The 72089-nt window shown below is 43.3% G+C and overlaps 1 protein-coding gene across 1 annotated transcript; it reads right to left on the bottom strand.

Annotated features, from left to right (window-relative positions):
- Nucleotides 1-25625: 25625 nt before the first annotated feature.
- Nucleotides 25626-68863, bottom strand: TRIT1 (tRNA isopentenyltransferase 1). The gene is made up of 11 exons (XM_029228668.1): nucleotides 68676-68863; nucleotides 43141-43281; nucleotides 38759-38857; nucleotides 37904-38049; nucleotides 35066-35208; nucleotides 32939-33050; nucleotides 32468-32580; nucleotides 32137-32214; nucleotides 29428-29537; nucleotides 28993-29110; nucleotides 25626-26440 (listed from the first exon to the last, which is right to left on the bottom strand). The coding sequence occupies exons 1-11, from the start codon at nucleotides 68847-68849 to the stop codon at nucleotides 26271-26273; spliced, it is 1404 nt and encodes a 467-aa protein (XP_029084501.1). The 5' UTR covers nucleotides 68850-68863; the 3' UTR covers nucleotides 25626-26270.
- Nucleotides 68864-72089: the final 3226 nt, after the last annotated feature.

Genomic DNA, 72089 nt, shown 5'->3' with positions numbered 1-72089 from the left:
GTTTTCACATCATCTTTTTGTAAGGACACCAGTCATCTTGGATTAGGGACCCGCCCTACTCCTGTACGACCTCATCTAAACTTCTAATTACATCTACACTGACCCTATTTCCAAATCAGGTCACATTCTGAGGTATTGGGGGTTAGGACTTCAACACATCTTTGGGGGGGGGGACACAATGCAACCCATAACACTTTCCTTATCGTTCTGTCTAGTTTCCAGTTCTCTGCTGAAATTCAAGCTTGCCTTTTATATCTTTGAATGTAGAAAGTTATTTAAAGGTCTGTCTATAGCTCCAATATCTGAAGCCTCTGAGAGTCAGTTTTTCTTATCTCTTGTTCTACTGGTCTTGTTCATGTTAACTCCTCATGTGCTTGTTGTGTGTTTGTGTGTGCACACATGCATGTGCTGGACAGTCACTGTATTTGGAAAATTCCTTGTAGGAATTTCAGGCTGAGGGTAGTGTTAGCTTCCTCCAGAGAGTAAGTTCAGAGAGGACTTACTTTTTTGTTTTTGCCCAGCACCTGGAGAAATTTGCAATCCGGGATCGCCTTAGTACAATTTCAGGGATTGTGATGGTACAGAGTGGAGGTAAATTTTTTTTTTTTTTTTTGGCTGCTCCCTGTGACATGCGGAATCTTAGTTCCCTGACCAGGAATCGAACCCGGGCCCCCTGCATTGGGAGCATGGAGTCTTACCCACTGGACCGCCAGGGAAGTCCCTGAGGTGCATTCTTTATGAAGATCTATCTACTTCCCATTTGTCCTTACATACGCCCAGAGGCTAGCCTTTTAGTGTCCTAACTCAAAGGGAGGGGCGTTCACCAAGGAGCCCTCCTTGATGGTCCTTGACTCCAAATCCTGTCCCTCTTACCCTGCAAATTTGTGGAAGTACTACTCAGCTTCTAAGCCTCCCCCTCAGGGGAAAAGCAGCCCCAAACGTAAGCTCACCTCCCTGAGCCTCTACACTCCCAAGAGTCTTGGCCCAGTCTTGGTAACTCTTCACTAACTTATTATCACTCCACTGCCTTTGTGCTAGTTATTGATTGCCAAATAATTGCTAAACTTAGCAGCTTAAAATAATAAACATTTATTATCTTACACAGGTTCTGAGAGTCAGGATCCAGGATTGGCTTAGCTGAGTGGCTCTGGCTCAGGGTTTCTCATGAGGTTGCGGTAAAGCTGGTAGCCAGGGCTGCAGTCATCTGAAAGCTTGACTGGGGCTGGAGGACCCACTTCCAAATGGTGCACTCACACCTGGTGAGATGGTGCTGGTTGTTGACAGGAAGCCTCAGTTTCTTCACCTCGTAGACCTCTCCCTAGGGATGCTTGAGTGTCCTCATAACATGGCAGTTGACTTCTCCCAGAGTGAGAGCAGGAGGAGACCGCAATCTCTTCAATGGCCCAGCTGTTCACGGTCACTTACACTCTATTTTATTCATTAGAAACAAGCCACAAAGTCCAATCCACACTCAAAGGAGGGGGAATTGGGCTCTACCTCTTGAAAAGAGGCATGTCATCAATAATTGGACACATTTTAAACCCATTCACTTGTTAAGTAGAATGATTTTTAAATGATTCTACTTTGTCCAACTTTTGTCCAACTTTTCTATTCCTCAAAAAGAGGATTGATTAGAATTACCCCATCCATAATAACCTGAAGCACAAGACTATCAATTTGTTTTTTATTCTAGAAATGCAAATTATTTGTCTTATTTTGTTCTGATTCTTGCATGTTAATAAATATTCTAGGCTCTTCAGATTTGGACACAGCAATAAACGATATCCCAGGCTGTGATGGATTATTATTGTTATTTCTTCTTTCTTCTTTCTCCCTGGAAAGGAAGATTCACATTTAAAATATTTAAAAGAGGGACTTTCCTGGTGACGCAGTGATTAAGAATCCACCTGCCAATGCAGGAGACACAAGTTCGAGCCCTGGTCCGGGAAGATCACACATGCTGTGGAGTAATAAGCCCATGTGCCACAACTACTGAGCCTGAGTGCCGCAACTACTGAGGCCCGCATGCCGCAAGTACTGAAGCCCGTGCAGCTAGAGCCTGTGCTCCACAACAAGAGAAGCCACCACAGTGAGAAGCCCGCGCACCACGACTAAGAGTAGCCCCTGCTTGACACAACTAGAGAAAGCCTGTACGCAGCAATGAAGACCCAATGCAACCAAAAAATAAATTAATTAATTAATTTAAAAAATATTTAAAAGAAATGTTAAGAAACATCCAACATTTCTTGTCTCTTCATTTTGGTGTTTGTTTTTAAAATTTTACTATAAATCTTAAATTTACAAATATCAAAGCAGTGCATTCATCCTACTGAACAAGAATGAAAATGAACCAGTAGAAGCTCAGTGAAAACTAAAATATTTACAAGCAGTAGCAGCTAGATAATTAGAAGAGAATGATAAACCGGTGATGGTTCTAAAATACAGAGTGTTCTGTAAAGACTTCTCAATACATCAGCACAGTCACCCTGCAGCATGGGCTATAGTCCCAACTGGTCCTGGCATTTCTTTTTTTTTTTTATTTTTATTAATTAATTAATTTATTTTTGGCTGCGTTAGGTCTTCATTGCTGCATGTGGGCTTTCTCTAGTTGTGGTGAGCAGGGGCTATTCTATGTTGCTGTACATGGGCTTCTCATTGAGGTGGCTTCTCTTGTTGCGGAGCACGGGCTCTAGGCACGCAGGCTTCAGTAGTTGTGGCATGCCGGCTCAGTAGTTGTGGCTCACAGGCTCTAGAGCACAGGCTCAGCAGTTGTGGCACACAGGCTTAGTTGCTCCACGGCATGTGGGATCTTCCCGGACCAGGGATTGACAGGCAGATTCTTAACCACTGTGCCACCAGGGAAATCCCAGTCCTGACATTTCTAATCGTCCGGAAGGCCCATTGGGCAAGTCCTGACATCCTACAACCATAGCTTGAACTAAAGAGTTATAGCAGAATTGTATTAAGTTATTGATTGTTACAGCTACAATTGTACTATTTACCAAACACTACAAAAGTATTTCAATATTTTAACAGCTGGTATAGCCTTGCCCATGATACTCTTGCTTAATTATCAGCCCTGGGTAGGCAAGTTTATTCACTGCAGTATTGTTTGTGATAGCAAAAGTCTGGAAACAACCCAAGTGTAATTAAGGAAGGAGCTAGCTAATAAACTCTGCTACATCCCATCATGTACTAGAAAGCTCATAGAAGAAAGCTCTCTATGGACTAATTAAACTACAAAACACCTTTTCAAGTGAAAAAGGTAAGATACAGAGCATGGTGTGCCCTCCTTTGAGTAAAACAGGGGTGTGAATGAATAAGAATGCATATTTCTATTTGGTTGTATTTATTCACCTGAAAAGGATACATAAGAAACTAATAAAGTAGATTACTTATAGGGCATGGATGAGGTAAGTGAAGGAACGCAGATAGAGGTAGCAGGAAAGCCTTGTAAAGTATATCGTTCTATATGTTGCTTCTTGGATGTTGTGAATATGTTACTTAACCAAAATATTAAATAGAATAAAAATGTGTTGAATTAATGAATGTTCCATATGACCCTAAGGAACTTCTTTTCCCTAATCGAAATCTCAGTTTCCCCACGTGGCCTGGAGGACCACTGAGGGCCTTCCCATCCCTGGTTCCCCTACTTTGTGTACAGGCTCTAGGACTCTGGTCTACTGCTCTGGCCCCAGGCCTGATAGAGGGTCAGAAGGGGTCTGCCTCATGTCAGGTGCCTCCCTCCTCGTAAGTCAGGCTCAGGGTTGTCAGCGCTTCAGTCCCAGTGCTGCTGCCTGGGGCCACTGAGCCAGAGAGACAGTTCTCCATTTGGTCCTCCAGTGGGATGGGGCCAGCAGGATCACACTGAGGGACCAACCAAGCTCTGTGCTTTACCTAGAAGCCGAGTCTGTGCTCACCTGCTCAGATGGTGCCCCTGCTGGGGTTGAGGGCCGTGGTGGGGTCTTGGAGCTCTCACCACATCGCATGCCTCTGTCCCCTCCCTGCCCACAAATGTGACTCCCTACTGCACTGATGTTGGAACCCTCCTTCCCAACTGTAGGCACCTGGCTTCTGTCTGGTGGCCACTGTGGGCTACGTACTTCTGTATACTACCTCTTTGCATCCTCACAGCAGTTCAGTTTGGCAGATAAGGAAACTGAGACCTAGAGAGGGTTCGGGGCTACAGCAGAGGTGGGGAAGGGGGAAGCAAAGACAGTTGAAGTACCCTTTCAATGAACTCACTTAAGTGAAGGGATGCTGGGAGCTGGGTGTGGTCAGAAGACAGGGAGCAGAAAGGTACAGGGTGACCGAGGCTGCAGAGGCAGGCGGGGTCCCAGAGGGCTTGGCTGAGGGACTCGGACAGCCGTCCAAGATGGGGCATTGGCAGATGGAGCAGGGTTGAGGATTTTGGAGAAATCCAGATCATGAGGCCTGGTCTAAGAGGTACGGGGGATACAAGAGGAACCAGAACCAGCAGGGCTTGGTGACTGGTAGGACGTGGAGGTGGAGGAGAAGAAGGGGTAATGATAATGATGGGAAGGTATTGGGCACATCCCGTGTGTGACCCAGTAGCAAGTGTTTTATATTCACTGTTATACTTAATCCTCACAACATCCTGATGATGTTGGTACTATTATTATCCCCATTTAACAGATGGGGACTGGGGCTCCAAGGGATAGGATCCTTGGTGGAGGACACATAGCTAGTGCCCAAGTCCTTGGGAGTTACTGTTTTCTGGCGGCCACTTCGCCCGGGTGCTAGGCTGCTAATGTCCACCAGGGAGCAGAGAGAAGCCAGGCATTCAGACTCAGGCTCCAAGTTTGCCTGAACTTCCTCTGGGCCTTTCTTTGTGGTGAGAGATCTTGGTGATCAGGGATCTGACCTCTGTTTCTCACTTTACAATAGGATAAACCAAGGCCAGGGAGGTATAGTGACCGACCCAGGTGGCATAGCCGATCAGAAGCAGAAGTGGGACCAGAGCCCAGGACTCCAGCCTCCCAGCAGCTATGACCTTGGCCCTAGACTCAGGTGACACTCAGCACCTGGTGGGGAGACGGGGTGGGCATGGATTCTGGACTGTGATCGGGGCTCCTCCCCTAGCTGTGAACTCTACAGACACCCGTGGCCCCATGCACAACCCACACTGCCCTACACACAGAAGGGATCCAGCTGCATCTCCTGAACAAGGCTCATCCTCACTAAGTCATTACCCAGCTCTTTGTAAAATGGGGAGAGCGCCTAGCTCACAGCACTGCTGTGAGGATTCATGCAAAGCACTAACACAGAGGAAGTTCTCGAGAAGTGGTGGCTATATTATTGTTGCTGTTGCTGTTTTTATTATTAATAGGAAGTTGTCCAGCAGCCAAGGGAGATGGGCATCATTTAGGCCCGTTCTGTAGAAAAGGAGGTGAGGCTCAGGGAGTCCCACGGCAGCAAGGGGCGGGGTCCTGGCACCCCGGGCCCGGGCAGCCACACCTGCCCCAGGAGGGGCCTCTTCCTCTGGATGATTCTTTCACTCATTCATTTGTGCAGGACTCACCCCGAGCTGGCCCTGTCGTGGGTACAGGGTGCCATGCCCTGGGCCCTGTGGTGAATGATGGGGACTGAAATGAGCAGAAACACGCTTGCAGGCCCTGAGCCTATGGGCTCCCTGGTCTGGGCACTGAGCAGTGAGCCCAAGGGCCAGAAAGCCAGGCCTGAGTGTGCCGGCTCCATGCCACCCGTGCCTGATCTTCCACACAGACTGACACATTGCAGGTCAGAGCATCTCCTGGGTAGCATTCTGCCCCCAGAAGAGCCTCGAGGCTACCAACAGAGCTGGGAGCTCCTCATTCAGGCGCTACTCCGGGGCCAGCGAGTGCTGCCTGGGAAGAAGTCTCCTCCCAACGGTGTTGGGGGCTTTTTCTAAGAGACCCCTCCTGAGTCCTTGCCCTGCTGTCTGGAGTTGGTTTGGGCCAGTGAAGAGGGACCACCTCTGAAATGGCCTCCTTTTGTCCAGCCCGGGGAATATCCAGGTCAGGGGAACAGCGTTTGGCCTGGGAATCAGGGGCCCAGGGTCATGGTTCGGGGATTATCCTCCCAGGCATTGTTGCTCCTGCATAAGACAACACAGCTTGGATCTGCGCACGCTCACATAAATGAGAAGCAAGCGGGGGTTGAAGGCCAGCTCCATGCCCTGCTCCGCTTAGCACAGCTGGGGGCCCTGGAGGAAGGCTGTGTCCACCTGGAGTAAAGAACTTCCTTTTCTGAATCATCATTGGGCTGGCAGTGGCCCTGATGTCAGGGTTCACTAGAGCACGGTGGTGGGGTAAGCCTTGATGTCGGCCAGGGCTGGGAGCTGGGCCTGGGGCTCTGGGCTGGGCTCTGTTTGAATGAAAGAGCTGCAGTGTGGTGGTCTCTTGCCCAGATTTGTGCTCCCGAAGTTTTGCTCAGAAGAAGGAAGGAAGGAAGGAGAAGGAACAGGCTGGCCACCCCCTCAGGAGGCTGCACCTCCCCTTTGAGGAGCTTCTAGTGTGTTGCTCAAGATATGTCTAACACAGGGGCTTCCCTGGTGGCGCAGTGGTTGAGAGTCCGCCTGCCGATGCAGGGGACACGGGTTCGTGCCCCGGTCTGGGAAGATCCCACATTCCGCGGAGTGGCTGGGCCCGTGAGCCATGGCCGCTGAGCCTGCGCGTCCGGAGCCTGTGCTCCGCAACGGGAGAGGCCACAACAGTGAGAGGCCCGCGTACCGCAAAAAAAAAAAAAAAAAAAAAAAAGATATGTCTAACACGAACCATACCACTGCCCTCGGGGGTCCAGAGTCTTTTCCACTTTTCACTCTCCTGGGCCCCTAGTCCAGACTTACTCTCCCAGATGCCTGGTGGTATGTCCAAATTCCTCTGCAGGGCCATTGGTTCTTTACCACAGACTCACGTCTGTCCGGTCTGCTCCTCTGAGCAGCCATGGCTGTTGAGACGGACCTCCTGGCTGGGAGGAAAGCCAGGCCCTAGAGCCGTGAAGACACCTTGAGGGGGGTGGGGGATGGCAGTAACAGGAGATCCAGGCAGCCCAGCAGAGCCCCTGGTTGGGAATGGGGTGAGATGAAGGCCTCCCTCTGGGACGCCCATCCCAGACAGTCAGGCAGGCGTTCCAGGCTGTGCATCGAGGCCTCCCCGTGGCCTCCTGAGGCCGTGTAAGGACCCGACCTGGCCTGGCCCGGAGGTCAGATTCCTCAGCCGAGGCGCTGCAGGCACAGGAGAGGCGGCCAGTGGAGGCGGGAGGACTCCTTTGTTCCAGGTATTTTCTCAACGGCGGGGCCGGGCTGCCTGCCAGGTGCCAGGGCGCGGCTCTGCCCCCGCCCCGCGCACAAGCAGCTTTGCCGCCAAGCTCTGCGCCCGGCCCAGCAGCTCCTTCCCGCGCTTCCCCTGCCAGTCCCGGCAAAGCAAGAGGCAGGACCCGGGGTTGGGGGAGGGCGGACAGAGCGGGCCCCCCAGCCTCCTGTCAGGACTCACTCAGGGCTCCTCGTGGTGCTCGGCATTGAGAACTACTTTCTTCCGGGAGAATGGGTTAAAGATGTATAAAAATACAAACTTCGGCTCAAGAAAATATGATAAAACTGCAACGTTGGGCATGGGCGCTGTCTAGATGTGAATCCCAGCTCCATCACCTCGTAGCTGTGTGACCATGGCAGGTTACTTACCCTCTCTGTACCTCAGTTTCCTCATCTGAAAATGAGGGATGATAGTTGTAGCTACCTCGGGGGAATGTTGAGGATTTAACAAGCTATTACATGTGAAGCTCTCAGAACAAAGTCTGGGGCAGGGTAGGAGTTGTAGAAGTGTTTGCTGAGAGTGTGATGGTGACATCAGTGAGGTTAACGTTAGCCAAGACTCTTGATTGCACAAAACAAAAACCGCTCCAGCAAGTTGAGTAAAAGAGGAATTTAATACAAGTCTTCTGCGGTGTCACACGGAACCCAAGGGTAGGGGGCAATCAGACCTCAAGGGAATTAGGATTCTGATTAAAACCATGGAGCAGACAGCAAGCTTCTCTCCCTCCCTGGGCCTCACTGTCCTAAACACACGGCCAAATGTGACCCGCTCTTGGTTCTCAGGGCAGGTGAGCAGCAGAAATGGACTGGCATCTCTGAATCCCAACAGCAAAATCAGGGGAGGGAGAACCCTCCCTGGGTTCTGCGCGAAGAGCCCATCAGCTGTGGCTGAGGGCGCAGCCAGGCACCCAGTCCTAGTGCCCGGACACAGCAGCACGGGCTGGACAGCTGTTCCCCAGAGCATCTACCTGCCCCAGGGGTGCTCTGGAGTAGAGTTCAAAAAACTTGTGCACTAATCCTGGTGTTGCCTCGGGAAATCTCTACGTCTCTGGACCCTCTTCCTCTTCCACGGTCCTTTATCTCGGCACTTGGGTTGTATTATAATTATGTGTTTGTGTATCTGTCTTCCTCACTAGGCTGTGATTTTCATTCATTCTTTCAACATAAATGTCTACCAAGCACCACCCATACGTTAGGGATACAGAGATGAATCCAACTCAGTGCTTGCTCCTTCCCAGGGGCTCCTTCCTCAGTGTGGCGTGGGGTGTCATCGTGTGAAACAGGTCAGCTTCAATGTCCAGTTCTGCCCAAGTTCAGGTGCTGCAGACTTTCCCACACCACTGATACTCAGCGTCAGGATCCCACCTTTTGTTTTATGAGGCTTATAATGTCCCTGAGCTGTTGTGGAAAGTGGGTGTCCACAGGAAATGGCTCACTTGGGGCATGGCATGGGTGGGCATCACTCCTGCTGGGTGATTCAAGGGCAACAGCAGGTAGCTGACAAGAGAAGGACTTTACCGGCAAGTGATCGTGGCTCCTCAGCACAGGTGGTGGCAGTGCTGATGCAGGGGGCCATGAATGGTTACTGATGTTGGCTTGGCTGTCACAGCACAACCTCGCCCAGCTGCCGGGCAGTCTCGACACTGACTCTGCTCCTCTCCACTTCTTTGCTTCCATCTCAGACCACCCTGATATCCAAGATCAACTCCTGTCCCCATTCTCCACCTGAGTGACCCCTAACCAGCCTTCCCTAGGCATCCTTCTATGCTCTTACCAGTCCACCACTGGGGACTGAAGAGCGGGTGGGTTATAAAGGTATAAACTTTACACCGTGCTTCCTTTAGGACCCCCTATTTGGGTTTCCATAAAGCCCACCACTTGGCTTTCAGTATTATTCACATTGTCCACATTGAAGCCTAGTTTGGAAGTTGAAAACCTAAGCATAGGTATTTTCTCCCCTTTCTCTTCGTATTGTACTCTTGCTATAAAAATACTGCTTCTTGAAGGCAATGTGAATGACTCTGAGGGACTAGGCGGAAGGTCACATACAAGGATGTGTGGAAAAGAGAAGCACGAAGATTTATATTTCAAGATGTTTTCCTCCTACACACATCATCAAATAATTGTAAAAACAATATGATAGGGTCTCTAGTTCAGGTCTGCAGAGTTTCCAGAGTGCTGGCATGTGGTGGGAGGAGACAGCAGGGAGGCCTGTGCAGAGGAGGTGATACTGAGCTGAGCCTTGAAAGGATGAGTAAGAATTTCCAGGGACATAGGAGTGTCGGGAGAGCATTGCAGACACCATCAGTGGGTCTGAAAGAACGTAGAATGATGGAAGGAAAGACTACTATGTGCCAAGCACTGTTTTAATTTAAAATATTAATTTAATCATCACAACAACCAGATTTTTTAAAAGATGAAACTGAGGCACACAGTGGTGAAGTTATTGGCCCCAAAACTCATATATGGCAAGTGGTAGAGCTGGGATTCAAGCCTGAGACACTTGGCCACAGAAGCTCTATAACACACACTATTCTGTATATGCAGGCATCGAAAGTGGCTTTGTGAAGGCGGGAGGGAGATTCGGCTGAAGGACTGAGGGGAGAGACCACAGAAGACCTTGTACAGCATCTTAGGGGCTCAGACTTTATCCTGAGAGTAAAGAGGGGTCCATAAAAACTTAACCAAGAGAGAGGGGCATACAAGATGCAATTTCAACGATAATGGATCGGAGCGGGCAGGACCAGAGGCAGAGACCAATTAGGAAGTGGTATTATGAGTCTACACGAGAGATGACATGACCTGAAGAGCAGAGACAGAACAGATGGAACAGGAATGTTAAGTGGGTAGAATGGTGTGAAAGAGCCACAGCCTAATGACAGGAACCTGTGGATGTCACCTTATATGACAAAAAGGACTTTACAAATGTGATCAACTTAAGGACCCCCAGATGGGTAGATTACCTTGGGTCATGTGGGTGGGCCTTATGTAAATCACAAGGGTGCTTAAAAGAGGAAGACAGGAGATCAGAGTAGTAGGAGGAAGGCAATGGGAAAGGAAGGCAGAGACTGAAGTGATGCAGCTATAAGCCAAGGAATGTAGGCAGCCTCTAGAAGCTGAGACAAGAACAGACTTTCCCCTGGAGCCTCCAGAGGGAACCAGCCCTGCTACACCTTGATTCTACCCCCGTAATACTCATTTCTGACCTCCACTACTGTCAGATAGTAAAGTTGTGTTGTTTTGAGCCCTTAAATTTGTAGTTATCTGTTATATAAGCAATAGGAAACAAATACACATGGTTAAGACCCGATGACCATGTAGTTGTGCAAGAAGGAAAGGGAGGGGACACAGAAAGGGTTGAGGATGATGGCCAGAATTTGGGCTTGGGTGATGAGGCTGGTAGTGGGATCACTATAATCAGGATTCAGAACAGTGAGAAAGGGGCAGTTTGGGGACCGGTGGGAGGGTGGGATGTCCACTCTTGCACATATCAAGATTGAAGTGCCCAGGTGAAGTGTCCAGGAGGAAGGTCTGGAGCCTATGACAGAGCTTGGACACCTGTGTGCACAGGCTCTGGTCTGAAACTGTTGGGAGACCCCTGTGGCCAGAGACATGGGTTTCCTTTTCTAGCTCATACCCTGTGATATGGGGTCAAAAGGCTCTCCTAAATGCAGCCGTTGAGCACCTAAGGCCCCGTCCTAGCACCCTCCTCATACCCCTCTTTGGACTGGGTGGCAGACTTAGTCCAGATGGCAAACAAACTTGACTCTTCCAAAGAGGTGCCCAGTATCACCTTTGGTGGCACAGGAAGCCTCACACCTGCCAGGGCCTTGCAGGGGGTGTGACCTTCACCCACAGGGCAAAGGTCCAAGTAGATGAGCTCTGTTGAGCCACTTCTGGGTGAGCTCTATGGGATCCCACTGGTTCACTGGAAGACGTAGTGCATGAGCCAGTTTACCTCAGGTGTACCTGGGGACAGCACCAAGGTGTCTCTGACAGGGACAAAAACATCTCAGTGGAGTTTCCCATGGGTCAAACTGAACATTCAGACTCTGAATACAAAGTGCGTAGGGTGAAAGTCACATATGGTTAAAAAAACAAAACAGAAAACCAAAGCCTGCTCATCCTGCAAAACAAGTGGGAGCTGAGGCCTGAGAGCAGATGAGATCATTGAGATCATTCAGGGAGGGCTTGTGGCCCAAGAGGAGAAGAGGGCCAGGGAACCCAACTTCCAGAGGGTGGGCAAAAGAAGACGGTGGGGGGAAACCCTGACATCCTCAGCTTATATCCCCAGGGCTGACATCCAGTGGGAAGTCAACAGATGCTCGATGACTGGATTCATTTGTATTTTATCTTCTGTAGAATATAAAAAGGAAAGAAAGAGTATGTGGGGAAATATGTGTACCGATAAAAACAACACCACAAAAACCAAATGTACATTTATTTTCCAAATAATTGAATTAAGCATGTAAGTGTGAAACTGGATTCTACTCCGAAAGGGCTTAAACTATAAACAAGATGAATATAAAGTGATCTCAGGAAAATGATGGTCTTACCGGTGAATAAAATAACTGCAAATTCAGTTGCCTTAAGACAACATTATAGGCCCATAAAACTCGATAAAAACAAAGATAGGTAACGAAGCCCCAAGTTGGTGAGGCTGTGGGAAACAAGGGCACCACCAGCCACAGGTGAGAGCAGTGTGGCCATCTGGACAGCAGCTATAATAGCGTGCATACCCTGGAACAGGGGTCCTTAAGTTGCACATAAAAGAAATCCATTTAAGCAAAACTGGGGTTTTAATAAGGAAGCGGAGGTATCCAGAAACCCAAGGAAGCACCTGAGGCCTGGGCGGGGTCAGAAACCAGGAGTTGGGAAGCCAGTAGGAACCTCTCTCTCCTCCTCATCTGGGACTCCTTTGCACATCTGCTTCTTCTCTCCTTCTCTGCAGATCTTTTTGCCATGCACCCATTCACACAACGAATATTTATTTTACGTATATGCCCAAACATTACATTTCTGCATTCAAGTGTACCCAGCAAAGACTGCGTCGCAATTTGAACTTCTCGGGAGGAGGAGTCTGATTGGCTCAGCCCCGGGTCCTGCACTGCTCTAATCAACCAGAGCCCAGCGGGGCAGGGTATTTCTTACCTCCAAGTGGGCTGGAAATCTCTGATCCCTTTTTCCACAGGAAGACCTCCATGTAAATTAGTAGATGTGATTAGATAAACTGGGGAGGGGATGTCCCAAAGCAGAGAGACAGCTAACATTAACCATTAACCCACCTAGAACTTCTGAACTCCAGGCCCTGCTTCCGGACAGAACATCTTTTTCCTGCTTCCACATTCCAAATCCTTACAGTCCATTCTCCACATAGCAGCTAGATTTATCTTTTTTTTTTTTTTTCCGGTATGCGGGCCTCACTGTTGTGGCCTCTCCCGTTGCGGAGCACAGGCTCCGGACACGCAGGCTCAGCGGCCATGGCTCACGCGCCCAGCCGCTCCGCGGCATGTGGGATCTTCCCGCACCGAGGCACGAACCCGTGTCCCCTGCATCGGCAGGCGGACTCTCAACCACTGTGCCACCAGGGAAGCCCTAGATTTATCTTTTAACATGCAGATCAGACTATATTCTTCCACTGCCAAAATCAAACAAAACAACAAAAAACAAACCAAAAAAAAAAACCTCTCCAACTCCTTCCAGTGGCAATTAGGATAACATCCTTACTTACCATCACCCTAATTTTAATTTAGCACCTCCCCTCCACCCCGCTACCTCCCTGACTTTATCTCTTATAAATCTCCCCCTCCTTCACTCTGCTGTAACCCTCTGACCTTGCTTGTCCTCGAATAAGCCAAATTCATTCCCATCTTAGGGCCTTTGCATTTGCTCTTCTCTCCCCCCTATTTTCGCACAGCTGACTCCGTATCATTCCAGACTCAGGTGACACCACCACCTCAGAGACTCTTCCCCGACTGTTCCATCTAAACTAGTAACACCTACCTCAACACACATAACTCCAGTTACCCTCTAACCTGTTTTTTAGTTTTTTCTTCATAGGACTTAATAACTGTTGAACTTCCCTTGTTTGTTTACTAGTATATTTTCTTTCTCTCCGTATTAGAATGTAAAGCTCTATTTGAGCAGGGACCTAGATATTTTTTCCCAGCAGCAGAACTGAGTCTGGTACATAGGAGACACCACATAACACGGAAGGAAGGCCTGAGTAACTTGGTTTCAGTGTGGGACCACCAGGCACAGCACTTCGCAGCCAAGGCTTTGGAGCTGGCCGCCTGGCTCACCAGTCCCCCACCCCCACCCCACCCCCCCGCCCCCGCGCTTCCTGTGTAAACTTGCACAAGTTGCTGGACTTATCATATGTAAAATGGGGAGGATAACAGTACCGATCCCGTGGTATTGTTTGAGGACTGAATGAGTTCACACATGTAAAAAAGGGTTTACAAAGTGCTTGCCACAGAGTAAGGCCTCAACGTGTTTTCACTTACTATTCATTATTAATCACTAGTCCATTCATTTTTGAATTCTTAAAATTCACCTTTCATTGTTCCGCCCTCCATATCTCCAATTTTATCTTCTTTTCATAGCTTTATCGGGCGTCCTCCGGATTCTGGGAGACCACCTGAAGTTGGTTTTCCGTACTAAATCAACTGACGGTGTTCAACCTGGCCGTCACTGCTTCTATGCAGTTTTTAATTCAACAGCCACATTTTTAATCTCCCCCTTAATCCTTATCCTTCCAACAAATGATTCATTTGTTGGATTGCTAGCTCTGCATTACTTATGTACATCTTTTTGAAGCCTATTGAAACATCCATCAGGCATTGCCTACATTTTCTTCTGTTCCTTGCGACAGGTCTTTTTCTGAGGTAGGCAGCTCCTCTGAATCTTCAGAGAAGTGATAAACCACCCTCTTTGCAGCTGCAGAATATTTCTTACTTAGCCTTACGGAGGGAAGTCTGTATCCAGGGTAACCAACCATCCTGGTCTGCCCGGACCGAGGGGTTTCCCAGGACACGTCACTTTTTCGTGCCAACACCAGGAAAGTCCCAGACTAAACAGGACGAGTTGGCCACTCTACCTCCAGCTGTAGACGGCGTCAAGGAGGTGCTCTGTCACATTGGTATCGACGCTCCTCCAAATCTTTCACAAAAGGAGGAAACCATTTTCTAGTACTTAGAACTACTAGCCCTTCCAAGCAGCATTTAAACATGTGACAGTGTCTCGGAAATAAAGGAAAACACCATCAACTCCAAGCCTCCCACTGGCTCTCTCCGTCCTTTGATAACTTAAAGATCAGACCACACTCACTATGGCCACTCTCTCTCCTCCTGTTTATTCCTCAGACTTCTGAGATATGGCTTCCACTTTCTAACCATCCACTGACACTTCCCTTGCCAAGGTTATCACTAAAATCCACTGAAATTTTTCTCATTCCTTATCGTATGTGGCCTCTCTACACGTTCTCCCCTGCTGCCCACTCCCTTCTCAAACTCTTTCAGTGATCCCAGACTCCCGGTTTCTCCCCTCTCACTACTCCTCAGTTTCCGATGCAAGCTCCTCTTATGCAATTGTCCATGTTCCTCAAGTTCTGTTCTGGACCTTTTCTCTTCTCACTACACCCCCTGCTCCAGTGACCTCATCTCGCACAGCTTCAGATACCATGAGTGCTGATGACTTAGAGATCCCTATCTCCCAGAATTCTCTCCGGGCTCAACCTGAATATCCAGTTCCTTACTGTACCTCCCATTAGGATTCTCTGCAGACACTTCAATCTCAAGAAGTCCTCAACTGAACTCATCTGATGCCTCAGGCCAATCCTCAGACATTCTCTTCCTCCAGTGCTCTCCATCTTGGCCAAAGGACCCACCATCAACCAACTGCTCAATTCTTGACCCCTTCTACTTCCTCACAACCATCAAGTCCTGTCAATTCTACCTGGTAAATACTAGAACCATCCCCCCGGCCTCTATTGTCTCCAGCCTATTAGAGTGATTTCTCCAGTAAACACGTCTGAGGTTGCTCTCTTGGGGTTAATGGTTTACAGGGCCCTCTATGACCTGGTTCCTACAGACCTCTCCAGACTTTCTCCTAACACTTCCCTACCTGACTCACTCCTGTCACTTTTTCTGGTGTTTTCTTAGATGTCATTTCCTCAGAAAGTCTTCCCAGACTCCTCTGAACTGGGTCAGGTGCAACCATGAGTATTCCCTGGACATCTCTATTACAGCATTTATCACACCCACTGAAATAGCCTGAGAGACTTGAACTTCTTTGGAGACAGGAACTGTCTTGTTCACTGATATACCTCTAGCACCTAAAATGGTGACGAGCAAGCATTAAGTCTGTCGAACAATTTAAACAGACGTTCCTAATCATGGCGCTCTTATCTGTTTATTGGATTAGGCTCCCAAAGTTCTCGACTTGCCTTCGTGTTAGTCCAGTTCAAGTTACTGTGAGCCTGAAGAAGAAAACAACGACTCTTTTGGAGTGCTCGTTCAAAATAGCTAGCAGCAGCATCACACAGTAGAAAGAACACAACTCGTAAACCAGGAGACCAGGGTTCCAATCACAGCTCCACTGCTCTTTGTGCTGTTGTGGGTGACCACTTAGCCTCTCTGAGCTTCAACTTCTCCATCTGTGAAATAAAATGGCTACTCTAGATCAGTGATTTTCAAAGTGTGTTCCACAGGGGAGGAGACTGAATCAGAGGGTCCAGAGGCCCGTGACCCACCAAGACCCCAAGCCACTCTGTTCCTATCTATATTATATATTGGAATTCAGGTGAGGTTTTCCTTAGAGAAAGAAAAAAAAAGGATCCACAGCTAAAGCAAGTTTGAAAACTGAACCATATGATCACTGAATTCCCTGCTCTCTTTACATGCTGACATTTAAAACAAATGAAAGGCAGGAGTGTCATTATCAAGAAGGTAGTATCTAAAAAGCATGTGAGGACTCTGTGAACATCTGAAGAGGTGGGCTGGCACTTCCGTCTGCCATTAACTCATTGGTTGTCATGCAACTTTACCTCATTATACAGATCTAGTAGGATGCAGAGACATTTTTTTTTTTTTTGCGGTACGCGGGCCTCTCACTGTTGTGGCCTCTCCCGTTGCAGAGCACAGGCTCCGGACGCGCAGGCTCAGCGGCCATGGCTCACGGGCCCAGCCGCTCCGCGGCATGTGGGATCCTCCCGGACCGGGGCACGAAGCCGTGTCCCCTGCATCGGCAGGCGGACTCCCAACCACTGCGCCACCAGGGAAGCCCAGAGACATTTTTTGAATCCACAAATAACATCTATATAATCATCTTTATCCCTCAATCCCCTTAATAACCAGGAAGCTCAGACCGAAAAGATATGGGCCTAAATGGTTCTCGTCCAAGTCTTGCTTTCAGATGGCTCATCACTCCACATCTGGTGACTCAAAGGCTGACCCCAGCCTCACAGGTGAGATGCACTGTCCTGGGGGCCTTGCACAGAGAGGGCCTTCCTTTTGCATGAAAAGTACTCAGCAGTTAGTGTGTGTGTGCCACTGAGGACTGCAGTCAGAAGACTTGGGCTTCTCTCCTCATTTGCCACTTACTTGCTCTGTGTCACTGCTGTGGACACGTACGGTTTGCTCTACTCAGCATCAATCCCATCCCCTCCTTCTTTCTGAAAACTGTTTTCTTCCCCCAGCCCCATTCTAATCCTATGGTTCTAGAGTGAGTTGCCAAGTTCTCGGGTGACTGGTTCTCTTGATTAATCTGGGGTAGGGGGTGGACAACAGAATTCAGCTCTACTCAGAGTCCTTTCTTGGGATTTCTAAATTTTGGGCTCGGGTCCACTTCTGACGTGAGGCGTGGAAGCTTCCGGCGATCCGCTGGTTGGTGTGGAGGAAAGCGTGAAGCCGGCACACAGAGAAGAGAAAGGAGGGGCAGATAGCATTGGTGGTGCGAGTCCCTGGTGGCAGCTGTTCCTGATGCCCAGAGGCACCTGCCCTGCCCTCCAGGAGGGGCTTGGTTGTTCAACTGTCCATAGGTTCCATGAGCCAATAAATCCTTCTTTATACCTAAATTAGTTCAAATTGGATTTTAGTCCCTTAACAACTGACACCAACCCTACATTAAGTCACTTAAATAGTATCAGTCTGTTTCTTCATTTGTAGAAACTACTTCAAAGATTTTTGGCAAAGACTAATGAGATATGTAACTCTGTTAAAACCATACTGAGCTATAACTATGTAAGGAGTGACTACGACAGATGTCTGATGGTGAAGATAAATGCAAGTGCTAGCCCAGTGGTTTGGACATAGCATAAGACCACCCCTGCTGCTACAAAAGCAAGTGTCTTGGGCTTCCCTGGTGGCGCAGTGGTTGAGAGTCCGCCTGCCGATGCAGGGGACACGGGTTCGTGTCCCTGTCCGGGAAGATCCCACATGCCGCGGAGCGGCTGGGCCCGTGAGCCATGGCCGCTGGGCCTGCGCGTCTGGAGCCTGTGCTCCGCAATAGGAGAGGCCACAGCAGTGAGAGGGCCGCGTACCGCAAAAAAACAAAAAAAAAACAAGTGTCTTGCTGACCAGAAGGCAGTTACTCCACAGTGGATACCCACTGCTTGTCTGTCCAGTTACCCTCCCTCCCAGCAACCCACACACCCTACCTCTGGAAATCACTCCACTTCCATTCCATCCACTTGGTTTCCATGGGAACTGCCCTATCCTTTCAAGACTCCATCCTAGTCTGGTTGATGGGCCTCAGGGTAAACGCCAGACCCAAGCTAAGCTAATGAATCCCTTTCCTGGGACTCTTTTTTTTTTTTTTAATTGTGGTAAAATACATGTAACATAAAATACCCGATCTTAGCCATTTTTAAGTGAACAGTTCAGTGGTGTTAAGCACTTCATATTGTTCTGCAACCAATCTCCAGAGCTTTTCCATCTTGCAAAACTGAAACTCTATACCCATTAAACAACTCCCCACTTCCTTGCTCCAGGCCCTGGCAACCTCCATTCCACATTCTGTCTCTATGAATTTGACTACTTTAGATACTTCATATAAGTGGAAACATACAGTATTTGTTGTTGTTTTTATTTTTTAAAACATTTATTTATTTTTGGCTGCACTGGGTCTTTGTTGCTGCGCGCGGGCTTTCTCTAGTTGCGGGGGCAACTCTTCGTTGCAGTGTGCGGGCTTCTCATCGCGGTGGCTTCTCTTGTTGTGGCTCACGGGCTCTAGAATGCAGGTTCAGTAGTTGTGGCACACGGGCTTAGTTGCTCCGCGGCATGTGGGATCTTCCTGGACCAGGGCTCAAACTCGTCCCCTGCATTGGCAGGCGGATTCTTAACCACTGCACCACCAGGGAAGCCCCAGTATTTGCTCTTTTTTTGGACTGGTTTATTTCATCTAACATAATATCCTCAAGGTCTATCCATGTTGCAGCATGTGTCACAATTTCCTTCTTAAGACTGAATAACGTTCCACTGTATGTATCTACCACATTTTGTTTATCCATTCACCTGTCGATGGACACGGGGAGGTTATTTCAAACTTCTGGACTACTGTGAATAATGCTATGAACGTGGGTGTACAAAAATCTCTTCAAGACCCTGCTTTCAGTTCTTTTGGGTATATATCCAGAAATGGAATTACTGGATCCTATGGCAATTCTATTTTTCAGTTTTTTAGGAACCACCAGACTGTTATCCATAGCAGCTGTACCATTTTACATTCCCACTAACACAAGGGTTCCAATCTCTCCATATCCTCATCAACACTTGGGTTTTTTTGTTTTTTGTTTTTAAATAGAATCCGTCCTAATGGGTGTGAGATATCCCGGCACTTTTGAACTTAAAACCAGAGAAAGCATCAGCACAATCTCTCTCAGATGTAAAAGCTGGAAGAGGTAAAGCTTAGGTGCTGTGGGCAGTCCTGTCTCCCACCAAAGAGAAAGCCTGTTTGCAGTGACAGAAACAAGAGAGGGAGACTCCACAGCACCAGGGTAGGTGGTACTGGCTGTACCTGGGGCCTTGATCCTTTCCTGTGCTTGAATCTCATGAGGCACCTCAATAACCCTATCATAAGATCACCTTTTTGCTTAAGGTCATTTGAACCTGGCTTGTTTCATTTGTAACCGTAAGTCTTACCTAAAAGAAACACCTTAGTAGGAGGGTTACTTCTTCAGGAATCTTTTCTTGCTTTTTCTTGTCTTGATTCCTTCTTATACATAGATGGGATATAAATAATTTGTACATCTGAAAACCCCTAAAGGAACGCCTTTAGAGAAGTACAGCTTAATGGTTACAGCACAGGTTTTAAGGCAGCCCAAACTGGCTTCATATCCCCCCTCAAGGAATGTTTAGGGACTTCCCTGGTGGTCCAGTGGGTAAGACTCTGTGCTCCCAATGCAGGGGGCCCGGGTTCGATCCCTGGTCAGGGAACTAGATCCTGCATGCATGCCCCAACTAAGATCCCGTGTGCCGCAACTGAGACCCAGCATAGCCTAAACAGATAAACACATAAATAAATAAACAAATATTGAAAAAAAAAAAGGAAGAAAGAAATGTTTACCGAGTGCCTTTCAAGCAGCAGGCCCCTTGTAGGTGCCAGGGATAAAGCAGTTAACAGTGGACAAAAATTCCTGTCCTCACAGGACTTTCCCTCTAGTCCTCAGCAAATATTTGCATGTCTACTCTGTGCCAACCATCATTAAGCTCTCTGTATATATATGCCTGTTTATAAAATGGGAATAATAAATTTCCTTGTCCATTTAAAGAAATCATTATAAGGTATGCATGTACTTAACACAAAATGCCTGATACACAGCAAAACACCCAATGAAGAGTAGCCATATTTACATTTAGACATGGAGTCATGTCCTGTCTAAACCAGCCTTAGTATCTATTGGGTACCCACTGTGTGCCTCACATTTGCCTTAAGATAGGACTCACGTCATGGCAGGACTTACTCTCCAACGAGAGCATGAGATAGTTACAGGTGATATGTGCTGTAGCAGAGTAATGAGGAGGGAAAAGAATATGGTGGCTAAGAACACAGACTTTGGAGCCACCCACCTGGTTTCAAATCTCAGCGTGCCCTCCAGAAAATCACTTAACTCTTCTACTCCGTTTCTTCAACTGAAAAACAGAGCTAATAACAACAATGATGATGTAAGGACTAAATGAATTATATGTAAACTACTTAGAACATGCCTGGCATGTAGTACCATATGCTACTATTATGTAGTAAACTGCTATGGGAACACGTAGGAAGGAAAAACTAAACCTCCCTAAGGAGCCAAGGAAGCTTTGTCTAAGGAGAGGACATCAGATGTGGGCCTTGAAGGATATGCAGGAGTTCACTAAGTGAAGAGTAGGGGAAAGGGCATTTCAGGTGAATGAGACTGTTTGAGCAAATGAGCTAACTCATGAAGAAATCATATGCATTAAAAAACAACAACAGGGCTTCCCTGGTGGCGCAGTGGCTGAGAGTCCGCCTGCCGATGCAGGGGACACGGGTTCGTGCCCCGGTCTGGGAAGATCCCACATGCCGCGGAGCGGCTAGGCCCGTGAGCCATGGCCGCTGAGCCTGCGCGTCTGGAGCCTGTGCTCCGCAACGGGAGAGGCCACAACAGTGAGAGGCCCGCGTACCGCAAAAAAAAAAAAAAAAAACAGTAACGACTAACAGCTGAAGCCTGGTTGGATGACAGATAAAGCCTGAGGCCCAATTTTTAGCCAGTAGCCCCGTGGACCACCAAACCAGTCAGTTTTGAGTCAGAGCTTGCCCTGATAACTTCTGGGAACTGACACCATACTATAAACCAACACTTTAGTAGCATTAACAATTTTTTTCCCCAAATAAATCCAATTTATACCAACCACTTACTAGGCACTGCAGTGCCAAACACTATGCTGCTTTCAGAAGGACCTCATTTAATCCTTACAATGTCCCCTGGAATGGAGGTAATAACTCCATTTTATATACGAGGAAATTCAGGCTGCTTGAACAACCTTCCCAGGGCCGCACAGACCGCATATTAGACAGGAAAGCCTTCAGCTGCAGGTACAAATAGCAGTTTCTTTTTTTTTCCCCCACATCAAAAGAAGTCTGGAGGTAGACGGTTACAGTCCTTAGTTCAGGTATTCTGCAATACCACCAAAATACCTTCCATCTTTCCTTTCCACCATCTTTAGAGCATTAGCCATTGGCCCCAAGGCTCACTCAGTCTCATGTTCACTGTAACGATTTTTAATTCTCATCTTAAAATCTCAGCAGCCAAGATTTTGTCAAGCTTTACTTTTTGAAATATTTCAGGTCAGCTCATACAACTCACTAATTTCACAGATGGGGAAGTAGAGAGATTTGCCCCTAGCGAGCTAGCAGAGCTAATTAGTTAAACCAGTGTTCTTTCCATGAGACTAATTTAGTGGAGACTCCAAGTTGCCCACCAAAATCTGTTCTCCCATTCTTTCTTGGCTTGACTACATTTCTCAGCCGCCTTTGCAGGTTAGGCGTGGCCACGTAACTGAGTTCTTGCCAAACTTAAGTGAGCAGAAGTATGTGTGCCACTGCAGGGTCCAGGCCTTAAGGCATCTGGCGTGCCTGCTCCACGCTTTGCCTCCTTCCCACTGGCTGGAACCAGAGATGAGCCAACTTTAACCAGGCAGGTGTTGACAATGCCCCCCAGAGGGTGGAGAGGCAACATGATACAGGGAATCTGTGTCCCTGAATGACCGCTTAGAGTGGAGCTGCCCCACTGACCTGGACCGCTCACTTCGGAAATGTTAACTCCCCTCAGAGTTGTTATGTGAGGAGGAAACAAACTTCTTTGTTCTTTAAGCCACTGTATTGTTGAGTCTCTTTGTTACAGCAGCTTAGCCTTTTACCCTAACTAATACAACCAGGCAGCGTCCTTTGTACGTATTCAAAATAGCTTTACCAATGACCCGTTAGCCATCTTTTCAGAAAACAGCCCTAACCACCCAAGTAGGTGATAATCAAATAATGAAATTCCTTCCTGTGGCTACTATCCCAAGATTTCTTCATCTTAGTTAAAAGCTATTTAACAATTAAAGCAGATTATTTATGCAGAAATCCACTTAACTGTGAGGCTTTCACGCAACTAATTCAACAAATATTTGACTTTCTAGACGCTGGGGATATACAGGCAGGTTACTGCATTCATGAAAGCTTACTTTCTAGTGTTTTTTCTCTGTGTGTTTTTATTGTTGTTTTTTTAATGTTGTGCTGAGTGTTTTAAGCAGAAAAATCTTCTTTGTAGGATGTGGGATTGAGGCTAAGAACACAAATAATTGCTGAGAATTACAAAGGCTCAAACCATGTACCTAGACTATAGATGAAATGTTCTTTTGCTGAGCCCTAAAAAACAAGCAAAGTATTTTAAAGACTAAGAATCCACCTCTCTTTCTGGAGTCAAAGTATTTCCTACCTACTTAAAACAGCATTGTCTGAACTACAAGAAGTGTCTAAAGTCTAGTCAAGATTTCTGCTTTATCTGTCAATTATCTCTCAATAAAACTGACGGGAAAAGGTTTTTACTGACAGAGGTAGATGGACCTAATAGCTTGCTGAGTGCTGGAATTAACCGCCAAAGCCATTTAGATAGCACCGCCATGGACTGGAGACTCTGGGTACCTGCGCTGAAAGGCTCTGCTTGTCTAGGGATTATCTGAGGCAAGATGGTACAAAATGGCATTCCTTATCCTCACTCCAGGCTGAACAAAATGCCCAAAGCTGGCCCCTTCCTGCTCTCAAATGAGATTTGGTATGAGATTGGGCAGTTGAGTGAGAGAGGAGACCTCAGGCTTGTTCTGGCTTTGTCACAACTTGCTCTGTGGCTGTGGAACATCCATGTTTTGGGCCTCAGTTTCCCCATCCATACAAGAAGGTGCTAAGGAGCCTTTCATCTCTACATATAGGAAGATCATTAGACAGAGCTACTCCCTTCCCTACGTACAACAGCAAAGTCATTCAGAGGGCAGCAGGCAGACAGGGGACATCCACCTCAAGGCAGTGCCTCAGGCCAGGGCACCAAGGAGATTCCTAGTGAGGGTTCTGCCTTCCTCAGGCCCTCTGCTGCTGGTAAAGGAATTCCATCCTGCTGAGTCTAAGAACAGGGGTAGCAGGCACAACCACAGTGCCTTAAACTTAGTTAAATATTGGGCACTTTGATTCTTCTTTTTCAAGAAATCCCTGATTTCCAACTGCCAGAGAGATAGCAGTGAGTCAGTTCAACGAGAAGTTACTGCTCCAGGTATTTCAGATGGACGGATTAAAGGTTTTTAAGGAAGGATTATTAAAACTAGTTTTTCCTGCTTCTCCACTGAAACTTTTTTTTAAGCTTTAAAACATATTTAGCAACTTGTGTGAAGAGCATTTCAGAGACTAATGTTCCTCCTTAAAACCAGCCACCTTAACACAGGGCTCAACAGCTTGAACTCTTAATTCTGTGGCCTCGCCTCAATCCCGGCTTTGCCACTTACTAGTTGGGTGCCTTTGCTGAGCCCGTTTCCCCATTGGTAAACATGTATAGAAACAGCGTCTCTTTCCCAGGGCTGTATGAGAAGCTAATGTATATAAACTGCTTGGTCCCCCTTGGCTCACAATAAGTATTCACCTCCACTTCCAGTGGGAAGATACCGCTTCCCACCCCATTAGCTCCTGAAGCGGTTAATAAACTGATTGGGAAAATTACACATTTAATCTAAAGAATAAGATGACGTGGATTCAATGACAATTTCTTCTCTGACCAAAGAATACATTTATTCTTGAGATTCAAATCAGTTAACGTGGGTAAGTCTCAATAAAACTCAAGGGGGCCAGGATATCCCACAGACTGGGGGAGGAGAAGCCACTGAAGTCAAGTTGAGAAGCCCAGCTTTCCAGACCACGGGGTACCACGTGCAGTCTTGGCTTCAGACTCCTGCCCCAGCATCCTGCTGTGTCACACCACGCACCTCGACACACACCTCCCCACCCCCACACACACTCCCACACACCAAGCACGGGCAGGACTGTGGATTACCTGCACTCACCGCGAGTGTCCTTTCTTTATAGCCCTTACTACAGCTGTAATTATTTGATCAATGTGGACTTTTTTGATCACTGGATTCCCAGAGTCCAGCACAGCACCTGGCACATAGTAAGTTCTAAAATATCTGCTGGCTGAATGAAAGGGCTGGCCATAGCTTAAGATTTCCTCAGAGGCTGGTTTTGGCCTAACCCTGGCATCTGAATCAAGTTCAGTATGCTTATGGCCTGTGCTCAACTGGGGGACCCTCGGGAGGGTGGTAAAGAACAGAAACGGGAGACCTACCAGAGGAGGCAGGGGAAACCCATGCACACCCAGGTACTGCCAACAGGTAAGGTAACGGATAAAGACAGTATGTGCTCTTTGTTATCTTTTGGGTAAGGGGAAGAAATAAGAATATATATTTGTATTTGTTCATATTTATTGATACTTAAAAAAACACTTGAGAGGTATGTAAAAAAACTAGTAAGTGGTTATCTATGGGAGGAGAAGGGGATGGAGGTAGGAGCGAGATTTCTCAATGAATGTCTTTGTCTTTTTATATGATTTTGATTTTTGAAAATTGAACTATGTAAAAAAATCTAGTGAAAAAATAAAACTTTTGCATAGCTAGCTCACATACATTCACAAAGAACTGCTTTTTCAGGTCCCGCAGAAATGCGCCTTCTTCCACGATCCCTCCCCTCTTCCCTCCAAAGTGAAATTCTATACAGCTCTTACGGTCTTTGATAGTCTCTTACCTAAATTTGTTGTCTGTGTATATATAAGATATTTACAAGCTCCCTGAAAGCAAGAACCACATTTCATTGTATCTCTGTATCCCTCTAGCCTACTCTAGGGCCTCTCATATAGTAGATTCAGAACAAATAAAATACTGCTTGAGTGAGGAGTTACTGCTTAATGGGTGCAGAGTTTCTGTCTGGGGTGATGAAAAAGTTTTGGTTGCACAACATAAACGCTGCTGAACTGCAAACTTAAAAATGTTTAATCTTATGTTATATTCATATATATGTATACTCACGTTGCTGGTAGCTCAGGTCACTCCAATAAGAGAGCTTCAACTGGAGATAACAAATCTCCAATAAAAAAAAAGATCCTCTCCAGATGTTTTCCAGGAATATAGTAAGTGCTCAATAAACATGTGCTAAATAAACAAACAGATAGCATATTAAGAACATCGACTTTGAGAAAAAGCTCTCATGTTGAAAACAAAGCATACTGTATATAAGTTAGACATGAACATAAACATCTTTTTAAGGACTAGAGAGGTTCTTGCAAACTTTTTCTTTATTTAACTTTCAATAAAAATATAGTCTCCTAACTCAATAGAAAGATAGCAGTGATTATCACACAGGAGGAGCTCAACAAATGTCGGTCTTCAGTTTTCAAGTTCCATGTCACAACCACCTCAGTCTGATTCTCTCCGTCTCCATGGAATTCCAAAAACTGGTTTGGTTCACTTAATTATCTCACTGGGGCTGATCCTTTACTGCCATTCACCCAAATCCAGAACTCTTGAATTGTGGCTCACAATGACTCAATCATCTATACAAGTGTCTGGAAATTAGATATTTCCAGCCAGAGTCAAGGACATAAAACTTTTTTTTAAGGGATACAGTAAATCCCAGTCACCAAAAAGATCAAATGTAAAAAAGTGCAATCTGTGCCTCTTTCAAAAATAGAAACTTTAAGGTTAAAAGAAAAAAAAAAGCCCTTCCCAAACTCATTACCAGACCAGACATATCAGCCACACAGGAGCTAACAAGGCCTGCTGTTTCCATGACAGAGAACATGAGAGGTTAAAACCACACCACTAAAAAAAAAAAAAAGAAAAGAAAGAAATAAATAAAACCACACCACTGAATGAAAGAACTGGACCCCCCCCACGTTTGCAAAGGCCACTGGACAAGTCCCTTAAACGCCGGATTTCAGCTCTTCATCATTCTGCCCTAGGGATCCCTTTTCTTTAAGCTCTTTATCATGGTCTGGGGAAATACTCTGACTTTCTATGGTAGTGATGGCATCTGAGTCCAACCTTCTTCTTTTCTTCAGTTGGTGCAAGTGGGACTTGGATTTCATGTGTGCTAAGGCAAAACAAACAAAAAAATTAGGATTTTCTACAACTAATCTTGGAAGCATACAAAATTAACTATACAATCCTTTTCTTTAACAATAACAGGATCAACACATGTACTGGTACAGCTGCTTAGCATTTTTAAGAGAAGAATAAGTCATATGGCCAGCTAGCTAGCAAACTAGCTACCACATATCACGTATAACTGCTGGGGGCTTTATATCACTAAATCCACACAACAATCTTGCGGGACAGTATTATTCAGCTCATTTTATACAGGAGGAGACTGATTTCAGAAGTCTTACATTGTGTCCTAGGTCACACAGCAGGTAAGCTCTTCGGATTACCTATAGCTCAAAAAGCGAGTCAATTTTCCAGAATAGGGCTCCAGACTCAATTTTCCCATATAGGGCTGCCTGTTACAGATACATTTCAACTCACACATCTCAAAAGTTCCAAATCCAGGGCTTCCCTGGTGGCCCGGTGGTTAAGAATCCGCCTGCCAGTGCAGGGGACATGGGTTCGAGCCCTGGTCCGGGAAGATCCCACAGGCCGCGGAGCAACTAAGCCCATGCGCCACAACTGCTGAGCCTGTATGCCACAACTACTGAAGCCCGTGCGCCTAGAGCCCGTACTCCACAACAAGAGAGGCAATGAGAAGCCTGCACACCGCAACGAAGAGCAGCCCCCGCTCGCCGCAACTAGAGAAAAGCCTGCACGCAGCAACGAAGACCCAACGCAGCCATAAATACATAAATAAATAAGTTACAAATCCAAATTCTTATCTGTATTGCAGGACAGGTGGTTCAGGCCTACAATACCCAGAGCCGCCCTTCCCTCTTCTTAACCAGCTCGCTCAGGTTGCCCCTCCTGATGTGACATCCCTATGCCTGGGTCAGATAAGCCATCTGAATGACTAACCCAGATACTCGCATTCTCCAGCACACAATGCACCAGAGAGATCACAGCAAGTATTCTTTTCGAATGATCCCTTTCAAGGATCCACAGAAGCAGTAAAGCTGAAAAGCTACTATTGGCTGATATCAATTTCTGACCTCTCACCCCAAAGACAGTTCTCAGCTTCTGACTAACTCACACAAGCTCCTTTTTACCATCCTGTTCTTTTTCAAGGAAATCTTATCTGGAAACACCTATAAAGATAGACAACGAGATTAAGTTCTTTTATACTTACTTAAAACATCATTTTTAGGGATTTGGAAGCAAAAGTAGGTAAGGAAGAGGTTAGAAGTCAAGGAAAAGTTTACTTGAGGAAAAAAGTCAGCTTTGTCTCCAGCTAGAGCCTACGGCAAAAAGTGGCCTTCTGGACTGACTCTCCATGGCAGCAGGAGATGGGAGAGCAAGGACTTGACAGATGGCACTATAGAAGGGCTTACACAAGCTACGCTCACAAAGGCTCACAAATGTTGCTTCTCTGTGGCAATCCCTGAAGGACATTCGACAAATCAAACCACTAAGTTTCCTTTAGAAAAAACAATCAGACACTCTCTTTCTCTTCCCCTTTCATCATTATGAACCAACGATAATTGAGGCTTCTTCTGCTGCTTGGGCAATCACAGCCATCCCCAGTCTCTGACAATGCAGTTCATTTTGCCAGCGTTAACAGTTAATAGAACTAATCGTTCTATTGGTTGGTATGGGGGAAAAATCCACTTCTATGAGAATGCCATGCAAAGCAGTACTCTGAACGGGATTCCAGCCGCTGGGTAAAATACAAGCCCTGCTTGTGCCTAAAAGGAGTGAGCCTTCAACAAGTTTCTAAATACAATGTAAATTCAAGGCTTAGAGGCTAAGGCCCTTTTGAGCTTTGCTGGATTACTGCAGAAATCCGACAGGGGAGTGCAATGTGACTCTATGGCAAAGACAGATCCAGGCTCTGAAACAGGGAACTAGAACCTCGGTGCAGGGCCGTTCCTGGGTTGGTCAGGAGCGCCTTATGAAGAAGACAGTACATACCCTTTGACCACCATCTTTCGGCGTGCCTAACCGTCTTGCTTTCACACAGTTTCCCTTAACACTTTCCATCACAGTTTTTGCAACCAACACCATTTCAACGTATTACCTTAAAAGTTACTGGAGAGACACCACTTTTGAAGAATGTACTCAGGAGGAGTAACTGCACTTCCTGTTCCCTCCCAGCTGTTTCTGCTCCTTTGGCCTCTTGGGTGAGTTGCCTGGCTTCCCTTACAATCCTACCTCACCCCCACTGAGGTCTAAACATGAGACCAAGAAACTACTCAGGCAGGATCATGAAAGTCAAAGGAGCTCTGGCAAGTTAACTGCAGACCTCTCAGTAAAATATCTACTCTAGCTGAAGCTAGAGGGCATATGATCTTCCTTTGAAATTGAGAATACAGAGATAACTCTCCCGTTTGAGAAGGCCTCTCCATGAAATTTGAACAAAGGCTGTTAGAGGAATCTGGTCATTTTTTTTTTTTTTTTTTACAAACAAGCAGACTCCAGCATTCAACCTACCAAAGACCTTAAATTTTTCATGAAGTCAGTGTGACCCACCCTTACAGATTTCTCTATCCTAGACTCTACCTGCCCATTCACGGTCCCCAATGATGATTCGATCACAGAGGTCACACATGTGATAACTTCTCTTGTTCTCAGTTTCACTGCTTGGCATCTTTACTGGAGTAGCTGCAGGCTTGTGGCCCTGAAAAAAAAAAAGGCAGGGATGGGGGAGAAGCATTTGATTCAAAGAGATTTGGATATTATACTCTGATATTAAGAGGAGTGAGATTTTCCCAAGATTCCTTTTTCTCATCCCAGAGAGCAGGTGGGCTGTGAAGAGATTTTAACAACAACCTTTCTGAAAGTGAAAGTAGAAATGCAGCCTCCAGGGATTTAAAAGCAGCCTTCTGCTCTATTCCACGGAAAAGAATGCTTGGTTCCCAGAATAGCAACAAAGGTGTCAGCAAAGGAAAGCTTTGTGAGAGCCAGACAATAGACAGTACCATGATTAATAGTCACCTGGATGAAACTTCGCACAATTTCAAGAGCAGGTTCAAGAACAGACTCTTCCCACTTCGAGACGTCAGACACTTCTAAGCCATATACTGGGGGAACACTGGGACCAGGTCCTAATGACGAAAAAGAAAAGCTGTGAGAGGTCAGCCTCCAAGACCCAATCTATTCTGCTCCTAGGACTCCAAAATCCTCAAGGGAAACATGTGGGGTCAAAGAAATAAACATTCTGACCATGCCATTCAATCTAACCAGAAACATGAACCAAACAGCTACACACAATCCAAGAAAGACCCAGAAGGTTGACTGGTCTGCAGCCAGTAAGTCTAGCTGTATAATCCAGAGTCTCAGGTGTAGGATCTTCCAGATCAGTCAGGAAAACAATATAGAGTAACAGCTCTAGTGACCACTGTATGGGCTACAATATAAAGGTAGCACGTGACAGGAGGCAATTAGCAGCTTGAAGTGAGTGCCTGTTCTAAGGTCCACATCATCTTACAGTGATGTCACTCTGTGGCAAAAGAGTTCACAGCTTTCTTTAGTCTCAGGCTTGTATACATCCCTTCAGCAGTCTAGCATTCACGAAACTCATTAATACCATACTGATAATCATGGGCTGGCAACAGCAGAGTATCAACCAGTGAGCTGCTGAATCTGAAAATTAGAAAAAAGCCTTGGAATTGAACTAGTTGAGCCCTGTTTCTAAGAAACAGATCTAGAGGAGTATTCAAGAAATACCCTTTGGTGAATACTTCTGAAGGGAGATAAGACTGGAGGTAGCCGGAAGTATAGCTATAAGCATTTCATCCATCTGAGCCAACTACGTTTAGTCTCTGCTGGTAGCTTCCCCAGTATGTGGATACACTAAATTGCCTTCCACATCCAGGTTAAGTCAGTTGCCTAAAGGCAAAGAGCACTGCCCCATGGACAAAAACATCGAAGTCCTCAGAATGCCAACGGCTGGCAGGTGCTGGCCTTTTGATAGTGCCAACCACAAATAAGATTCTTCATAAACTGGACTGGGCTGCACCTGCCACCACACGGAAAGGTGAGACTGGGAGGGTGCAGGCAGCATCCACAGCACACCTGGCCTTGGCTAAGCTCTGCACCTGTTTCCAGGCCACTCTATATTTTCCTTTCCCCTCTAAGTCCTTTGTTGGGCTTCTGTGCCCTGTCTAAGTACCTTTCAACAAGTTCTCGGCTCCCAGCTGCTATTTCTGGCTTGGGTCCAAGGCCAAGCTGGGGTGGGGAAGTCCCTCTGGCTTCTTGCCAGAACCTCACCCCAGCAGACCAGCCCTTGGCCAATCACACACGGCTCCTGATTTACAGGGCAGCTGTGCCTTTCACCCTAGCACCAGGACTGCGCCGGCATACACATGAATGAGGAACAGGCATACGATGCACTGTGCCATCAAGCCCTCATGACTCAGAGATGGGCGAGTTATTGTGGCTTTACCACAGGAAGAAGTTCCAAATCATTATCCCAAAAACCCATCTTTTGTTACAGACTAATTGTTGGCCCTGCGGAGAAGAGAAGCTGCATTAGAAATTTGTAGTAGGGAACTTTGTTTCAGCTGACACAAAGACTTCTATCTAAAAGGACATGCAGAGAAAGCAAGGTAAGTAGAAGAAAGTGTAAAAAGCCCCTTGGCGTGAGAACTACACTGGAGAGCTCTAGCAGAGGGTGAGAACCGAGAGAGAGATCCAAGGGTCAACAACATGGCCCAAGGTGTTTCTGTTCAGAGGCACTGAGAGGAGGGCGAGACCTCAGCTGTGCGTATCTGTAACTGAAAGCAGAAATCCAATGGCAAAAGGTAAACAGGGATGATTCAAAAGCATATTAAAAAAGGGCCCAAAAGATAAAACTAGGGTTTCACTTATGCTTAATCTCCTTTAAATTAATCTCCTTTTAGCTCATAACCACACAATTTCTTACCCGAGACCCAATACTAATGCTGTCCAGCTAAAGTTATAACTAAAGGAAATAAGAAGCATGGTGTAAAGCTGAGCGTGGACTTCAGAGTCTGGCCCGCATTCAGTACTCTACTGCTTATTAGCTAGGGAAATTTTGGCAAGTTATTTAACTTCTCTAAGCCTCTGTTTACTTACCTGCAAAAAGAAAAGAATACCACCCACCTTGAAGGCTCAGTAGCATACGTATGACACCAAATTTAGTGCTAAGGATGCAGTACAGGGTCCGATGAATGAGAATTTCGTTCTCTTTTCCTTAAAAGTACTGTTCAACTGAAGTTAAAGAGTTGCAGCAGCCTGAAGCACTACGTATCTGAACACAGAAGCGATGCTGGGAGAATTGGTGAAAGTTTTGTCTTTTTATACTACTTATCTGGCCCCCAAACCATTTTAATTAGGAAAGCCTCCCTAAGGAAATCTGACTGTTCTTCAGGTACAAAATCTGAAGCTAAAAACAACCCTGAGCACCAACTCCGCTAAGAAGATATTGCTATTTTGTTCTTCCCTGTCTGCAGCCAGCACTCATGTGCTCAAGGCTTAAGGCAGATTCTTCCTGGGGAAGAACTGTTTTCTGAGGCATCACAAGAAAACACTCCTGGACAATCACTTATGCAAAACCTCCCAGGTCAGGTCCCAAATCTTAGAACAGATCCAGAAACTAAAGTTCACTTTCTGGGTGAGCTGAGAACATCTATGTTCCACTGAAAGCAGACCCAAGGCATAAGGAAAAACAAGGACACTTACTGCTCAAAAAACGGTTTTTAATCCATCGGTTTTGCTTCCGGGCATATCTCTTAGTCACTTGTTTCAGAGCCTCAATACCTGAAAGACAAGGTAGATATAAGAACCTCTATCTAACCACTTCTCACTCTGCTGAAAGGAAGGCCCATCCAGCCCAGCATTAGAGAAAACTAGCCACGTCAGCTCACTGGTGGATACTTGGTAGGTGAAAATCTCAATTCTGAGCTGAAGGCTGTTTGGGTCTCTTTTAGCCTCAGCTCCTTCTCAGGCCATAGCAGCAGGACACTCTGTCACCCAAGGATGTCCAAGGCTAGGTTAGATGGAGAATTCACACCTTTCTTTAGGAGCTGGTTTCTAGTCTCTGGTGTGCATTTTCCCTCAGTGATCAGGTACTCGTGAAATTCCTTGAAGCCAATTGATTGGAAGATACCATGTTGATAGTCCTGGCTGGGAACAGGAGAGCATCAGCAGATGAGCCATTGAATCTGAAAGCCAGCAGGGCACTGGAGATGATCTAGCTGAGCCATTTCATCTCATAGATGAGGAAACTGAGATCCTTAGCAGTTACTACCTCTCTGAAATCCTTCCTCCACCTTCCCCCACCAGCTCCCAGGTTACTTCCCTTGAAAATTAACTTCTGGGAATGTCTGAGATTAGAAAATTGCAACTGTAACAAGTACACCAAACCTCCTTCCAATGATGAAGGGTAGCAAACAATAGATCCAAAGCCAGTATTATATGTTTACGGTCTTTTGACCGTAAGCAAGGGGTGGAGAGTAGGTGAAAGTAATAGCCAAACTCTCACCTGTTTTCCACAATTTTCTTCTCATTATAGCGTCTGTGAAAATCTCTTAGTTCATCCAAGAGCCCAGCGGCGAGCATGTTATCCACCCTCTTATCCAAGCGCTCATCTAGAACTTGAATCAAATTAACCCATCAACCAGCAAGCCTGCCGAAGGTGTGTACTATACATGATGAATGCATAGGCTGCCACAAAGAAGAGAATTTGTTCAAATGGAAGAAAAGGTTCAGAGTCCAAAGGTTATACAATAATTCATAATTATATTTAGTCACACTTAAAACTCTGCAATTCCAATAAAAACAGCCAGAATGAGGCATGTCTTCTTATGTAAAGAGCACACAATTACAGCTACTAGGAACAACAAATATTTTATTCTTGTATGGAATGTATATCCATTGTGTATTTTAGAGGCAGCTGAGAGCCCCGTTTTACTCTTACTTTTTTCCATTATATGTGTTACTCTAACTTTATGCTATTTCATATTTAAGAACTCTCAGATGACACCTTAAATAGGAATGAAAAACTTTAAACCAAAGCCATCCTAAGTACATCCTGAACTACTGAGCCAGACAAAGGAGCAGAGTGAGAGGCGATAATCATTCCAATGTGGTCAAACACAGCTTTACTGTGAATCAGATGCCACTGTTCGATGCCGCACTGTAACGCGTTTTTATTTACAAAATGTTCATTATTAAAACATTACCTTTCTCTATAACCTTATAAGTTTGAGATAATATAATTTGAGATTAATTTAACAAATTTCCACCATTTCAATTACGCTCTTCTACATCTCTGCCATTGCTATTTCTTGGCTTACAATGATAATAACCTTTTCTTCTACCTTCCTAGAAAGTTTGCATTTACTGAGGACTCACCATGTGCCAGGCACATTCTGAGCACTTCGCATGTGTTATTAATTCATCTAATCCTCAACGAAGCTATGAGATATGTATTATTATTATCATCCCCATTTTATAGAAGAGAAAATTGGGACACAGAAAGGTAAACCAACTTGCCTTAAAACTCACATAGCCAGAGACGATGGAGCAGGAATTTGAATCCAGACAGTCTGGCTCAGAGACATGTTCTTAATCACTAAACTATACCGCCTGTTCCCATAACGATCTCATTTTTCTAGACCTAGCTCATAAGTTACCTTTACAAATTGGTCCCCAGAAAATGCTCATCATCCCTTCTCTGTGGCCCCACAGCACCTTCCAGCCCAGCGTTTAGCACAACAGAGTATCTACCTCGTTATTTGTTGCCCAACTAGACCGGAAGCTCCTTAAGGGCAGGTACTGTCTACATTCATCTCTGAAATCCAAGTACTATGTAGAACACTTGGCACTTCATTGAATGCTTGCTGTTATATTTGTTGCATAAAGAAGTTACTATTATCACAGGGCATTAGCAAAAAACCAAAAAAATACTATCAGTTAGCTAGCTAACCATCATTCCCACTTCTCAGGCCTACTGATTCCAAAATAGTCAGTAATCCAGGCCTTTAGCCAATCCAGAGAGTCAGACCTCCTTCCACAGGAGACTTCCTTCTCTTTCTCCTTTGGATTTTCTCTGGATGGCAGTCTCTTTCCCATCCCATCTTATCTCATCCTCAGCTTATACTAATCTTTTTTTTTTTTTTCCGGTACGCGGGCCTCTCACTGTTGTGGCCTCTCCCGTTGCGGAGCACAGGCTCCGGACGTGCAGGCTCAGCAGCCATGGCTCACGGGCTCAGCCGCTCCGCGGCACGTGGGATCTTCCCGGACCGGGGCACGAACCCGTGTCCCCTGCATCGGCAGGCGGACTCTTAACCACTGCGCTACCAGGGAAGCCCTATACCAATCTTATACTCAACTCATGCTATACTAATGCCAGGGCTACCTTTACCTGCTTTCCAGAAAGATAATGGCACTGTGTCTTACTAAGTCAATGAATAATGATCATGATAATAAAATGAATAGCTAACACCTGTTTAGTGCTTATTATGAGCCACTCATAGTTCTAAAGCATTTTTTTTCAAAACAACTTTTTATTGAAGTATAGTTGATTTACTCTAAAGATTTTATATACAGTAATGTATTACTATAAGCGCTGTCTCAGATTAACTCTAGGACACCAAAGGACTTTTACCTGTCTGTTCAGCATGAAGCCAGAGGATGCACGGGTTAGGGAACTTCAGAGGGCCTCCAAGGGGACCACCACCTTCCTCTGCATGTTGACGATGAAGAAATTCACTATGAGAGATTCCTGTTTCTTCAAATACTTGCAAGCTCCTAAGTCATTTGAAAGGGGAGGGTGGGCACACCCACAACAACCATTAGGAAATATTAATTCTCAAGTGAAACAGGGGAGAGGCTATTTATTATAGAATACCTCACTGTCATTTTCACTGCATAAGCCCCTGAACACATGAAGGTCTGGGGTTACTGCAAACCTATAGCTACTCAGAAAAGGGTTCTAAAGAAAACTTTAGGTAAAGAAAGAAATAAAACTATTCTAAACATATATAAAATTTTCTGAAATCAGTTAAACAGGTTCAGAAACAACAGGTTTCTACTACACAAAGAGAACAGGACATATTCACTTTCAGGTAAGCAGTAAAAGCTTGTCTGGGACACTTTGCTATAAGCCAACAAGTCTAGTCTCGCTGGAATGCCTTTCCCACAGTACAAAAGTATGCTGTATATCCAGCTCATCAACTTTCTTTTTAAATATGTCTAAAATTAATGAAAAATGCTTCTGACTAATTCAGTGCTCTACTAGCACAAAGATCACTGAAGAAAGAACTACACACTTATTCTTAAGCCACTATCCACTCTGTCAGCATCTATTATGTCATGCAGCACTAGGTAATTTAACTCTCAAATCTATACTCTACCACTCTGGGTGATTGCAACTTATCAGCTTGAAAGTGATCTTTCCCTTCCTGATCCAATTCTACTTCCTGAAACCCTAACACAAGAGTAGAGACCCCTCGTCTTTCCCTATCACTGGTCACTCAGAGAGGACCTAAGAGGGAAAAATGTAATAGATATCTTACTTATCTGGAGGCTAGAATACAGCCTCAAACTAAAAGAAAGATGAAAGAAGTCCTCCAATCTTCTTTTAGAGACTCTAGAGCTCTTGCTTAGAACCTACTGTTCTTACAAAAACACATTCTCAACTCATTACTAGTTTAGAAGTCGCAAAATAAGGAGAAACGATAAGAACTGATTAATAAAAGGACCAGACAGTAACAACCAAGCTCTAGACTCCTACCATAAAACGATACAAAAATGAATGTTCATCAGAGTGTCCCTGAGTTTTCCAAAAAGTTTTTGGAAGATTTCTATTTAAATGTTTAAAAATAAAGTGTTTGGATACTGGAAAGTATAAACTTCATTTATCTAGAATATGTATTATCAACAGGGTGACATTGCCCTCAAGGGAGCAAAAAAACCTTAGATATTACAATGATGTGTGGCGCTCTCCCAAAATCTTATTCTTCAGTATTAAAATTTCATGGAGGGGAGGGAGGGAAGCACAATTAGGAAAAAAATTTCTAAAAAGGCTTCAGGGGCAGGGGGGATAATAGAAAAGGATTAAGAAACACCGATCTAGAATACTCATTTGAGTGTAATACTTCATAACCCCTGTCAACACCAAATGTTGCTATAAATATCTAATGTGTATAACCATCTATATAGTAGGTCCTCTACTCTGCCAGATAAGGTATCGCTTCCGGCACTACAGAAAAGTACACCTCAGTGGTGATCACCTTGTAATGTACAGAAATATCAAATCACTATGTTGTGCACGAGGATTCAACATAGTGTTCTAGATCAATTATACTTCAAAACAAACAAACTCATAGAAAAAGAAATCAGATGTGTGGTTACCAGAGGCTGGGGGTGGGGGAAGGGGGAACTGGATGAAGGCAATCAAAAGGTACAAACTCCCAGTTACAAGATAAATAAGTACTAGGTATGTAATGTACAACATGATAAATATAACTAACACTGCTGTATACTATACATGAAAGTTAAGAGTGAGGCCTGAGAGTTCTCATAACAAGAAAAAATCTTTTTCTTTTATTTTGTGTCTATGTAATAAGTGCACTAAACTTATTGTGGTAATAATTTAATGATATACATAAGGAAAATCATTATGCTGTACACCTTAAACTTACACAGTGCTGTACGTCAATTATATCTCAATAAAACTGGAAGGAAAAAAATAGATAAAATGACTGATAAAACGAAGATGCAGTCAGAAGTGAACAGAATATGGAGCCAATGAAGATGCATATTTACGGAGGAAAAAATAAACCATCTAATCTTAGGAAGGAAGGGAGGGAGGGAGGGACGGAAGGAAGGGAAGAAGGGAAGAAGGGAAGGAGGGACGGAGGGACGGAGGGAGGAAGGAAGGAAGAAAGAAAAGTATACCTAACACACGAGGCTGCAATTTCAAAGCAACCTAACAAAACATGGTTAATGAACTAATAAGGTCATCTCTCTCTTCCCTTCAAGAAAGTCTCCATGTGTAAAGGGGAACTGATCTATAAGACAGTTTATAAAACCTGTCTCCCACTGGGCAAGCTGCTGGGGCAGAACTCAGCATTGCACAATCAATTATGAAACCTAAATCACAATGTCAGCTGACTGCATGCCAGAAAAAATGTATATGAAAACTGTTATAAAAGCAAAGATCAAATAGAAAATGAAGCAAGATTACATAGGCCCTAGGGAAAAACTGTATTGTATTATGCATTTTAAATGTAACAACAACAAAGTAGGGTGCAACTATTTATTGAGGGGGTTGGACTGAGGCAATAACTCCGGGCCTCCTAACCTCCTAACCTGCTGAGCTAAAACACATCAATCTCCACTAACTGCTATTACCAAACCTATCTCACCCAGGCACACTTAACAACTGACTGCCCTCTAACGCTAAAGGGGCTTGGCGTCAGTTGGCTCCCAGCTTTCTTACCTGGCCACTTTGCGCTTGTCATGTGGGTGCAGCTTGGCAGCCATTTCTGGGTCCACCTGGCTTAGGCGTTTGTGGAGCGCATGGCCATCCTCCTTTTCAAGCTCAACTTTCTGGTCAATCACTTTCTCAGTGCCCATCTCCCAGGGCTATTAAATGAAGGTTTAGTAGTAAATTTAATTCAAAAATTCAACAAACACTGAAACACTGTATGTGCCAGGCACTTTACTAAGTGTTCAGGAACACAGAATGGAGATGAATCAGAAGATCTTGCCATATAGTGAGACACAGATCATAAACAGAAAATTCCAATACACCATGGCAGTGCTGTGAGGCCACAGTAAACAAAGAGGAAAGAGGACTAGGTGTCTAGGGAAGTATTCAGGGAGTACAAGCTACCCAGGCTAACACATCTATATTAACACATCCAGGAGTCTAGTCTTCTCAACAAGTATAACCAAAGAGTGGACCAGAATTTCCAGCACATTATAGTTTGCAAAGTCCCACCCTATGCAACAGCACCTCTGTAAGAATGGTTAATGTCAGATATCTCCCTGACATATAGATTGTTTCAGCCAGGAAATGCTGAATCAGACTAATGTACTGTTAACTTACACGGAGATGCTAATTAATCCACAGAGGAGCATTTTTCCCACACACAGCCCCTGTCCTTAGGCCAGCCTGGAGAAGCACACTTCACATATGGAGGGGGGCATTTGCTTCAGAGTATTAAGTAGGAAAGTTAGTACAGTTGCTGAGTATAAGAAACACGCAAAAGTCAACTTTCCTCCCATTAAAATTAGCCAGCAAGAAAGAAGAACCCATTTCCTCATTGAATTACGAGTGAACTAAACATACCTTAGCATTGACAAGAACTTTCCAGAGCAGAGCCTCAATGTAATAATTGGTTCCTCCCACGACAATAGGAATTTTATCTCGGGCAAATATATCTTCAATGTGAATGTTAAGAAAGACATCAAAATATTAATATCAATAAGAAAATCTGACTCACTTGGAAGTAGGGTATTAGTAAGAAACCACATTTGTCATATTTTTGATACCAGTCTTCACTGTTTCTCATGAGTTCTCAGAATCATTTCCTATCAGTTCTGGAGGGACTTGCATAAACCAGAGACAGATGCATGATGGTAATTCCTTCCAATTCGAGAACTTTCTAGGCCTTGCTGCTAAAACTCAAAGCTTGCTTCGTATTCAAAATTAGCTTAACAAGCACAAGCCTAAGGACTCTCACAGAATTAAGTGTCAACTGCTCAGGAAGCCACCAAGATGATGTCCACTGTGTGACTTTGCCTTCTAAGGCAAATTACAAGCTGGTTTCTCTAAGCCGTAGTTCTTAGACTCAGTCTTCACCATTTTGTAGTAGTAGTGTACATTTCAGCCACTTGAGACTCTACCAGATGAACTGGGAAGCACAGGCTATGAAGACAAACAGATTTCAATTACCAGCTCCAACACTCAACAAGTCATTCAACTTGTCTGAGCTTCAGTTTTCTCACCTGTAAAATCCTCATGAGTTTTTTTTTTAATTAATTTAATTAATTTATTTATTTTTGGCTGTGTTGGGTCTCCATTGCTGCGCGTGGGCTTTCTCTAGTTGTGGTGATCAGGGGCTACTCTTCGTTGTGTTGCACGGGCTTCTCATTGCAGTGGCTTCTCTTGTTGTGGAGCACGGGCTGTAGGCTCATGGGCTTCAGTAGTTGTGGCTCACGGGCTCTAGAGCGCAGGCTCAGTAGCTGTGGCGCACGGCTCCGCGGCACGTGGGATCTTCCCAGACCAGGGCTTGAACCCGTGTCGCCTGCATTGGCAGGTGGATTCTTAACCACTGCATCACCACAGAAGCCCCTCATGAGTTCTTATGAGCATTACACGTGACAGTGCAAATAAAATCCCTAAGACAATGCCTGAAATATTTTTTTCAACTGAGTAAGCACTCAATTTAGTCATTATTGTTTTTACACCACTGCTACTTGGAATTTTTCTCTTTAGAATCTCTGTTGAACAGATAATTATCTGCTTTAGGAAGGGCTTTCCTTCTGAGAATAACTGATAAAGAGACTTTCAACCCAGATAAAGACTCATTTACACACTTCTTCCCCTTGCCAGCCAGTCTGTGGGCACAGAGATAGATGACCTCTTTTCTGACAGAAGCCCTCTATAAGAGGTTGGGGTAGGGTGGGGAGAAAGATGTTACTAATCAAGGAGCATAAGGAAGAAACGTGTCTATTCGTTTTTTAAAAAGAGAAACAAATTCTATATCCCCCCCTATAAATTAAGTATAAGCAGCATACAATTACACAGTAATTGTAATAAAACTTCAAATATATAATCTGACTAACAAAGGGAAAGGAAGCAAGGAAAATAAAAGGGGAAGGGGAAATGGTGAGATACCAGAAGGGAGAGATGGAAAAGAGGGAGGGAGATGGGATAGGAGTTATTTGGTGGGAAAAGGTTTAACATGTTTGCCCAAGCCATGAAACAACTGTGATCCTAAGCAAAGGCCTTTCTCTCTGGGCCTCAGTATCTACTACCCTCACCTGTCAAATCAAGAAGGTTGATCGAATACTTCTTAAGGTACTTTCAGTTCTGACACTCTTGATTCTAGGTTCTTACTTAAATTCACAAATCTCCAATCCTCTAAGTGATCTGATTAAGTCATCCCCTGTTGCTGCTGCCCTTTAACTCTTTTAATTAGCTCTCCACTTTCCATCAGTCCTTTCTGAACAACTGACCTGTCTTACAGCAACAATGTTCATTTGGTGATACGTTTTTTTGTTTTGTTTTGTTTTTTTTGGTGGTACGTGGGCCTCTCACAGTTGTGGCCTCTCCCGTTGCGGAGCACAGGCTCCGGACGCGCAGGCCCAGCGGCCATGGCTCACGGGCCTAGCTGCTCCGCGGCATATGGGATCTTCCCGGACCAGGGCACGAACCCGTGTCCCCTGCATCGGCAGGCGGACTCTCAACCACTGCACCACCAAGGAAGCCTGGTGATATGTTTTAATGTGCAAAGGGCTTTCATATACATTACTTCATCTGACACAAGTGCCTTATAAAGCAGGTAGGGCAAGAATTATTATCTGTGTTTTAATCTCTGCCCACTTGATAGGCAAAAAAATATTATCTCATTATTTTGATTTGCATGGCCTCGATTAACGGCAATGGTAAACTCTTTTTCATGTTTATCACCATTTATATTTCTTCCTTTGTGAATCACTACTCATGCTCTTTAAGTATTTTTTGAGTTCTTCATATATTAAGTATACTAATGATACAGATATTTTTCCCCTGGTTTATAGTCTGTTTTTGTTGTTGTTTTCAAATTTTTTATTTTTTGGCCGCATCTCGTCTGTTTTTTAATTTTGTTTCTAGTGAGCTGGGTTATTTTTAATTATAAAATATTCAGTACATACAAAAGAACATATGCAGCATATGTAAATAATAAAGCCTAAAAATAAAACAAATACTCATGAACCCAATGTAAGAAAGTGAACATTATCAATTCTTTTGAAGCTTCCTATGTAGTAATTCCCATCACAACCCCTTACTGCCCCTCTCTGAGGGAACCACTGTCTTGAATTGTTTTGTGTATTGTTTGTTTTTCATCATTCCCTTGCTTTTCTTTACATTATTACTGATGTATATAAAACCCTAAACAACATATTGGTTAACTTTGCTTGCTTTTTAACTTTTATAATAAATGGTATGACCATCTATGTATCCTTCTATAATCTCCCGCATTTCATGTTGTTTCTGAGATTCTTCCCCATTGACTGATGCGTGTAACTGCAACTTATTCATTTTCACTGCTGAAAAAGTACTTATATGAACAAAGCACATTTTATACATTCTTCTGTAAGTAGGAATCTGGGTATTTATATGTTTTTGCTGTTAAGAGCAATAATGTTAAAATTAGATCTACCACCTATCTCCTGGTATACTTGTGGCAAGGCTTCTCTAGGGTAGATACCTAGGAATTGAAATGGTTGAAATACTTTCTTGCCAGTACGAAGTCTTAATTCTAACATATCCAAATCTAGCTATTTTCCTCAAAAAAACCCAAAAAACAAAAAAAAACTATTATGGCATAGATGGTAGTGATGGCTGCAAAACAATGTGAATATATTTAAGACTACTGAACTATACACTTATAAATGGTTAAGATGGTAAGTTTTATGTATATTTTAACACAATAAAAAGGAAAAACTGAATTTAAAAATCCTTAAAAAAAAAAAAGACTAGATCTACAAAGTCCTTCCCTACTCTAAAATCACATAACTACTCAATTATATGTTATCCCATTTGTTTCAGTTTCATTTAAAAAAAATACATATTTACTTAACTCTGAAATCCATCTGGAATTTATGTCCATATAATAAGGAACTGATTTTTTTTTCCAAAAATAATTAACTGTCCCAGGAATAATTATTAACTACTACATTCTTTCTCCACTGCTTTGAAATGCCACCTTGATCGTAAGCTAAATATATACATCCATTTGAATTTGTATCTGACTTTTCTAATCTGTGCCATAAATTTGTCTAGTATTATGTAAGTTCCATGCTATTATAATTATTATGAATTTTCAATATGTTTTAATATGTAGCAGTCCAGATATTAAAGGCAGTTTGGACATTAAAATATAAGGGCAGCCCTCCACCCCTTATGTTATTCTTTTTTCCAAAATTTCCTGGTGTTACCCAGAACTATTTTTTCCTAATCCCTTTGGAATTCTAACTATAATTCCATTATATTTATAAATTAATTTCTTATCCCCATTTAAAGGTGGGAAAGTGAAGCTCAGTGGGGTAAACGCTTTACCCAATTAAATTTTTGTGGTCAGACGAGGCAGTTCTAAAACTAGGACATGGATTTTCTGGCTCCTAAATCAGTGTTCTCTCCACTAAAACAGCACCTCTCAAATTTTAATATGCATGTGAATCACCTGCGACTCTATTTAAATGCAGATTCTGATTCGGTAGGTCTAGAATGAGGCCCAAATTCAGCACTTCTATACGCTCCCAAGTGATGCTGATGCTGCAGTCTAAGGACAAGACTGGAGTAGCAAGAACACTATATCTTTTCAATCCGAATAGCTCTCATGGGGATGCTACTATTGATCTTGGGTACCTCTGCTTAGGAGAAATTGTCACTAGGAAGAAAACTTTCTTGGCTTGGGCTGCCTTGCAGCCACCAAGCCTAGTTGCTGTCTTTCCTAAGGATATCAGAGCAGTTGCTTTGTTCCTGAAGTCCACCACTGTGTAATTTGTCACAAGAGGATCCACAAAGCTGATCATGTGGTGCTGGCACATTCTCTGCTCTTGGGCAGAAACCTTGTTGGTGATGATGTCTAGGCCTTCATAAACCTAGGGGAAAGAAAATTAGCATGAGAAAGTCATCTATCTCCATAAGATGCACACTTGATGGGCAGAAATGGTGATCTATTCCTCCCTGCAGCCAAACACCCAAACACTTGACTGACCCAAAGCACCAGAGGAAATGTGTTCTAACCAGAGCATAGCCAGATCCACATAACCCAAGACAAAGGAAACAAAAGAAAACAGAACATTGGCTTTCTTAACAAATAGTGGCTATTAACTCAGACTTAAAGATAAAAAGTATATGTAAATCGGTGCCCAAATAAGAACTAACTCTGCAAGATTAACTGGAGGTTCTTTGGCCTGAACTTCAAGCATTTAGAAGCGGGCAGGTTTTTACTACTTATCACAAGTCTCCAGAAAGGTAACATTTTGCATTGCTCATAGTTCTACTTCAAATGCTTAGATATTTTTTGGATTTAAATGCTCTGAAAGGTTTTTAGAATTTGTAAAAGATTGGCTCCATTTGTGGAGAAGTGGCCTATCTACAAAGATATATATATAAAACACACACATACACACTTTGAAGTCAGAACCCCTAATACTGCTGAACTGTAGTACAACAGTGTGCCAAATTACTGCTTCAGGAGGTCAGCAAATACAGTCTAAATACTCAAAGGCAATATCCTGTCTGTAAGCTCTTGATCTGCCAATTAAACTAAAAAGTTCAAGTGTGCTTCTTCTAAATGCAAGGTCTCAGATGGAGAACAGATCTGAAAATACTAGTTTGAAAATAGGGATGAATGCTTTGAGATTAAATGTTCTCTCTGTAATCACTGATTCTACAGGGAGCACTGAATGAACAAATAATAAGTTCCATAGAGCCCACAGAGATGTTAAGAACATTTTTATCTCACATTTCCCTTTATTTATATGGGTGTCAAATAAGTACAGTACAGTATAATGGTTAGGAGGAAGGACCCTGGTGCCAGGCTGCCTCAGATCAATTCCTAGCTCTGCCACTTACTAGTTATTTGTACTTGGAGTAGTCAGTTACTAACCTCTGCGTGCCTTAATACCTCATCAGTAAAATGAGGATAATAATATCTATCTCATATGGTTGTTGTGTAAGTTAATACATGTAAAGAACTTAGTTTTTGCCTGGCAGATGGTAAATACTATATAAGGGTCACTATATTACTACCCATATTACTACCATCAATACTATCACAACAACACAAGAAGAATGGGAAATAATTTTAGTGTCACTATCACTCTGAGGCCTCTGTGCTCCTAGCTACTGAGGTTACTTACTCAACAAGGATATAAGCTATCTTCAAGCAAAAAGAAAATTGTTAATTAGTAAGACAGCACACAAGAATCTAAAAAGAAGGTGGATATATGTATATGTATAACTGATTCAGTTTGCTGTACACCTGAAACACATTGTAAATCTATACTGCAATAAAAATTTTTAAAAAAGAAACAAAAGAAACCTTATAGTACAACTTTCTTTGAAATAAATAAATCAACAAAACAGCCCTCTTAAAAAAAAAACAAAACCAAAAAACAAAAGAAAACAACACACAGAAAATATATAAATAGAGCCATAGAGAAAGAACTAGCTTTGCCTTTAACTAACTCATTTATCTGTGCCTGACAAGAGAACTGCATTCTTACACCTGAACACTGATGGAATCTTAAATCATAGGGTGTTCTTTTCCCTGTATCTTGAACAAGACTTCCTTCAAACATTAGACCACAGTATACAGTAGGGTATACTGTATACTGTGGTCTTCTGTGCAAATTAAGAAAACTAAAGGAGGGAAAAAGAATTAATAATTGTGTGTGCCTCTCCTTCTTTTCCCACAGCCTTCAGTTGGCTCTATTGAAGCTTAGATTCCAAATGATCCAATGTTAAAGAATCAAGCAACAACTTGATTTTGCCAAGAGGACTTCTGACCTCTGTAAATAGATTCTCATTTTTAACACTGAGATAAACGTTAAGAAAATGTATAGTTGCAAATGTATAATTACCAGCCCCCACCTCCAAAAAAACCAAAATGTAAACATCTCTACCAGCACATTCTATCAGATATGTAGATAAATTTGAAGATATATTTTCATCCTGTGTTCTGCCTTTAGGTGTATTTTCTAGAGCCCCTTAAAATGGCTAGTTTTAACAGATAAACACATAAACATAAATCAAACAGAGGGGGACTTCCCTGGTGGCGCAGTGGTTAAGAATCTGCCTGTCAATGCAGGGGACATGGCTTCGAGCCCTGGTCCAGGAAGATCCCACATGCCGCGGAGCAACTAAGCCCGTGTGCCACAACTACGGAGCCTGCGCTCTAGAGCCCGTGAGCCACAACTACTGCACCCACATGCCACAACTACTGAAGCCCGCGCACCTAGAGCCCATGCTCTGCAACGAAGAGAAGCCACCACAATGAGAAGCCCGAGCACCGCAACAAAGAGTAGCCCTCTGCTCGCAGCAACTCGAGCAGCAACGAAGACCCAACACAGCAAATAAATTTATTAAAAGAATAATAATAAATCAAACAGAAGGTAACCCTAGAACTAAGCTCACCTTATTTGCTGAAGGAAGTAGCCTAATGTACTGTTTATGGTATATACACAAATGTCAATGAATATCAGGAAGAAGAGCATTAATGGTTTAAAAAAAACAGAGTTCTTGCTGGTAGAGTGAACAAACTAAAACTTGTAACTGAATCTTGGTTAACAATGTAAACTGTCATCTCTGAGTGACCTGTTAAACCTTTGTTTCCTGTACCATCAGATTAAAAGAAACTGAGCATAAAGATAGGTGATACAAACTAGGTATCTGAGGATAAAAAAATTATTGTTAACTTTTAGGTATAATATGCTTTTATGGTTATGTTAAAAAAAGAGTCCTTAACTTTGAGGTATACAGTATTTTGAAGTACATACAAATGAAAGTATATGATGTCTTTTTAAAAAAAAGAAATCAGGGGACTTCCCTGGCAGTCCAGTGGTTAAGACTTCACCTTCCAATGCAGGGGGAGTGGGTTTGATCCCTGGTCGGGGAGCTAAGATCCCACATGCCTCAAGGCCAGAAAACCAAAACGTAAAACAGAAGCTATATTGTAACAAATTCAATAAAGACTTTAAAAATGGTCCACATCAAAAAAATCTTTAAAAAAATAAATTTTAAGAAAGAAAAAAGAAATAGGAACTGCATAGGTAAAGGATTAGTGGTTGCCAGAGGTGGGGACATGGGGTGGGCAAAACAGATGAAGGCAGTCAGAAAGCACAAACTTCCAGTTATAAAATAAATAAGTCACAAGGCTACAATGTACAGCATGGTTAATAATACAGCTATTGCATATTTGAAAGTTGCTAAGAGTAAATCTGAAATTTCATCCCAAGGAAAAAATAATTCTGTAACTATGAGTGGTGATGGTTGTTAACTATACTTATCATGGTGATCATTTCACAATATATACAGATGTCAAATCATTTTTTTGTACACCTGAAACTAATATAATGTTGTATGTCAACATTTATACCTCAATTAAAAAAATATTAGAGGTAATTCAAGGCTATGTCTATAATGATGTTGCTTCACTCTTTTCCAATATAATATGACTTCTTTTGACAGGTACTGATATGCTGTTATAGTTGTGTTTACAAATGACGAGGCAGCTTGTGATCATAGTAACTGTGTATTTTAAAATTTTACTCATAACTTGTTAACAAGCAAGAAGGCAAGGGTAGATGAAGGCATATGTAAGTATATCTATACCTGCACTGTACAAGAGCAAGAATGATGCTAAGAAAATATTTGTTAATAACGACACAAGAGGTATGGATCACTGAATCAAATACACAGCTATGATGCAAGTAAAATTCACAATACACTACTTATATTATAACATTGTTTTATGCTTTATTTTGCTTTAACAGAAAAAAAAGAAAGTTTATATATTATAAATCAACTATACTTCGATTTAAAAATTAATTCGTTTTAAGTTTATGATGACTGGGGTCTGCGTTCCAATAGTGTGGGAGGAAGGACAGATTATAATTGGAACAAGATTAGACAAGTGTTCATAATTATTGAGGCTAGGTGACAGATATATGGGAGTTCAACTACTATTTGCTCTATTTTTTTATATATTGGGAAATTTCCATAACAAAAGGAGTCTAAAAATTTTTGGAAGCACTTCACACCCATTAGGATGGCTATTATTAAAAAAACAAAACAAAACAGAAAATAACAGATGTTGGTGAGGATGTAGAGAAATTGGAATTCCTGTGCACTGTTGGTGGGAATGTAAAATGATGCAGCTATGGAAAACAGTACGACAGTTCCTCAAAAAATGAAAAGTAGAATTACCAAATGATTCAGCAATTCCGCTTCTCGGTATGTACTCAAGAGAACTGAAAGCTGGGAGTTGAACAGATATATATATACACCCATGTTTATAGCAGCATTTTTCACAACAGCCAAAAGGTAGAAGCAACCCAAGTGTCCATCAGAGATAAATGGATAAACAAATGTGTTCTATACTTACAATGGAAGATTATTCAGCCTTAAAAAGCAAGGAAATTCTGACATGGATGAACTTGCTATGACATGGATGAACCCCAAAGACATTATGCTAAGTGAAGTAAGCCAGTCACAAAAGGACAAATATTATGATTCCACTTATATGACACACATAGAATAGTCAAATTTTGAAACAGAAAGTAGAGCGGTGGTTGCCAGGGGCTGGGGCAGAGAGGAATGGTAACTTAGTGTATAATGGGTACAGAATTTCAGTCTGGGAAGAGGAAAAAAGTTCTGGAGATGGAGAATGATAATGGTTGCAGAACAACCTGAATGTGCTTAAATAATGCCACTGAAATGGTTGGTAAAATGGTAAGTTTTATATATTATGTATATTTTTCCATAACTTTAAAAAGGCTTGATGATAGGTTTTAGATACAATGAGAAACCAGTGAAAATTAGCAAAATAAAATAAAAATGTCAAAGATTTGTTGAATTTTTCAATTCTTTTGAATATATACCCAGAAGTAGAATTGCTGAATCATACGGTATTTTTCAAAATTATCGAGAGGGCTGGTAGTGCTCTATTTCTTGAACTGAGTTGTGGTTACACAGGTATTTTCACTTTTTGATAATTTATTGAACTGTGCAGTTATGAATTATGTGTTTTATGGTGCACATTATTTATCAATTAAAATCATACTGCTAAAAAAAATCATACTGCTAGGCCAAAAAGCAAAAACAGGGCAATATTTTATATATTTGCATTAAGGATAAATATCTAAACAAACCTAGAAACCAATCAGCTTTATAAATGTCACATTTGGTCCATATTCTTATTGTAAATGCCACAATTGGGCTTATAATTTTATTACCTGTCTAGAAAGCATCATTCCACGAGAACAGGTTTGTAGCTGACTGCCTGACATTTTGTCTATTTTCCATCTTTAATTATAGTTTCAGTGTGACTCTACCTATAGCATAGTCAGCTCTAGGTGCTAGAAAAACTAAAAGGATCTGTGTTATCTTTTAAAGGCAGCACTTCACTCTGTTTCATTTCCCATTCTCCCAGAGGACACCTGTGATCTGTGTACATAGAAATGACTAGATAAAATGCTTCTCTGCACAAATCAGATTTCGACAATACTAAGGGAACTCTGGCCTCTTTGTAAGACTTGATAACTGAAATACGCTGAGAAATTGCAGGTTTAACCTACTTAGCCAATTATCAACAAAACTGGCTTATCTCAGCAAACATTTACTGAGAGTCTACTGTGTGCCAGGTACTCTGCAAGACATTAGGAGTGCAAAGACTTAGAAAGGGTCCTTGTCCTCAAGGAGTCCAGCTAGCTAGAGACACAAATATACTATAAGGAGATAAGTGATATAAAGTTTATAAGAGAGAGATTAAAGATTGACTTACAATCTTCTCTAAATATCATGATCATTAAACATTTAATGTTCTAGGTATTTAACTGGGTACTATAGGGAAATAATGCCTCTTTGTCTCACCTCTATTGAGAGTTTATTTTCAGACTGAAAAAATTCTGAAAAAAGGCTACAAGGCCGAAATAACCCAAACTCTCCAAACCAACAGAGCTCAAGTGCCCAGAGGAGCTAATGAAGGTGAGGGAAATCTACAACAGAGACCTAGAGGAAAACCAGCAGAATCTAGAGCTGTGGTTGTTTGTAAGCCGGAAGTGAATTAGTCCATCAGGGGATGCTTGGCAACGCCTAGAAACATTTTTGTTGTCACAATTTGGGGGTGGGGATGCTACTGGCATCTAGTGGGTAGAGGCCAGGGATGCTGCTAAACATCCTACGATACACAAGACAACCCCCTGCCCCCACAACAAAGAATTATCCAGCCCCAAATGTCAAGAGTCTCAAAGTTGAGAAACCCTGATCCAAAGAAATTTCACCTCGGAGAAACACCCCAAAAATCTGTACAGCCAAAGGTCCCACTCCTTGAAGCTCCAACCCTTTGGGGTTGGCATGCTGTAGGATGGCCCTAATGAGTGTGCTAACCAGCAGAGACACTGGGCAGATCCTGGAGCTCTGTCCAAGTGCTGGCTGGCTATGATGCACCAACACAGCTGTCTACAAGCAAAAGGAAAAGCTACCCCCCACTAGTTTGGTTCCATCCTCTCAAGTTATCTTCCCCCTTTTGACTTCATTTACTTCCTAATCCAAATTAGATGCTGAAGCCCTTCAATCCCTTTCTTGCCTCTAGGGATTACACCTGCCTTGAAAACCACAATCTTGGATTATGCATCAATATAACTATCCATCCACCTTCTCCGCTGGCTGCCCACCACTGCTCCATGGATATCTCCCTCACTGAGATCACTAACAAACCCTGACTGTCAAGTATAACATTCTTCTGCTAAGCTCTCAAAACGTGTAATGGAAATACAACAATCTGATACTCCTGAGCTCTCCTTCATAAATCATTCTCCTTTGGGGACTTCTCTGGTAGTCCAGTGGTTAAGAATCCTCATTCCAATGCAGGGGATGCGGGTTCGATTCCTGGTCAGGGAACTACGATCCCACATGCCACGAGGCAACTAAGCCCATGCGCTGCAACTACTGAGCCAGAGCCACAACTAGAGAGAAGCCCATGTGTCGCAACGAAAGATCCTGCATGCCGCAATGAAGATCCCGCGTGCCGCAACTAAGACCCAACGCAGCCAAATAAATAAATAAAATAAAATTCAAAATAAATAAATAAATCATTCTTATGGGACTTCAAATGGCACCATCTTCTCCAGGTTTTCTTCCTATCTCACTGGACCTTCCTCAGTTTACTTTACTGAGGCCAGCCACTGATCTATTAGCAATGTCTGTCATGGGAACGATATGGAGAAATGTCAGTCTTTGTGTCATCTACCTGCCATTTCTGTACTACAAACTTTCTCTGGGTGACCCCCATGGCTTCTACAACCATTTTTTGTGCTGATAACTCCTGAAATCCTATCTGCAATCTAGTTTTCTCTCATGATGCTAGAACTGTACATTTAACTGCCTAGTGGACATTTCCATCATCTATGAGAGGTATATAATATAGTGATGAAGCGGTTAACAGTAAGGACTCTAGAGTCTGCTTGCCATGATTTAAATCCTGGCTTCACAACTTACTAGCTGTGTAACCTTGGGCAAGACAGTGACCTCTCTGTGCCTCATAATCCTTATTTATAAAGTAAGGATAATCTTAAATCTACCTCGAAGGATTATTGTAAAAATTAAATAAATGATACAGCAAAGCATATGGAATAGGCCTGCCCTATAGGAAGCAGCAATAAATGCTAGGTGGCTATCCTCATCACCACCCCAACAGGCACCTGAAACCTGCTATGTCCAAACTGACCTCCTTATCTTCCAACCCATACTTGAGTGAACCACCTCGATAATCAAACCGAAAATCTTTAAGTGATCCTAGTATCTCTGTCTCTCTCCCCTCACGTTTCCAATCTGTCTCAACTTCTATTCACACAAGTTCCTAAAATTATCTCAAAGCTTATCACCATTACATTTCCCACTGCCATTACATCAACTGAAGGCTTCATGATTTCACAGCTGAACTGTTCCAGCAGCTTCCTCATTGATCTTCCTTCCTTTAGCGTATAACCGTTCCAATTTAGTCCACAGTGCAGCCGGTGATCTTTCTAAAATGAAAACATGGCTTCATGCAGCCCCAAACTCTTTAGCACCACCTCTAATGAAAGCCTGCCTTGAGATCTCTCCCCAATCCTCCCCCATCCATGCTTGTCCTCCATGCTTCCACAATACCCTGTATTTACCTCTATCACAGAATATCTTGTACCTGTGAAGTATTTTGATCTCCCCCACTAGACTACAAGTTCTGAGGGATGACCGTATTTTATCTCTAGTCTCAGCACCTGGTACAGTGTCTAATACATGGAATATACTCAATTAGTACTCTGTGCCAGAGGTACAGAGTGCCAGATCTTATGCTAAGAGTTTCACACCCTATGAAATTATGTTGCCTCATTTCACCAGTGAGGAGATAGAAACGTAGACACATTAGGTAACCTGCCTGAAGTCACACAGCTAGTTAGTGGCAGAGACAAACTTTGAATCCATGTCTTCTAACTTCACAATCAGTGCTCTTTTCCCACTATGTTTCTAATCTCTGCTCCGTACAGATCAGCTTTGTGACTTTGGAAAGTCAGTTTTCATTTCTGGAACCTCAAACTCCTCATATCTAGCATCCCGTCCGGTTCTAATAGCCCAAAGCTTCAGGAAAAGTTTTGGCATAGGAGGATAAAAGGAAATTTTTTTTTTTTTAAAGATGTTGACACTCGCCAGAAAGTTGATTTTCCTTTTTGATTAAAGGAATTTGAATTTGGTTATTCAACTGAAGAGATGTTGAAGAGTAGAGAAAAAGTCAGTCTCTTGTCTAACTTTTCTTTAATAAAGGGATACCTTTTTAAAAAATTTACACTTCACTACATTGGAAACAATGGATTAGCAGCAGGAACATCATGGCAGGCAACTACTCCTTTTAGCTTTGTTTAGCAGAGATTCAACTGCAGACATGTTGAATAAACAGCCAGATTAAGATGCCCAGGAAGCAGGAGAACCAGTACCTTGACCTGTTCAGTCAGTATGGTAAAAGGAGTGGTTTGGAATTTATAGTGCCAATCATGACTTTTATTTTCTTATGGCTATCTCTCTTCAAAGGAAAAGGGATTAGAATCACATAAAGCTATGCTTATCAAATTAAGAAGTGCACACAGGGCTTCCCTGGTGGCACAGTGGTCTGCCTGCCAATGCAGGGGACACAGGTTCGATCCCTGGTCCAGGAAGATCCCACATGCCACGGAGCAACTAAGCCCATGCACCACAACTACTGAGCCTGCGCTCTAGAGCCCGTGAGCCACAACTACTGAGCCCACGTGCCACAACTACTGAAGCCCGTGCGCCTAGAGCCCGTGCTCTGCAACAAAGAGAAGCCACCGCAATGAGAAGCCTGCATACTGCAACGAACAGTAGCCCCTGCTCGCCGCAACTAGAGAAAGCCCACACATGGCAACAAAGAGCCAACGCAGCCAAAAATAATAAAATAAAATAAATAAATAAGAAAAAAGACGTGCACACAGCGAGTTCCCTGGTGGCCTAGCGGTTAGGATTCTGGGCTTTCACTGAAGTGACCTGGGTTCAATTCCTGCTCAAGGAACTGAGATCCCACAAGCCTCACAGCACAGCCAAAAAAAAAAGTGCATACATAATGTTTGTGATGTATTCTTCCAGAGCATCAATTACTTGGTGGCAACAAGAATTTGAAACATTTGTACGTCTGAATAAATATAGACAGATAAGAACAGAGAATGCAAAATTAGCACATACTTGTAAGTTAAAATGAGAAACTTTGCAATGCAGAGTCTATGCTGTGGCTGCTTAGAAGTCCACCTGCAGGGGACTTCTCTGGTGGTCCAGAGGTAAAGAATCCACCTTCCAATGCAGGGGACAGAGGTTCACTCCTTGGTTAGGGAACTAACATCCCACATACCGCGGGCAAACTAAGCCCACGCACCACAACTACAGGGCCCATGCGCCCTGGAGCCTGTGCACCACAACTAGAGAAAGAAAACCCGCAAGCCACTACTAGAGAGAAGCCCGAGCACTGCCAAGGAAGAGACCGCGTGCTGCAATGAAAAGATTCCACGTGCCACAACTAGGACCCGGCGCAGCCAAAAATAAAATAAAATTAAATTTAAAAAAAAGCAAAACGTTTAAAAAAAAAAAAAAGTCCACCTGCAAACAGTGATGAAGCATGGATATTAGGAAATTCAGAGATAACGTAACCAGTCTTATCACCTAAATTTTATGTTGAGAATACTGAGGCTCAGAGAGCTCCCCTGGCCATATAGTTGATGGTAGTGGAGGCAGGACTAAAGCCTAGATGCTCTGCCTATAACCCAAGCTGTTTCTGCTGCCTCTTATCAGTAGAAGTTTTATCGTCATTTGACTCTGGTCTGTTTGCTTCCTTGAAGTAATGAATTCCTACTGAGGTGGAATTAAATTCAAGAAGCTGAGGAGAATACAGCTACCATACTCTTGAGAACCTTGAAGGGGTTCAGTGTAAGTGTGACAGAAAGCTAGAAATATGCACACAGACAATGCCATGTGACTATAATGCTGAGACAGAAACAAAAGGGCTACTTTGAGAAAAAAACAAAGTTAATGATAAAGTTTCTATTTTGTGGCCATCTTTACAGCCTCAAGATTGACCCACTTTTGATGGTTTGAGTGATATTTTCTCTTAGGATAGCTATGATAGAGTATAACAGCTGAGATGCTCCATTATTTGGAGGTATATGTCTAAGTTAGGGAGAGGAGTACAGCATAATAGAACCAGAAAATCCAGGTTCAATTCTGGCTCTACAGCCCAGTTAGCCTTCATCTGTCAGGTTATTTAAGTATCTAACTTTCCTTTGCCTCAAGTTTGCCTCTGTAAAATGGGGATAATAACAGCATCTATACTCCTCACTGGGTCATTCTGAGGATTAGAGTTAATATATGTAAAATGTTTGGAACTGTGCCAGGCAGATGGTAAGCAGAACACAAATGCTTGATATTACCTATATTTAATTGCTGGTGGGTTAAAAAGATTTTCCTTGGCTCTTTGAGATAAGTTCCCTGACTAGGGTTTGAAAGGAGAGAAACAAAAAATACCAGAGCTGAAAGGAGCTTTAGACACTGAGACAAACAGACACTGTATGGCCCACAAAGCCTAAAATATTTACTATCTGGACTTTAATGAGTCTGCCGATCCCTGATCTAATCCAATCAGTTTCCCCTCCCTAATATATCCAAAGAGGAAATTAAAGCGCAGAGAGGGGGGCTTCCCTGGTGGCGCAGCGGTTGAGAATCCGCCTGCCAATGCAGGGGACACGGGTTCGAGCCCTGGTCTGGGAAGATCCCACATGCCACGGAGCAACTAAGCCTGTGCGCCACAACTACTGAGCCTGTGCTCTAGAGCCCGTGAGCCACAACTACTGAGCCCATGTGCCACAACTACGTAAGCCCACGCACCTACAGCCCGTGCTTCACAACGAGAGAAGCCACTACAATGAGAAGCCCGCACGCTGCAACGAAGAGTAGCCCTTGCTCTCCACAACTTAGAGAAAGCCCGTGCACAGCAACGAACACCCAACACAGCCAAAAATAAATACATTAAAAAAAATAAAAAGCCCAGAGAGGGGCAGTAACTTTCCAAAGTTATATATACAGTGAGTTAGTAGCAAAGTTGGGACTAAAACCCAGTTTTCCCAGTAAATAAAACTGCCTACCAGGCTAAATAAGTGGGCTAAATGAAAACCTTAAAGACTGACTATAAATTAGGAGAGTATACTGGCACCTGAAGAGTTAGACAAATCACCTAATCCGAATCAACAGGTATTTACTGAACACTATAGGCCTAGGCATCAGTATGTTTTTAATGCTCTCTAGGTGATTCCAATGTGCAGCTGAAGGTAAAAACCATTGTTACAAGTATCGTAGTAGGCAGAAAGACGTTAAAAAAAAAAAACAAAAACAGAGAGAGAGAGCAAGGAAACTGGGTAGCTAACCAAAGGTATCCAGACTTAAGTAAGCCTGGACAATGCAGGATCCCATGCTTAATCTGCATCTACCTGCACAAATGTGTAGGAGACTCCAAGGGGAGAGTAACATGCACAGTGAAGGCAAGGAGGCCCAGGATATATCTTCATTCACACTAGAGAATCAACAACACCTTTTATTCACATCTGTAAATTCCAACAGTTCAATGGATTATAAACTTCAGATGTCAACTCTTTCTAAAAGAATACTAAAACTAACTTGTACTCCTAAAAAGCATACAAGGGACTTCCCTGGTGGCGCAGTGGTTGAGAGTCCGCCTGCCAATGCAGGGGACACGGGTTCGTGCCCCGGTCCAGGAAGATCCCACATGCCACGGAGCGGCTGGGCCCGCTGGGCCCGTGAGCCTGCGTGTCTGGAGCCTGTGCTCTGCAGCGGGAGAGGCCACAGCAGTGAGAGGCCCAGCATACCACAAAAAAAAAAAAAGAAAAAGAAAAAGAAAAAGAAAAAGCGTATAAGAATATACAAATTAAAAACCTTTTAAATTTTTTTTGGAAGAACGTAGGGGCAGGACAGGAATAAAGATGCATATGTAGAGAATGGACTTGAGGACATGGGGAGGGGGAAGGGTAAGCTGGGACAAAGTGAGAGAGTGGCATGGACATATATACACTACCAAATGTAAAATAGATAGCTAGTGGGAAGTAGCGCATGGAGATCAGCTCGGTGCTTTGTGTCCACCTAGAGGGGTGGGATAGGGAGGGTGGGAGGGAGACGCAAGAGGGAGGAGATATGGGGATATATGTATATGTATAGCTGATTCACTTTGTTATACAGCAGAAACTAACACACCACTGTAAAGCAATTATACTCCAATAAAGATGTTAAAAAAATAAAAACCTTAATATGGCAAAAAAAATTCATAGAAGTCAAAAGACAAATGACGAACTGAAAAAATATTTCCAACTCATGAGACTGGACAAAGGGTTAAAACTCATAATACACAAAATGCTCTTACAAACTGATAAACACAAAAATGAAAAACATTATACAGAAGTAGGCATAATAGGTATTGAACAGGAAATTCAAAAAAGAAAAACACAAATGGCCAACGCACCCTTAAAGAGACAATTTACCTCAGAAATGAAATTTAAATGAAATCCATTTCTTGTCTACCAGACTGACAAAAATGAAAAGATTGATAACACACAGAATTGCAAGGGTACAGGGAAATAGACATACTACCGGTACAAACTTTTTTGAAAGCAGTCTGGCAATATGTATCAAAATGTAATGTGTGCAGCTCAAACAAAAAGAGAAGGGACCCAATTTAAAAACAAGCAAAGGACCTGAATAGACATTTCTCCAAAGAAGATACATAAACGGCCAACAAACACATGAAAAGATGCCCATTAGTCACTAGGGAAATGTAAATCCAAACCACAATGAGATACCACTTTCACACCCACTAGGACAGCTATAACTTTTTTTTTTTTTTTTAAGGTAAATAAGTGTTGGAGAAGATGTGGAGAAACTGGTGTCCTCATACATTGATGGTGGGAATGTAAAATGATGTAGCCATTGTGTAAAACAGTTTGGCAATTTCTCAAAAAGTTAAACACAGAATTACCATATGACGCAGCAATTCCACTCCTAGGTATATACCCAAAATAATTTAAAACACATACTCAAATACATTACACATATGTCCATAGCAGCACTATTCACAACAGCCTAAAGGTGCTAGTGTCCATCAACAGATGGACAAACTGTGATCAATACATACAATGGAATATTATTCAAGCATGGATTGAAGCACCAATACACGCTACAACCAATGTAAGTGAAAGAAGACAGCCATAAAAGGTCACATATTGTATGATCCCATTTCTATGAAATATCCAGAACAGGTAAAATCTATAGAAACTAAAAGCAGACTTGTGGCTGTCAGGGGCTGGGGGGGAGGGGAAACTCAAAATAGTGGCTTAATGAGTACAGGGTTTTCTTTTGTGGTGATGGAAACGTTTTGGAACTAGATAGAGGTAGTAGTTGTTGTACAACACTGTGAACGTACTAAGTGCCAATGAATCGTTCTTTTCTAGTTTTTCTTTTGGCTACACCGCACAGCATTTGGGATCTTAGTTCCCCGACCAGGGATCGAACCTGTGCCCCCTGTCCAGGGAAGTCCCTGAATTCTTCATTTTAAAATGGTTAATGTTATGTGAATTTAACCTCAATAAGAAAAATAATATAAAGTAAGCATATACTCTTGGGACTTCCCTGACTTTGCCTTCCAGTGCAGGGGGTGCGGGTTTGATCCCTGGTCAGGAAGCTAAGATCTCACATGCCTCAAGGCCAGAAAACCAAAACATAAAACAGAAGCTATATTGTAACAAATTCAATAAAGACTTTAAAAATGGTCCACATCAAACAAACAAAAAAATCTTTTAAAAAAAAGTATATACTCTAATAAAGCTCTTAGAAAACTGAAAGAATAAGAAAGTAACATGTACATCCTCTCATCCAGCAATCCCATTCCAGAAATTTACCCTGAAGAGAGAATCACACAAATGCAGAGATGTTTGTGCAAAGATGTTCATCTCAGCATCATTTATTAAAACAAAAAGAAAAAACAAAAAAACCCAAAAAACTAAACCTACTAAATGTCCTTCAGCAGAAACCTGGTTAAGTAAATTATGATACACCTATAAAATGGAATACTACACAGAGATTAAAAACAATAATGTAGAAAGTCGGACAGCTTACACTATCAAATTTCAAGACTTATTATAAAGCTACAGTAACTAAAGACAATGCAATACTGGCAAAAGAACAGACACACAGATCAATGCAACATATGAGAGGCACCAGAAGTAGACCCACACAAATACAGTCAACTGGTCTTTGACAAAGGTGCAAAGGCAGTTCAACGGAGAAAGGACAGTCTTTCAAAATCAGAGCTGGTACAACTGGACATTCATACGTATCTTACACCTTTTACAAAAATTCACTCAAAACAGATCACAGGCCTAAATGTAAAATTAAAAGCTATAAAACTCATATATAGGGCTTCCCTGGTGGCGCAGTGGTTGAGGGTCCACCTGCCGATGCAAGGGACATGGGTTCGTGCCCCAGTCCGGGAAGATCCCACATGCCGCGGAGCGGCTGGGCCCGTGAGCCATGGCCGCTGAGCCTGCGCGTCTGGAGCCTGTGCTCTGCAACGGGAGAGGCCGCAACAGTGAGAGGCCCGCGTACCGCAAAAAAAAAAAACAAAAAAAAAAAACAAATGCTGGAAAGAATACAAAGAAACAGAAATTCTCATTCACTGCCGGTAGGAATGCAAAATGGTACAGTCATTTTGGTAAATAGTTTAGTAGTTTCCTGTAAAGTTAAACCAGTCCTGTAAAGTTAAACCACTAGCTATGTTTATGATAGCTTTCTTTACAACTACTAAAAACTTGACATTCAGATGGCCTTTCACAGGTCAATGAACATATTACGTACAATGGAATAATACTCGACAACAAAGAGAAATGGACTCATGCAACAACACTGAAGAATTTAAATGTGTTTTGCTAAGTGAAAAAAGTCAGACCCCAAAAGCTGCATGTTGAGTGACTAAATGTATGTGACCTTCTGGAAAAGGCAAAACTGTAGGGACAGAAAACAGATCAGTGGTTGCCAAAAACTGGTGTAGGTAGAGGAGTTGACTACAAAGAGGCCACATAAGGCAATTTTTAGAGTGATGGAAGTGTTCAGTATGGTACTGTGATGGTGCATATCTGACTCTCTCCATTTGTCAAAACCCACAGAACTGTGCACAACAATGAATGCACTCTACTGTATGCAAATTAAAAAAAATAATAGCCAGAATGTCTGAAGAACCAGGACAGAACGCAGACTTCAATAACTGAATCTAATTATATTACAAGTGTATGACATAACCTCACTGGAGGGGGGGTGGGGAGGAGCTGACCTAAGTAACTTTGTAAAACAATGTTATGACTAGATACTATATGGCTAAAATGAACAAAAAGAACTGAACACAAACATCATACTGTAGTTGGTAAATTTGTTCTCACAGTATTAACTACTTAAACTACTTTACAGGTTGTACAAATAAAATATTTGTAGACAAGGAGAGCCAGGTTCCTTACTCTGAGAAAGAAGTCACAAATAAGCAAGAAGGGAAGATTAAAACCCTGTAGTGGAGCAGAGTCAGAGATATCAGTATAAATTCATGTTTATTTTAATATACATACAGATAGATACAGAAATATAGATATTTGTGTATACATGAATTAGTATATATACATATGTTTCCTAGCAACAAGCACATTTAGCACCCAGCTCTTGGTATCTAAATACCATTCACCAAAAAAAGGAGCCAGGGGGACTTCCCTGGTGGCACAGTGGTTAAGAATCTGCCTTCCAGGGCTTCCTTGGTGGCGCAGTGGTTAAGAATCCGCCTGCCAATGCAAGGGACACAGGTTCAAGCCCTGGTCCTGGAAGATCCCACATGCCGCGGAGCAACTAAGCCCGTGCCCCACAACTACTGAGCCTGCGCTCTGGAGCCCGCGATCCACAACTACTGAAGCCCGTGTGACACAACTACTGAAGCCTGTGTGCTTAGGGCCTGTGCTCCGTAACAAGAGAAGCCACTGCAATGAGAAGCCCGTGCATTGCAATGAAGAGTAGCGCCCGCTCGCCGCAACTAGAGAAAGCCCGCACGCAGCAACAAAGATCAAACACAGCCAAAAATAAATAAGTAAATTTAAAAAATAAAAAGGAACCAGGGCTCCTTGGAGAAATGGATGATTCTAGGACTGGAGCAGGACAAATGTAAGTTGAAAGCATCTTGTAGTGCCAGAAAGGAAGTGCTAAACAAACAAATATGGGGCATGCCAAACGACACAAGAGTCAACATGAAAGAGCACCCAATAACCAAGTTGAAATAATTTGAGCAATAAAATAAATAACTTAGTACTGGATTATAACCCAAGAAATAAAATAAATATCCCTACTGATGTAAGTAAATAGGAGAGAGAGGACAAATCTCTGCAAAAGAATTTCAATAAAAGTAGGAGGACTTCCCTGGTGGCGCAGTGCTTAAGAATCCGCCTGCCAATGCAAGGGACACGGGTTTGATCCCTGGTCCGGGAAGATCCCACATGCCATGGAGCAACTAAGCCCACGCGCCACAACTACTGAGCCTGTGCTCTAGAGGACGTGAACCACAACTACTGAGCCCTCGTGCCGCAACTACTGAAGCCCGTACGCCTAGTGTCTGTGCTCTGCAACAAGAGAAGCCACCGTAATGAGAAGCCTGCACACTGCAACGAAGAGTAGCCCCCACTCACCGCAACTAGAGAAAAGCCCGCGTGCAGCAATGAAGACCCAATGCAGGGACTTCCCTGGTGGCGCAGTGGTTAAGAATCTGCCTGCCAATGCAGGGGACACAGGTTCGAGCCCTGGTCCGGGAAGATCCCACATGCTGCGGAGCAACTAAGCCTGTGTGCCACAACTACTGAGCCTGCATTCTAGAGCCCGCAAGCCACAACTACTGAGCCCGCGTGCTACAACTACTGAAGCCCTCGCGCCTAGAGCCCATGCTCCGCAACAAGAGAAGCCACCTCAATAAGAAGCCCACGCACCACAACGAAGAGTAGCCCTCCGCTCGCCACAACTAGAGAAAGCCCGCGTGCAGCAATGAAGACCCAACACAGCCAAAAATAAAAAGATAATAAATAAATTTATTTTTTAAAAAAGACCCAACACAGCCAAATAAATAAATAAATAAATAAAGACCCCCCCCCCCAAACGTACACATAATTTAAAATAAAACAGAAGTAGGAGGAATGAAGGAAATTACCACAATAATTATAGCAGGAAAGACTCATTGATAAATGTTAAAATTAGGAGGTGAAACTTTAAGGAAAAACAAGATATCTGCATTGCCTCAAGCAACTCTCCTAAAATATTAATTACTGTGGTGCTTTTAACATATGCCCACAAATTCTTTGATAGTCCTCCCTTCAGGATGTGGAGCTTAAATCCCCTCCCGTTCAATGTGGGATGGACTTAGCAACTCATTTCCAACAAAGAGAGTATAGAAAGGAAAAATAGGGATTTCCCCAGCGGTCCAGTGGTTAAGACTCCGAGCTTCCACTGCATAGGGCACAGGTTCGATCCCTGGTCAGGGAACTAAGATCCCACATGTCACACGATACAGCCAAAAATAAATAAATAAATTTTTAAAAATGAAAAGAAAAAGATTTAACTTTACAGTAGAGGAAGCTGGCAGACAAAACCTAAACCAAATGATCAAGGTTAACATCACTAGTTGATGTTAAATCATGCTGACATTATACCCTGATATGATGCAATGAGAAAGGTACTTCACCTCTGTGGTATGCCTTCTCAAAATTCATAATCATGTGAAACCATCAGACAAACCCAAACTGAGAGACAATCCACAAAAGAGCTGACCAGTACACTTCAAAAAGTAGCAAAGTCATGAAAGACAAGGAAAGACCAAGAAATCTGTCACAGACTGGAGACAAGCAGACATGAGGACTAAATGTAATATGGTATCTTACATTGGATCCTGAAACAGAAAAGGGACATCAGTAGAAAAACTGGTAAAATCCAAATGAAGCCTCCAGTTTAGTTAAGAGTATTGTGCCTGTGTCCATCTCTTGGTGTTGATAAATGTGCCATGATGATACGTTAATTTTAGAAGAAGCTGGGTGAAGAATATACAAGAACTCTCTGTACTATCTTTGAAACTCTTGTGTAAATCTTATAATTACTTCAAAATTTAAAAACTAACAGTAATGTAGAACAGGGTTTCTCAACCTCAGTACAATATATTGATATTTTGGGCCACATAATTCTCTGTTGGGAGGAGCTGGTTTATGCATAGTAGCATGTTCTGCAGCATTCCTGGCCTCTACCCACTAGACGCCAGGAACCCACCTTTCCATTTGTTACAACCAAAAACGTCTCCAGAGATTGCCAAGTGTCCCCCGGGGGGGGCAAAATTACCCCAGATAGAGACCGAGATGAGGGTTCAAGAAAGTAATTTTTGGTAGGGGTGAGATAATAATAGGGCCTACCTAATAAGGTTGTGGTGAGGATATTAAATGAGATAATATATGGCAAACTTCTAGAACACTGCCTGACATATATTTTATTATTGTTATTATTTTCAGTATTATTATTATTCATGGTACAGTGGTAAGAGCTTGAACTCCGGCTGACACAATGAGGAAGGAGCAGCGGCGAAGTTCCAGCTCAGAAGTAGGGCCCCAAAGGTAAGCAAAGAGACAAACAGGACCCTGGTCTGATTCAAACTTATCTAAAGAATCCAACAAACTATACAGGAAACCACAACCAGTTCAGTTAAGCCATACTAGAGTATATGCAAGCACATAGGTGAATTCCTATATACCCAAATAACTTAACACCCCTCAAACATACATTCCTTCTTGAAGTGGAGCTGTTTCAACACCCTGCACCAGGCACTGAAACATCAGGGCAGCACCTCATCCTCACAAATCTGAAACTGCAAGTCTCATTTGTCCTCTCCTATGGTTTCCCATTTAGCCAGTAGTCACTTCTCTTTCCTTACATAACATGGGAGGTTTGACTCTAAAGTTCTTCCCACAGCTACAAAAAAACTGAATATATATGTACAACCCACCCAAGCTTAATACTGTAGCCAAAGGAAAACCAAATTCACTCACAACGGATCTGAACACAGGGACCTAGAAATTAATATATATATTTTTAGATGAGTCAAAAATTTTGAGATTTCCTCTGGCCTACTCTCAAGCTCAGTCCTGTAAAACACTGCCTCTGTAAGTTGTGGAAAGTAGCCTCTGGATAGCCCTCATTTCTCCTAGTTAACAGATTTTTCTAGCTTTCATTTTCATGTCCTAGTAAGCCACTGTGATCCACTATCCCATCTCTACTTTCATATCTCTCCCCCATGCAACCCAGATCTCCCTTGAGCACTAGCAAACAGTCCTTTGGTAAAAAAACACTGCTCCTAAATTATGTTCCAAAGCAGACAAAGAATGCAGAACTCCACATTTATTAGGTGACACATAGCCTGCTTACTAGTCAGACTGCCAAAAATAATTTGCTTCCCCCCTTGTAGGTTTAGGCAAACACAAGGGAACTGTGCTCCTACGTATGACTGCTGCTTCTCCACAGGACTTGAAGAACTAAGGCATTAGAGATACTTCCTCTCTATAAACCCAAGTAGAACACTCTGTTCATTTTCTCTTGGCATATAGTTGGTAGTCTGTATTTCCAGGCAGCCATTGTACATCTTTTGGCAAGTGCCTTCAAATTTCTCAGTACAATGTTTCATCCAGTCACTGAAGGCAATGCATTGTACCTTAAATTTACATGCCAAGAAAAAGACTCAGACTGAAAAGAAGACCTTCAGTATCATCTTCCTGCAATATATCAGACACTGCACATGAGTTAGAAGACCCAGATCCAATTCCCAGGTGCGCAAGTGTCTTGCAGTGTGATCTCTAGTCTGCTCTTTAATCTTTCTGCACCTCAGTTTTTCCATCCTGGAAAACAGGGATTGTATTACCTGTCCCTCCTTGAATTTAGACTCTTACTGCTAGCTGAGAATATTTATGCTTCTACAACTTGTGAAACTGGGGTATGGAAAACTCAGAAAATTAAGCACAAAATGTTTCTCACTTTTGTCAGATCTACCGTGAAAAATCCACAGTTGAGCCCAGCAGAAGTCCCTAAGCAAGTAATCCCTCAGAAAGTTAGTTCTGACTTCCCACTCAACGACCACTGACACAAGAATAAGAAGTGAGAGGCCAGGCAGGACCTCAGGTGCTACATGGCTAAAAAAGCAAGTCATTGTCTATTATGTTCCCTGACAGTATTATCACCCTAGACACACTACCCTTAACACTCCATTGTGGTTTTATCTCAAGGAAGCTACCTCAATACTTAGAGCACTTACTTCTTCAATGTTTACAAAAAAACAAGCACTTTCCCTGGATGGGAAGTGCCCTGCTGGTATTGCCTTGGGATGACCCTACAGTTAAGGTAGGACAAAGGGATAACAAAAGAAGTATGAGGTGCAAAAGAATTTAAGATTTAAGGCAGTGTTTTACAATCCTTTCTGAGTTACCGGTACAATTCTGAAATACAAAACTCTGGGCAGCATTCCAAAAGAGATTATTAAAATTCAAATACTGGTTTTTAGAGAGATCAATTTGGAAACTTGAAAAACCTTTCTAATTATCCACTTTCCATTAGGTCCCCCTTTAGTCTGCGTGGCTGTCACAACAAGGAAGTTTACTGCTCGGTCTAGGCTCTCCACAAGGCCTAGTTTCCCTCTGTTCCACCAAACACTGCCTTTGGTATCTTCGAATTATTGACATTAAATTATATCTCAGCTGCAGTAAGTTTCAGCCCCCTAGCAATGTATCACATGGCCAACACTCAGCTCAACACTCAACTTGAGAGATATCACTATGAATTCACACTAAGATCCACGATATGAATCCTAAAATACATTTTATACCCTGATCAAAATGTAGCACACTCCTGTGAAGGATCAGTGTCATACAAGTTAAGAAATACTCTCTAATAATTGAATCCCACAGCTCCTGCCTCATTTAAAGGGATAACTTTGTGTATAGATAAGGCAGGCACAGAGCGTGGAAAGTAGAAACCTATGTCCAACTCCAGGTCTGCTACTTACTGTAAGACCTTGTACCTGTTTCCTTAACTGTGAAGTGATAATAATGTCTACCTTACAAGGTTATTGTGAGGATAAAAAAGCATATGTAAGCATTTTATAAACAGTGCTATTCAAATTTAAGTTATTATTCTGCCTGTGGATTTAACTAAAGCTGAAAAAGTTCTTTTAAGAAGCTGGTTAGGGACTTCCCTGGTGGCGCAGTGGTTAAGACTGCCTGCCAATGCAGGGGACATGGGTTCAAGCTCTGGTCCGGGAAGATCCCACATGCCACGGGGCAACTAAGCCCGAGCACCGCAACTACTGAAGCCCGTGCGCCTAGAGCCCGTGCTCCGCAACAAAGAGTAGCCCCCGCTCTCTGCAACTAGAGAAAGCCTGTGTGCAGCAACAAAGACCCAACACAGCCAAAAATAAATAAATTAATTAATTAAAAAAAAAAAAAGAAGCTGGTTAACTCCAACATTAAGAATGTCACTTGTTCACATGCTTACAAAAATTTTCTGAGTCAACCTCAAGTCACTGAAAAGCATTATCTCCTTCCATTGGCTAAAAAGCAAGCAGAGTAGCACTACCCTACGAGGGGCATGGTAAGCAAGGGGAGAAATGAAGAACTGCGTATACCCACAGTGAATGGGGCAGAGATACTTTATTTCATTATTTGAACTGAAAAGTAAACATCAAAGGTCAAAGTTTTCCAACGGGTCTGAGAGGAATATATCCACGTTATGAATATTAAACACAACCTATTGCCAGTTCAGAAAGCTCAATTATCTTCAAAGTGTTTTTCACGCATTAATTAATCCTCACGGCATCCCAAGGATGAAAGAAATTTAATTTTCATATTCTAGTTATTTATAACAACAGGAAGAATCTAAATGGATCGTGATGTGCCATTTTGATAAGACAGGTCAACAAATGTTTCATCAAATGTTAAGGATCTACCATATCATCAGCACTATATAAGGCACGAAGTGTCTAACTGATGTGGCCTATTTCACATCGAGCAAGACCTCTAGCAAGCTCAACCTTATGGTACACAGCTATGCGTAAAGAAACATTTCTGAATAACGGATAACAGCAATTACAGAGCTATAACCAATCCTTATTGCCAGAAGCCGCTAATTTACTTTAAAACATTTGTAAAATTAAGATGTTTTATTGAGAACGCTTTCCTGACAAGGACTATGTGTGGTACATGAGGAAGAGGCAGAAACAGGGAGCAACAGTGTGTTGTGTTGTTTTAAATAGGATTGTCAGAGGCCTCAATAAGATGACATCTAAGTAAAGACCTGAACAAAGAGAGGAAGTAAGCCACATGCTTATGTAGGGGAAGACATTCCACCAGGCAGAGGGAACCTCTGAGTGTAAGAGTCCTAACATGGGATCATACCTGCTGCATTCTTCACACACCCACTAGACTTTCCCCATGGATGTCCTGCTGCAACCTCCACTGTGCCCCGCCAGATCTTCCTGACTTCCAGGCTCACCATACTCTCCCAGGCACACAAACCTGAAACACACTGTTAGCACTGCTCTCTTCTTTCCACAATCTGTGACCAACTCACACTGTAACATGATACTACCTTCAAAATGTTACATCTTTCTCTTCCATTCATTCCCACTAACATACCAGCCCCAAATTACAAAACGTTAAGACTGCAATGGACCTTAGATATTATCAGTGAAACGCCATCTTACCGAAGCCCGTATTACCCAAGTCTCGGAAGTATCAAGCCAAAGATCTATTATTACTACATTCTTGGATTTTTTTTTTTTGGTATGCCCCTCCCACCCACCCCCAAATTCAATTCATCAGCATACTGCTCACAAATGAACGCTTCTTACACACTGTCTTCATCGTGTTACTCATCCCCCATTCCACAATACCTACAATACCTGTTAAATAGTCTCCTTTCACTGTCCTACATGCACACTAAGTTCACTTCACCTTCTAAATCTTCATTCACATTCCTTCCTTTGATACGATGCCTTTTCTTCTTTATCTATCTAAAACTCACCTATCCTTCAAGTCCCTTTTCACAGAGCTTTCCACGACTACATCAGCTTTCACTGATTTCTCTCTTCTCAGAAATTCTATGGTTCATCATAAGATCTACCACGGTAGTCTCCCTCCTCCCCACCTCCCATCCCCACCCCTTGCAAAGCATCATCAATAACTCACTTCAGACACGTATTAACTTGCTTTGTTTCATGTTTACCTGGACTAAAACTCCTTGAAGACAGGGATTGCAGTTTTGTCTCTCCAAAAGGGCCTTGCAGAAAATAGCACCTAATCATATTTTTAGCACTTACTGTGTGCCTGATATTGTATTAACTGCTTTACGTATTTAATCTCGTTTAACCATCACATTGATATTATTCTTCCTCTTTTACAGAAGAAACAAAGACATGAAGAGGTCAGGCTGAGGTTGCATATCTTAGAAAAGGCAAGGCTGGGATTTGAGCTAAAGTCCGCCTCTCAAAGCCAGCACAAAGCAGAGGTTGTGAACAAAGGTTTGTTGAATTACCCTAATCCTCTGATGTGTGTTGATGGTCGTGTCATCCCACATGAATTAATGAGGGTGGAAACCATGCCCAGAGTTTACGGGGTACAGTGGGGAGAAGGACTGCCCCTTCCTGCTGAACACCCATCAGGTGCTAGGTTCAGCACCGGGCATTTCACCGAGCATCTCATTTACACTGTGAAAACTCTTAACTTGTAATTCCTCCGTCGGAGATTTACCCCAAATGTCACCCATCCTCAATCGGAGCACAAATGCTCCCAGGTGTGATGTGCACACACTCCTTCTGGGCCTCCCTGTGGCTCCAGGAAGAGGGCAAAGCCTGCTGATTCCCATCAGCCGGTAAGTTAAAAATCTCAGCATCATAAAGCATTTGCCAAGTGCCTGGACTTTTTCAGGACAGGCCACCCTGCTCTTCTTTCTAACACTCATGTTCTCACTTATTAAGCACCAGAGCCCTGTGAAGTAGGCGGCATTTTCTCCACTTCTCAGATAAATAACGTCCCCCAAAACCGACGCTGTTTAGGTCACGTGGCCGATGGCAGATGAGGGAAGAGAATCCAGGTCTCCTGACTATCCACCCTGCTTCATTCCCTCAGCAGACACTCGTAGTTGGTAAATGATTTATCCTGGCGTCGCTGGGAACTCCAAATAGCAAAAGCTCTGGAATAATTTTCCTTCAAAAGGTATATAATGGACACCTATAGGTCAACCTTATATGTTCAAATACCATCTCCACGTATTCCCTTAGTGACACAGAGATAGTCGTTTCACCTCCCTAGGTGAATTCCCTCATCGGTAAATGGAGATAGTAACAGTACCTACACCAAACAGTAATATCCTGAGAAGTAAATGAGATGATGGCAGTGAAACACCTGGCACGATGTCCGGCATATAGTGGGCGCCTAGGAATTATGGGTGCCCTTTCCCGGCCCCCTCCGCCCCACAAGCCTCGGGGTTCACCCACTACCATTAAGCGACAGGGTATCCACTCAGCCAGAGGCCCACGCACGGCCTCCGGTTTACCAGGCTGGGGACAGCCGCACTGTCATACCTGCATGGAGTCAGCGCTGACGATCTCGCCACCGAGCCGCTGGCCTAGCTGTAACGCCAGCGTGGATTTGCCGGTGCCCGTGGCCCCGAGAATTACTACAAGAGGCAGTGCCCGTTTTAGGCCGCGGAGCCCAGGGCCAGCAGACACAGCTCCTGCGGCCGCCACCGCCGCCATCTTAAAGAAGTCTACGCTTGCGCAGGAGCAGCTGTCCCCATGGCAACCGTCAGTGCGCCTGCGCGGACCTCGGGCTCTGAAGGGAGGGTGCGGAGGGAGGAAGGAGGTGAGGGACCCAGGTCTCCACGCTCAGAAGCTCCTGCTGTGACTGCCGTCAGCTAGCTGCTGATGTGAGAACCTCAACTACCTCCTCGCTTAAGTGGGGCATGGCAGTCGTATCTAAAATAGATCTATCCGTATTATTCTTTCACGGCACCCAGTTCTTTTTCTTTATAGAGCTAATTACAATATGAAATTATATATTGACCTCTTGTCCATTGTCTGACTTTCTCTCCAGACTGTTAGTTCTATAAAGACAAGGAACAGATTCTGCCTAGGTCACTACTGTATCTCCAGTACAGTACCTGATACCGAACAGACACCCAATAATTGTTAGTAGAGGGGAGAATGGCTTGCATACCTAGTGCTACAGCCAGTGAGCTCAGAGGTGTGGTGTTCTCCAGGATCAGATCTACCCAGTTCTCAGGCAAGGGCGGCTGCTCTAATGTTTTCATCCAACAACTCAAACTGAGACACAATCATAAGGCAGAACAAGATTTTTCATCTATTTGGCGAAAGGATGCAAGAGATGGGGTGAAAACAGATAAAGAACAAGCAAGTAAACAACCCACAACATACAAAGAGAAAAAATAAGGAAGGCAGAAAGGATAAAATAGTAGCAACCCTCAGATTAAAGTGGGGGTGGGGAAAACTAGGTCCAGAGAGGACCAAAATTCTGGGGACTACACAACCTTTAAGAAAGGGCTATGGGAGATTTCCCCGGCAGTCCAGTGTGTAAGACTCCGCGCTTCCACTGCAGGGGGCATGGGTTGGATCCCTGGTTGGGGAACTAAGATCCTGCATGTGGTGTGTGGCAAAAAAAAAAAGAAAAGAAAAAAAAGAACTTTGGAACCAGATGAACATGGGTTCAAATCCCCACTCTGCCATTTTCAGCTGAGTGACTTCACACAATTCGCTTAGCCTCAGTTTTCTCATCCTTAAGTACCTCTCAGGACTGCCATAAGGAGAAAATGGAAGTAATGCCTGAAAGGTGCCTGCTACAACGCCCTGGCACATAATCACCACCATTTGTTAAACATTTTGTATTATAATAGTAACACCCCATCTGCCTTACTAAAGAGGTTAGAGCAGCAGCCTAAGGGCAGAGGAATTTTCAGTAATGTGTGAAAGTGCCTAAATACCTATTCTACTAACCCTTTGTTAGCCAGTTTAAGAGTCTTAATTGCTTTCTGCCTGAGATTACTACCTGGCTCTGCCTAGCTCACAGGTCATATCACCGTTGGGTCAGAGGAATCACCCCTGGATGGTTAGAGAATATGATAGGCCTGCCCTGAATGACTGCCAATAAATACATTTCTCAATCACTTGGATCACCCCTGGCATAATGGCCATTCTTGCAGACCCAGCCTAAACCTTGTAGTCACATGTATCCCAGGGTCCTTGTACCTCCTTTTCTCAATCCAGCCTGCTTTGATCAAAAGCCTAGTTCTCTCCAATTTGTGGTACCCGCCTGGGGCTGGTTTTAAAATCAAGATGTGTGGCCACATATTGGCAGACACTCTCACATGATGGTTGTTAACTGTAGAGCCTTTGCCTGCAGATTTTCCGAGGGTACGGTTACCTTGACAACAAGCAGAAAGAAGGCAGGCCGGAGAAATGATGCAAATAAAGCAAAAGGGAGGCTAATTTCATGATGACAATCTGACCATGACAGAGGAGGCTCACTCACAGATGGGAAAGTACTGTCCAAGTCATGACCAGGTGACTGTTATGAGAGAGAGAGAGAGAGAGAGAAGGGGGGTGGTGGTGGTGGAATTTACCACTGAGAGACCAGAAGAGGGAGAGGCTGGTTACCAAGGCAACTGGGGAGCAAGGAATGAAAAAATGGGGCTTCACCACAGCCGCAGAAAATTGCTTCTAGCCAAGCAACACAGGACTGTTGCTATAGAAACAAAGAGAACAGGGATCCTGTAGACCATGGGGAGAATTATCACTGAAATACTGAGCAGGAAAGATTCCTAAATCAGAATGGAGCCTGTGGTCCAAAACAAATGAGGAGAAGTGAGAAAAAAAACATCATACCATTTCCATTCATTGTAATTCTGCCAACCCCACCAAAGGAGAATGGGAACATATTTTTTAATACCTTTAGGCTATTTTATTTGTACCTGTCTCCCTAATGATCTTCTGAACTCTAAATTACACTAAGAATAGTTCCTGAAAGATAATCTGTAACTTGAAATCCTAATTAGAGAGATTAAGTTCAAGGGAAAATTGGGAAATTGAAGTCTATGATCAAGAGTTAATAAGTATTTACAAAAAACAACATAAAACCCTCTAATGGGCAGCTTTGCAGGGTAATAAGGAGACAAAAGGCGGCAAAAGGGAGTCAGAAAAGCTATTTGTGGTCATGCCCAGGTATTAGCCCTGACCCCTCTCTGCCTTGTATGAGGCCAGATGGGAAATAGCTTATTCTGAAAGATAGCTCAACAGGAAAGGGAGCCTCTCATTCAAAGTGTATGTGTATATCTAGAGGTGAGGATGCAGAAGCCCATCTCAACACACTCCACTGCTTACAGATTATTTGGGGTTAAAAAAAATCTAGTTTACAAGGCAAAAATGCTGGGATACGTTCAGTCTGGAAGAGGATGTCTAAAATGCAGGAATGAGGTACTAGGGAGACTCAAATTACTTGGAGGGTAATAATTCTTGCCTGCCCTTCTGAAAGTCCACAGTCAGCCACCTAATTGTTACCGCTGGTGTGGGTGTGCTGTACCCTAGGGCAGATGGGTAGTCAGGATGGGCAACCTCTAGGTTGCCTCACTTTCTTTAGGAAATTGAGAGCAGTCTATGGGGTGGAATGGGCATGGGAACATGGCAGAAAAGGAGAAAGGAAGAAGTGCAGAAAGTTAGAGGGGAAATCTAGGTGATGACCCAATTAAAAAAATTTTTACAAAAAGAAAGAAATATAGGGAGAAGGTAAAGTTGAAGCCATTAAGAGTGGAAGGGTCATTCAAAATGGAACATCCAGGAAGTTTGAACTTTTTGGAATTCTACAGGATGCTGCGACATGGAAAGGAGGAGGTATATGCCATGGAAGGCCTGAAGCATCTGTTCCCAAGGTAAGAGAAGAAAGTTGGGTCAAAGATAAACACTAGCTTTCTGGTACAATCCAAAGTG

The sequence above is a fragment of the Monodon monoceros genome, unplaced genomic scaffold (genome assembly GCF_005190385.1).
Source record: "Monodon monoceros isolate NGI ecotype Baffin Bay Population unplaced genomic scaffold, NGI_Narwhal_1 Super_Scaffold_18, whole genome shotgun sequence".
Classification (NCBI taxonomy): domain Eukaryota; kingdom Metazoa; phylum Chordata; class Mammalia; order Artiodactyla; family Monodontidae; genus Monodon; species Monodon monoceros.
Note: the sequence above shows the minus strand (reverse complement) of the source record. Positions and strands in the feature narration are given on the sequence as shown.

What these genes read in the sequence shown, in the direction of transcription:
- TRIT1 (XM_029228668.1), bottom strand. Translation starts at nt 68,849, where the DNA reads ATGGCGGCGGTGGCGGCCGCAGGAGCTGTGTCTGCTGGCCCTGGGCTC. An exon ending in GGAACAAAGCAACTGCTCTG is followed by an intron (nt 38,858 to 43,140) that starts ATATCCTTAGGA and finishes CTTAACATTCAC; the next exon opens with ATTGAAGATATATTTGCCCG. An exon ending in AAGTTCTTGTCAATGCTAAG is followed by an intron (nt 38,050 to 38,758) that starts GTATGTTTAGTT and finishes TTCATTTAATAG; the next exon opens with CCCTGGGAGATGGGCACTGA.